Source organism: Carya illinoinensis, chromosome 7 (genome assembly GCF_018687715.1).
Source record: "Carya illinoinensis cultivar Pawnee chromosome 7, C.illinoinensisPawnee_v1, whole genome shotgun sequence".
NCBI classification, from domain to species: Eukaryota; Viridiplantae; Streptophyta; class Magnoliopsida; order Fagales; family Juglandaceae; genus Carya; species Carya illinoinensis.
This window is the reverse complement of record NC_056758.1, coordinates 26519322-26591410: the sequence shown is the minus strand read 5'-3', so window position 1 is coordinate 26591410 and position 72089 is coordinate 26519322. Positions and strand designations below refer to the sequence as shown.

General features: G+C 39.4%; 2 protein-coding genes across 4 annotated transcripts; one reads left to right on the top strand and one right to left on the bottom strand.

Moving 5' to 3' along the window:
* The first annotated feature begins 16067 nt into the window (after positions 1-16067).
* On the top strand, positions 16068-27669 carry LOC122316455 (TVP38/TMEM64 family membrane protein slr0305-like). 3 transcript variants are annotated; one of them, XM_043132981.1, is made up of 10 exons: positions 16068-16602; positions 16959-17020; positions 17208-17262; positions 17667-17765; positions 17983-18069; positions 19140-19256; positions 20310-20402; positions 20945-21066; positions 26995-27025; positions 27277-27397. In XM_043132981.1, exons 1-9 carry the CDS (start codon positions 16495-16497, stop codon positions 27002-27004), a joined length of 753 nt encoding a protein of 250 aa, XP_042988915.1. In that variant the 5' UTR covers positions 16068-16494; the 3' UTR covers positions 27005-27025; positions 27277-27397. The 3 variants fall into 3 exon arrangements, with proteins under 3 accessions (XP_042988915.1, XP_042988914.1, XP_042988913.1); XM_043132980.1 differs by having other exon boundaries at positions 20942-21066; XM_043132979.1 differs by lacking the exon at positions 20945-21066 and having other exon boundaries at positions 16072-16602; positions 27277-27669.
* Positions 27670-36639: 8970 nt separating this feature from the next.
* LOC122314918 (probable aspartic proteinase GIP1) lies at positions 36640-38176 on the bottom strand. The gene has a single exon (XM_043130568.1). The coding sequence runs from the start codon at positions 38014-38016 to the stop codon at positions 36700-36702; it is 1317 nt and encodes a 438-aa protein (XP_042986502.1). The 5' UTR covers positions 38017-38176; the 3' UTR covers positions 36640-36699.
* Positions 38177-72089: the final 33913 nt, after the last annotated feature.

Here is a 72089-nt window from a genome sequence, read left to right as displayed (position 1 = left end):
TATTGTTTCAAAACCAGCTACAAGGCATAAACTCCAAATCAATACTTCAGCGGAGCTGCCTCCTTGGGCTCAGCCTCCTCCTCCTCCTCGATCTCTGCATCAAAATCTACGGTACCAAAATGGTGCCGCAAGTAAGTAAGATCCAAACGCCACAAGATAAAAACATATTAAACTCAAACAATATGCATAAAAGAATGCAAATGCAATCATCCCATTAAACACATTTTTCCATGCACGCAAAAAAAAAAATCCTATTTTGGCCCAAAAACATGCCCTTTAAAATAGTCCTTGCCATTATCCCAGATAATGGCCCAAATCAATAAACCACCATTTTTTCCCAGAAAATGGATCACATAGCCTCAAACATAACCTCGCCATTTTCTGAGAAAATGGCCCGTATCCAAAATCCAAAATCCGATCCAATTATTGCATGCACCATGATCTCCCCTAGGGATCATCCGCACACTCTGGCTCTTGTGCCACACCGCAGGTAACGACTACGCGTGTGACACCTAACCGAGCGATGCCCAGTACTCGCGCCCAGCGCGTACCTGGACCAGGCCATCCTCTAGTCCCCGCCACTCTAGGGACCACGGAGTCGACACGACAACGTTACCGTATCGTGCGATCTGGTTGTCGCTGGGATGCCACTCAGTATGATTTACTCCCGAGTGATCAGAGGAGCTCCATTGAGATAATACCCCATCCCGGCTTGGGGTTGTGATACACACACACCTGAAAATCCATTTACACAAATAAAACTGGATTTTCTCAATTTAAATAAATGCACATGAATGCATCATGCAATGCACACCTCAAGATAACAAACATACAACCAATCACAATATCATCAAAACCAAACAACTCCATCCTCAATCCATCCGACCCCCGACTCTTCGGACTCAGTCCGGAATCAACCAACCAGTCAAATAATTTATTGTAAGAGCAAAAATATATTTAAATCTAAAACAGAGTTTGGAAAATATTTACAACGCTATAAGGTATTTTTCGAAGGATCACGACGTTGCAAACGGCGGAGGAAAAGCAACGTAACAATGTATTTTACACTATGGTCGCGGGTTGTAAATACCCACTTTCGAACGGGGACAAACCAAGACTTGAAATTGATAGGGAATAGCCTAGAGGGATTTATGAAGCTATTGAAAGTGAGAGTTGGCCGTGGGTGGCGGCGCACGGTAGAGATCGGCCAACTTTGAGGAAAAGAGGCCGAGGTAGAGTGAGGGAGAGTGAGAGCTATACACAACTCCGGTGGCCATGAAATTTCTTGGGGAAGGTCATGGTGATGAGAGGAACAAGATGGTGGTGGTGAAACACCATGGGTGGCCGTGTACGGCGGCGTACGGTGGTGAAACCGAAACTCTAGCTATGGAGACCCATCAGAGAAAAAGAGAATGTTAGGGGAAAAGAAAGACATGGGGAAGAAGCCCTTGATGTGGTGAATCCATTGGTGGTGCTTGGTGGTTGATTTGGTCGTGTATGGTGGCTCAAAGAGGAGAAAAAGGCTTGAAGATCCATTTGTTTGGAGGAGAAAAGAGAGAGATTGGGTGGCCGGTGTAGCACACCACCGGTGCAGTAGAGCTCGCCGGTGTAGGAGGGACATGCCGGAGGTGGAGGTGGGTCACGGCGGTTGGAGGTGGCGCCGGCTGGGCGGGCTAAAGGAACGGACGAAGGGAGAGGGGGTTCGGGTCGCACGGGCTGGGGGGGAAAGTAGGGGAGGAAAAAGAAGAAAAAAAAGAAAGAAGAAAAAAAAAAGAAAAAAGGAGAAAAGAAAAAGAGGAAAAAGAAAAAGGAAAGAAAGAAAGTGGGATCCAGTTCTCACATGTTGAGTCAAGAAACTGATCTAACGAAAATAATTTTAAAAGCTATAAAACGATTAAAATAATTTAAACACTACATCAAGCTAAAAAATATAATAAATAACTAATAAAAACAACAACATAATTTTAAATCCAAAAACAAACTAAAATAAGTCCAATTAAAATACAATAAATTAAAATAAAAGAACCAATATATTAATTAAATTAAAATACTCTTTCAGTGAAAATACATGTAAAAACGGGATGTCACAGAGAAAATGCAACAATGGTTGATGAGTATCGGGTACCGAGACTCACAAGCTCGTAGATAGTTTGATTATCTGACTTATTAGTCAGATCATTATTGTATTACATTATAGCACTTACGATAGAAGCGGTATAGCACTTACGATAGAAGCGGAAACAACTTGTGAACAAGGTGCAGAATACTTTATATATTAGTCATGAGAAGATTGCTGAGTCATTGCAGAGTAAGAATGCAGAAAGAGAGTGCAGAGTAAAAATGCAAACTAATTACAAAAAAGTGAAGAAAATGAGATGCGAATGAAAATGAGCTGAATATTTATTTTATAGAGAAAATTATGACAAAGCATCTCTATTATTTCACAGCATCTTTCGTGAAACATCTCTTTACAAGAGACAAAAGATGTAGTATCATAGCCCTGCGGCGCCTGACAGTTATAGAAGAACTGTAAAATCCTGCGATGCTTGTCTGGTATAAAAAGATGGCCACCGTTTTTGTTGAATATGGAGGTTAGCGGCTTAATTTTGATGACTTCTCAACTAACTATGTTATTTACAAGAACTCCAGAAGAGAACAACTCCAAAAGAGTAGTGAATTTAATTTTAAAATGATCTTGAATCAATATGATGAATTTGTTTACCAAAACATTATCAACTACATCATTTAAAGAGTTGGTACACAATATTGAGATGTATCAACGCAAATACCTTTCAATATAAAGTCTTGAAGCATTTTTATATGGATAAAGCTCATCCTTGAGTACTCCAATGGTTGCTCAATCATTTGATGAGCAGAAAGATCCATTTTATCCTTGTGAAGACGATGAATAAATTCTTGGTCCTGAAGTACCTTATCTCAATGCAATTGGAGTCCTGATGTATCTTGCAAATTGCACTCGGTTATCTTTCAGATCCACACAAGAAGATCATTATAATTCATGAGGAGAAATGTGAAATTGATATCAAGCAAATACGGTCAATTAATAATTTGGCAAATTTATTCGCTAAAGCATTACCAACTACAATATTTAAGAAGATTATGCAAAACATTGGAATGCAGAGGCTTGAAGACCTATTATCATGCACTTTTCAGGGGGAGTAATGTCTTGAAAACTGGTGCTGATTGTATTCTTTTTTTTTTTCGCTAAGGTTTTATCCCACTAGGTTTTCTTTTGTAAGATTTTAATGAGGTGATCCAAAAGCGCTTGATGGTACACATGAATATTGTACTTTTTTTCCTTCGCCATTGATTTTTTCTCATAGGATTTTTCCTTGGCAAGCTTTTAACGAGACATATTATTTAAATATGGTCATCCAAAAGGGGAGTATTATAAACCAACTTGTATTGTATGACCACATTTAGCCGTCATAATTGATTAGGCCTTAGCCGTCAATTAAAATTTTTGTATTCTTATATATATGAGTATATTTCTAAGTTCATATTAGGGGTCAATTTGGACCGGACCGGGAATAGTCCCGGTCGGTCTCGGTCCAAATTGGAGCGGACCGAAGTCATTCGATCCAGTCCACGGTCTAGGGGTTTTTCACCCCGGACCGGACTGAATGATTTTATATATATATATATATATATATATATTGATTATATAATATATGTAAATAAGTAATTATATAATTATCATCTAACCTAATTGTATCACTAACTTGCCATTAAGTAATTATTAATTAATATTATTATTTAGAATTTTATACTAATACTAATATTTATACTAAATTACTAATACTAATAGAGTAATAGTCTAGACTCTAGACTTTAATATGGTATAAAAATAAAATAAATACTAATAGTCTAATATAGAGTATAGTTATATAACTTAAAATTATACTTATACTAATATAGACTATAGTTATAACTTATACAAAAAACTAAGTGAATAGTCTATAAATAATATTACTAATAGTCTAATATATATAAGTTTATTACTATACTATATTACTAATAGTCTAACCTATAATTATACTATAAATATAATTATCATCTAACCTAATTATATCACTAAGACACTAACTAAGTGATGACTTGCAAAATTTCATATTGCAGATTTTACAAGTTCGCTCGAGCGGAGGGTTTTGGCCGCTCGAGCGAATTCAGGCAGATTCAAACGCTCGACTGCCGCTCAACAGGGAGCTCGAGCGGGTTGCTGAAAAACAAAGATCGCTCGAGCGGAGACATTGGCCGCTCGAGCGAAATCAGGCAGAGTTGAACGCTCGACGCGCGCTCAACACCCCGCTCGAGCGAACGTCGTATTTTGACAGATTTTAGGTTTTCCGCCGTGAGACCATATAAAAGCAATTTTTCACTCTAGGGCCGCGAGTTTTGACTAGAGAACACTCTTTGGGACAAAAAAACACAGCTAGAAGGATTCAATTCATTTGTTTTGGAGACAGAATTCCAATTATTGCACGTACGTTGGAATCATACACGAGCACGGACGAGAGAAAAGCGTTGAATCGTTCCCTTGAGCTTTTGACGACGAGTTGAGGCTGCAAGGAGGATTTTTCAGTGTTTATTTTCTTCTTCCCATCTTCTCAGAACAATTATGGTGAATTCGTTTATGTTGAATTCCATTTCTAGCATGAGCTAAATTTTCTTCATTCTAGGAAAACGATGTAACCTATTTCCGAACTTTGTTTGATTGTCTATGCTAATTTAATGCAATTCTCTTTGTGTTTATCTGATTTATTCTGAATTTATTGCTTCTAATTAACTGGCCATTGATTAGATGATAAGTAATCTTGTGATTTGCTATCGAAAGAGGGAATCATAGGGTAGATCTTGGATATTTCAGCATAGGTAAGTATAGAGATCGAAAGACTTGTATGAACCTATGTAGTCATTAAATTATTGATCTTATTGCGTTCTTGATTATTGAATTTGCATATTCTTGTGTGAATTGATAACCAAGAGTCAATCCCAATTGACTATCGAAAGAGGCTTTTGGGTGAATTAGAGATTTGCTAATAGACAAAAGAGGTTTAAGTTAAATTAGCTGAATGAGAAAAGCATAGTGAAGAATTAGGTGAAATCGATTTCCTAGAAGTTTTCTTCCCCATCGATTTCCTAGGGTAGATCTTTGAACGTCAGTTTTATTTTCTTTGCTTATTTCTCTTTGAGTTGATCTAGTTTTATTTGCAACTACAAAAACCTTAGCGATTCCTCTAGATAAAATTGAGATTAGTATAATTTTGATATTTGGCAAGAGTAAGGTACCAATCCCTGAGGACGATACTCTTCTTATTACTTTACTATAAAACTACGATACTGTGCACTTGCAGTTTTGCACCGGTCAATAGAGTATAGTTATATAACTTAAAATTATACTTATACTAATATAGACTATAGTTATAACTTATACAAAAAACTAAGTGAATAGTCTATAAATAATATTACTAATAGTCTAATATATATAAGTTTATTACTATACTATATTACTAATAGTCTAACCTATAACTATACTATAAATATAATTATCATCTAACCTAATTATATCACTAAGACACTAACTCGCCATTAAGTAATTACTATAGTTAAACTAGTATAACTATACTAATTATAATAACTAAATAAACTAATCACTTAACTTTACTATATTATATAGTTATTATATAACTATACTATATTACTAATAGTATAATACTAATTAATTATATTACTAATACTATTATATAGTTATACTAAATTACTAATTATAATAAGTAATCACTATAAGTTTATAACTATAAGTAATAAGTCTATATATATTTAGTATTAAAGTATTGTTATATTCTTTAATGTATTAATTACTAATACTATTAAGTCTTAAGAGTTATGGTATAAATTACAATATATATATAATTTTATACTAATAGTTGTTGCGACTAAACTCTGACTCAAATTAATGAATCAAGAATCTCGTGCAGTTTTACCTGCAAGTATACAGGTGTTGTAGTATCTTACAGGATCGAATCCACAGGGATTGACTTTTGTGATAAAGAAAATAAATTCAGACAATGAAATGAAATTACTAAAAGAAACGTGCAATCAAATGAAGATTGATAAAATGAATCAAATTAAAATGATAAAATGAATGGAAAAAGACTAAGGTTTCGAGGATCCGTCTAATAATTTATGATATTGTTTCTGTGATGACCCGCCTTTAAGTGTATTTTCGCTGAAGTAATTGTTTTTATTTTAAGTAATATACCAGTTATTTTATTTTAATGTATTTGCGTTTTTAAAATTGGGTTTTAATTTAATTTAATTTATTTGAGGTTGTGTTTTATTTCTTTAAGTTGTTTTGTGGTTTTAATCTTTTTGGCGGTTTGTTTCGTTTTCCCGGAGTGAGGATTGGACCTCATCTCTTTTCACATCTTTTTCCTTTTTTCTCTTTTTCCTTTTTCTTTTTCCCTTCTTTTCCTTTTTCCTTCTTTTTCTTTTTTTTTCCTTTTCTTTTTCTCTCTTCTCTCTCCCCGATTCGGACCCCCCCGTGCTCTCTCTCTCTCCTCCCTCTCCCTCACGCCGGCGCCACCTTCTCTCTACCCTACCACCGCCGTCCGGCCACCGTTCGGCCTCCCACCGGTCCCATTCTCTTCCTCTCCCTCCGGTGCCCCACCCCTCCAAAACCCACCCCCAACCGGCCGGCCATTTGGCCGGAAAAAGCTTCCAAAGGGCGCACGGATTTCACTCCGATCCGCCGCCGTCGCTCCACCTCCGGCCACCATTTCTTCACCACTTCATCACCGGTCCCTTGCCGTCCTAACCCACCCATTTCCGGCCTCCAACGACCACCGGAGCAGCTCCCACGAGCTTGTTTTCCGATTTGCCATTTTCGGCCATTTCCGGCCATTCCGCCGCCACCCACGGCCAACCACCACTTCCAATAGCTTCACAACCACCTCTAGACCATTCCCTATCAATCCCGTGTCCTAGTTTGTCCCCGTTCAAAAGTGGGTTTTTCAGACCCACGGCCACAGTGAATTTTCACTGTGACGTTGCTGTTTTTCCGCCGTTTGCAACGCCGCTTGTTTTCTAAAATTGCCATATAGCGCTGTAAGTATTTTCCAAACCCTATTTTCAGATTTAAATATATATCGCTCATTCAATTTATTTATTGTTGTTGGTTGTTGATTCCGGACTGAGTCCGAGGAGTTTCGGGGGTCGGATGGATGGAGGACGGAGTTGTCTGTTTTATTGATTTATGTTGGTTGGTTATTTTATTATGCATTGATTTGGCATTTCATGGTGCATGCACGTGTGTTTGTGGGATTGTGTGAAAAGCCTGTGTATTGGCGTGACTGGTTTTACGGGTGCGTGTGTATCACGAGCCCAAGCCGGGATGGGTTATTATCTCGGTGGAGCTCCTCTGGTCACTCGGGAGCGGAATAAACTGAGTGATGTCCCCTGAGTCGTCGAGAGAGATGACGGGAGCGGGGCTAGGGGATGCTTGGCTACGAACGTGCCGGGCATGGAACCGGGCATCGCCCTACTCACCGACTCCGTGGCCCTTCGCTGGCGAGGGCTAGAGGATGCTTGGCTACGCACGCGCGGGAGGCGCGGAACTGGGCATCGCTCGTTAGGTGTCACATGCGTGGTGGTACTCTGCGGTGTGACACTGGAGCCAGGGTGTGCGGATGACCCCTAGGGGAGGTCATGGCGTATACGGTTAAAATTTGGATAATGGTTTGTGAGGCCAAATGGGACTTTTGGCATGGGCCAGATGGACTTCTGGCGAGATTTTGGGCCGGATGGACTTCCGGCGAGATATTGGGCCAAATGGACTTTTGGCGGCCAAATGTGGCTTTTGGCGTGTTTTTCGGAAAGGATATGTTTTTGGGCCAAATGGGTTTTTGGCGTGTGTGGAAAACTGGTGTTTTTGGGCTTTGTGCATTGGGCATGTTTCATGCATCTTGTTTGAGTTATATGTGTTTTTATCTGGTAGTGTTTGGGGTTTTACTTACCTGCGGAACCATTTGTGGTTCCGTAGCTTTTGGTGCAGGAGTTGAGGATGAGGAGGAAGAGGCTGAGCCCGAGGATACGGCTCCGCCGGGTTGCTGATGCTATCTTTTATATTTGTTTAAAACTGCATTTGTGTTTTGTAATATTTTATCTATGTATGTTTTCAACAGCCTGTATTAAGTTAAGAAAAAAATTCTGGTACTTAGTTATGACTTTCGTTATCCGCTGCGTGTTTCTTTTTACACATCTGTTGCCTTGCACACACTCGGCACCCGTCGATGGGATGGTGACCCAGGTTGTCACCATCCGGACGTCTCAATTTCCCCCTGTTCGAGCGTGGGAATTTGGGGGCGTCACAGTTTCCGATCAATTTACCTCAATTAAACTAGAATAATGATTCCATTTAATTGGTAGATTTAGCATTTAAGATCGAGAAAAACAGACGCTTATGATTGAGCGTGAACGATTGATGATTAAAACATTTACAAATCTATTTGAATACCATAGGGATTCCTCAAGCATTCACTGTATTCGGAAATCACAATGAATCAAGACGAGTATGTAGATAATCAAATTATCCAAATAAAATCTTTCAATCAATCAAGCTCGCAAAATAGATTTTACGTGGATTCAGAAACAATATTTAAATCATTAAACTTCACTTCTAACCTTAGTATGAAAATTTAGCCAAACATATTCATTACAAACACTATAGAAATCACATAAGCATTCTCCATTAAATAACTAACACAAGAAATACTAAGCAATAACTTAGAAACAACAAAATCTAAAATCCAATTGATACAGAGGAATAAAGCTCACAATAAAACAGAAATTGAAATTAAAAGATATTCATCAAGAAGAAGTTTCAGCCCCACCATATGCCAAGCGAAAAACATGAAGAAGCAAAAAAATAAAAAATAAAACTCCAACCACTTCAACTCCACGTTAAACTCAAGCATCAATCATGTTCCTTTCTCCACTCACAAGTCCCCACTCTATTTAATTTCAACACATGAATTTATTCCAACCAATAAAGACTAAGAAACCGACTTGCTCTCTTCTATTCTCTCATGACTTTCCACTCTTTTTGTTTGCTTAGGACCGACAGATTCAAACTCAGCCAATTCCTATCTCACTTGGTTGAAAATTCTACACCTATCTCCAATTCTCTCAACTCTCCACCTATCCCTTTCACCCTTTCCTATCTCTTCTCTCTCCCTTCAACCGATTCCCCCCATCCCTCAGCACGTCTAGCATCATATATATATATATATATAGCTGCTGCTAGTCGACCACTCCTCCAATCACAATAATTTATTCCATCAATCACCACCGAATTTCCACTCTTCACTCCCCTTTAATCACGGCACCTCACTTTCTTCACACATCAACCTCTACATTACTCTGCTGCCCGAATGTAAAACCAAAAGAAAACCTTGAAAATCTGCTGCTAGCCGAATCAAAAAGAAAGAAGAAAAACTCAAACTCTCCATCTCTTGCTGCCAAACCGAAAGCAAGCAGAAAAATGAAAGACAAAAGTCAAGAAAAACAGCTGCCAACCGAAGACTACTCCTCCTGCTGCTTTTGGTCCATGTTTTCTGCATATTGATTGCTGTTTGTTGTAACTTTTCTGCATGTGTGTTGCATGTTTGACCGAAGGATCTTCTGCTGATCATGTGATTTTTCTGTTCTGCATGTGCATCTGTTTTTTTTTTCTGAATGGTCTGCTGTTGGCTGTCCGAATGATCTGCATGTGTTGAAGATTTTTCTGCAAGTGCTGTCCATGTTCTGCTGGTGCTAGTCCGAATGTTTGGTCTGCTGCATGGTTGAATTTTCTGCTTTCTGTTCTGCATGTGTTTTTCTGCTGCATGGTTGAATTTTCTGCATGTGTTTTTCTGCTGCATGGTTGAATTTTCTGCATCTGTGATGTTGTCTGAGTGCTGTCAATGTGTGTTGCATGTTTGACCGAAGGCTGCTGTACATGTGATTTTTTTTCCAGCGTGATTGTCTGCTGCTTTGAAGGATTTTCTGCTGCTGTACATGTGCTGCTGCAAGTGTGAGTTGCTGTCCATGTGATGTGCTGCAGATTCTTCTTCTGCTTTCTGTTCTGCATGTGTTCTGCATGTGTGCACATCCGAATGATTCTTCTTGTTCTGCATGTGCATGTGTTTTGCATGAATGCTGTTGTGGGTCCAGCTGTGTGCATGTGATGTCCGAGTGAGTTTGTTTGCTTTTAGCATGTGTGAGTTTGTGTTGCATGCATGTGAGGTGCTTGTCTTGTTTCATGTGAATCAATTGCATTATAAATCTTTTTAAGCACCAAAATACTAGAATGTATCAGTTGACTCAAGTAATGTGATCTATTGCATAATTAAGTACTTAAATCATTTTTTATTAAATAATTTGTTCGCTTAAGTAACTTAATCATGCAATTTTAGCGCTTCATCAATAGTCTAATACTAATATTTATACTAAATTACTAATACTAATAATCTAGACTCTAATATGGTATAACAATAAAATAAATATAGTCTATAGTTTAATATAGACTATAGACTATAGTTATACAACTTATACTTATACTAATAATTAATATAGTTATAACTTATACTAAATCTATTAAGAGTTAGGGTATAAATTATAATATATATATATATATATATATATAATTTTATAATATATATTATAATTATATAATGCATTTGTATCAATGTATAATATATAATAACACTATAATAGTATAATTATTAATACTTAGTAATTAGTATTAGTATATATTAATATATTATAAGAGTTAATATATTATAGCATAATATAATTAATATTATATATATGTATAATACTATGACTATCCGTTTATAATTTTTTTTTCACTGTAAACCCCCTAAAATGGCGCCGTTTGGGTCCATTAAAGAACCAAACGGTGTCGTTTAATCAGTGGTTTAAGAACCCCCCCACGGTCACTCACTTCACTTTCCTTTTTCAGATTTCACTTCACCCCTCCCCTCCCGAGTCTCGATTTACAAACCCTAGTCGTCGCCCCCCCGGGCCCCCCTTGCCGGTGTTGCCCCGTTTCCCCAGCCGGCGCCGTTGTTTCGTTCGGTACTCTCTCTCTCTCTCTCTCTCTCTCTCTCTCTCTCTCTCTCTCTCTCTCTCTCTCTCTCGTATAATTTTTCTGTGGTATTTCTTGTATTTATGCCCAGTAAGTGTAATGGCTATTATGGATAGTGTTTGGATAGGTAGAAAATTGTAGAGAAAATATGACTGCTACTTGTGTGTTGCAAAGCGTTGACTGCCTTGAACGCTAGCTGCATTTCTTACCAAAAATGGGTTTCTCAACTAAGCTTTAGATAGTTTCATTCAAGGCCCTTGAACTCTTCACCCGTGATCATTTTTTTTAATTTTTCTGTTTGCTTGAGATGTCTTCAGCATATTTGAATTTACTTAAATGATATCTATTCAATGCATAAGAGATTAGGGATTGAATTATTGATGTGGCAAACACGTTTGAGCAAAGCTCATTTGGACAAAAAGGAATATTTTGAATATAACTTACAAATAAAGGAATTATAGAAGAGATTTTAAGTGTATTAATATAATTTTTTATTTTTTTAAAAATATTTAAGATATTAAAAAAATGTAAAAAAAAAATAATTTAAAAGAAGGTTTGGGCGGCACAATCTGCCTGAGTTCGCTCGAGCTCAATGTCGAGCGAGTATCGAGCGGCACACTCTGCCTGAGTTCGCTCGAGCGCTATGTTGAGCGAGGGTCGAGCGAAGTCATCTATTTTTCTGTTTATCTGTTTCTGTTTCTCTGTTTCTGTTTCTGTATCTTTTTTTCTGTTTATCTGTTTCTGTTTCTGTTTCTCTGTTTCCATGTTTCTGTTATCTGTTTATGTTTATCTATTTCTGTTTCTGTTTCTGTATATTTTTTTTCTGTTTTTCTGTTTCTGTTTCTTTGTTTTTTTTTTCTGTTTCTCTGTTCCTGTTTCTTTGTTTTTTTTTCTGTTTCTGTTTATTTATTTTTTAATCTCTACCTATTATCTAATGGCTATTATCATTATGAGACAACAATTCTGTTTCTTGTTTTTCCTGTGAATTTATTTTATGTCTCTTCATTTTTGTAGATGGAGTCGTTTACAAATGATGTGCAAGAGTCAACACAAGGCATTCCTCTATTTTCACCTCGACCTCCACCTTCACAGCCATCCAATGTAAGTAATTGTTTGGTTAGTGGGTCACAACATGGTAGACAGCGGTCAATGGTTTGGGATCACTTTACAAAAATACCAAAAGGTGATCCCACTAAACCTAGGGCTGTTTGCAATTATTGTGGTGCTTCGTATGCATGTGATACGAAGACCAATGGTATGAAATCCATGAAGTGCCACATTGAGCACCAATGTAAAAAATGTCCGTTTAAGAAGACGGATAATTCCCAGACCACCCCAGGTTGGAAGGTGGAGGGAGGAAGTAGTAGTGGGGGACTTGTGCCCATTTCATTTTCTGTTAAGGCTTGCCGACAAGCTTTAGCGGAGATGATTATTCTTAATGAGTTGCCCTTTAGGCATGCTGAAGGGGAGGGTTTCAGAAAGTTCATGCTTGTAGTTTGCCCTAAGTGGGTAGGGATTCCATCCCATATGACGGTTGCCAAGGATTGCTTTAGTTTGTTTTTGAGAGAGAAACAAAAGTTGAAAAATGCTCTTAGAGGGCAGCGAATTTCCTTGACTATGGATACATGGACATCCGTTCAAAACCTAAACTATATGTGTTTGACAACACATTTTATTGATGATGACTGAAAATTACACAAGAGGATTTTATCATTTTCTTTGGTTGAAAATCACAAGGGTGATTCACTTGGTAGGGGTATAGAGATGTGTTTGCATGATTGGGGGCGACCAAAGATACTATAATGCAAGTTCTAATAAAGGGGCTGTTTCATTTTTGAAAAAAAAAAAAATACAAGTATAGGAGAGACACGATTTTGGAACATGAATTCTTACATGTGCGATGTTCAACCCATATTTTGAATTTAATTGTTCGGGAAGGGTTGAAAGAATATGATGAGTCTATTGTGAAGGTGAGGGGTGTTGTGAAATATGTTAAATCCTCCCCTCAAAGATGGGCAATATTTAAGAGATGTGTGGGTTTGGAAGATATTCAATCCAAATCCCAAGTTTGCTTAGATGTACCAACTAGGTGAAACTCTATCTATCTTATGTTGGAGAGGGCTGCAAAATTTAGAAAGACTTTTGAGAGATTGGAAGAAGAAGATCTGTGTTTCTTTGGTAGTATTCAAGGTGATGACGACGACGATGTTGATGATGAAGATGTCGTGAATAAAAGAAAGTCTAGGAAGTTAGGGACTCCCAATGCATCTGATTGGGAGAAGGTTTCTGTATTTGTGAGGTTTCTTCAGTTATTTCACGATGCAACGTTACGTTTCTCGGGGGGTGAATACGTAACTTGCAATATATTTTTTCCCGGAGTTGGTTGGTATAAAAGATGCTATAAACATAGAGTGTGAAGAACAAAGCCCTGTGGTGGGATTAATGGCCACAAATATGTTGAAAAAGTTTGAAAAGTATTGGGACAATTTGAAAAATTAGAATATGCTGCTGTATGTTGGGGTTCTTCTTGATCCTAAGTTCAAGATGCGATATCTTGATTTTGGTTTGGGACAAATGTATGCACATGATCCTACAAAAAAAATTAATTTCAGTTGGAGGATGAGAAATGCATTTACTCGCATTTATGAGGCATACATGGAAAATGAAGAAGGTAGTTCTCTTCAGCACACAAGTTCCCCACATGAAGATGTAGGTCCTTCAGTTGACAAGAATAAGAGTATAAAGGCACAATTGATGGCACAATTTAAGCAATAGTTACAGTCAGAAGACAGTTTGGAAAGTAAGTCAGAGCTTGATAGATATCTAGCTGAAAGATGTGAGGATCAAGATGATTATTTTGACATTCTAAATTGGTGGAAGATGAATTCAGTTAGATATCGTGTACTTTCAAAAGTTGCACGCGATGTACTTGCAATACCAGTATCTACTGTGACATCTGAATCTACTTTTAGCACTGCTGGTCGTGTGCTTGACCCTTTCAAAAGTAGTTTAAATCCGATGAGTGTTGAGGGTCTTATATGTGCACAAAATTGGCTTCGTTCTTTTTCTACTCCAATAAGCCTTAGGACTTTAATGGATGAAGTAGATGAATTTGAGAAGCAATTGGATATGGGTATGTAATGCATTTATTTTGTATATTATTTTGTTTTATAATATATGTTGTGTAAGGCTATTTAACTTGTTTTGTTTTCACTTAACTTTAGGGGAGTTTACTGATTCTGTGGAGGCATCAAATTCAATACCTACCGGGCCAAGTTTCAATGCTAATTAAAGACTAAATAGATGAGAAGATTGTTTCTGTTTCTGTTTTTTTTTTTTTTTACTCAGATTTAATAGGTGAGAAGATTGTAGTGAATTAATGGTGCTAATGTTTCTGTTTCTGTTATAATAGTTTCTGTTTCTATTATAATAGTTTATGTTTCTATTTTTTTTCTGTTTCTTTGTTTCTGTTTTTTTTTTCTGTTATAACTTATAATAGGTGTGAAGATTGTAGTGAATTAATGGTGCTAATGTTTCTGTTTCTATTATAATAGTTTCTGTTTCTATTTTTTTCTGTTATAATATGTGAGAAGATTGTAGTGAATTAATGGTGCTAATGTTTCTGTTATAATAGTCTAGTTTTTTACACACCCACTACAGCTTTCCACATTAACTACACTAAAAACTTATTGGTATTTTGATTTTTTAAAGCTATCTTGGATTATATTAATATAATCAACATTATCAAGTGCATGTGGAATATCTTAACATTACGGTGCAAAGCCTTATGGCTAAATGTGTTATGTGTATATAAAAAAACTTCTCATAATTACTTTATTTTTTTGTTTGGTTTATTAAATTTGTTCTTTACTGATTTTGAATCTGATTCATTCATTTTGTGCCTTTTTCAATGCAAAATCAGTGCATGAGCATGTGCAAACTGCAGTGCATGGGCATTAGTAGCAAGATGATTGAAGTAGCAGCTTTGTGGTAGTAGTAGTGAATTAGCAGCAACATGGGAAGCCTGGAGGCAGCAACTTTGTGGTTATGGTTTATTATGTGTTTTGTAACTTTTGTTATTTTGTAGAAATAGGCTGTGGTAAGGAAGGAACTTCATTTGGTTGCTAATCTAGATGTGTTCATATATATATATATATATATATATATATATATATATTTGTGTTTTGTATTGATGTAAATCAGTAAATATGAGAGGGTAAGAGCTTAAGAAAGTGACAGCTGTGTATTATTAATTTATTATGTAATTGTTACTTGTATTTTTTTTTTTTAATCATAGGATCACTTCTTTGGAATGGATGGAATTAGGAAAACTGGGACTTCTCCTATTCTCTAGTGCTGTAACTGCACTAACATTCCATGTTAGTGTTTTTTTTTTTTTCCTTTCGAGCATGTCCATTTTCTGCTAGTCTAACTGTGTAACAGTGTTGATAATTGGAATATTTAGTGTTTTCTGGAGTGATGCACTAAAATAATTAGATTGATAATTTTGATTATTTTTATTTTTTCATCAAGATCTTTTTTTTTTTAGTATTTTTGGACTTAAAATTCGAAAAAATGTATAGTGGGCTGAAAAAATTGGACATAAAATGCAGGTGTTGGGCCAAAGGCCCAGTTCGGACCAGGGCAGACCGATCGGACTGAGATCTCCAAATTGGACCGACCGGACCGGCCTGTCCTGAATGGGACTGGACTGAATCGGTCCTTACCCATTTTGGTCCGGTCCAGGGTGGAAAAAGCCTGAACCGAATAAATCCAGTTTGGTCCATAATATACCCTTTGAACGGACCGGACCGGACCGAATGAACCCCTAGTTCATATTATGGAATAATAAGCTCCTCTCCCATTTCTCTCTCTCTTAATAATTTTTCGTATTATTAATAAGACGTCGTAAATCAAGTCACGCGGTTTACTGTTTACCAAACAATAGGAGAACCACAGTCCGCAGCAAGTTCGTCGAGGAAACGTTGGGTGAAAGTCGAACCTAAAAAGCAGAGTGGAAGTAAAAACTCCGAAAACAGGACCGGCGAAGATGATCGGAACAAAGAAACAAAACCGATCGATCTTACACAAATGTTGAACTCCGCAAAACCTCAGCGCAGTTCTTGCTGAAGGGGAAAAAAATAATTAATTATCTAAATTTAGGAAGTATTCGTTTCTTTTTAAAATTATTATTTGGCTAAAATTGGGAGGAGGGGAAGTTAAATCTGGCAAACATAGAGGGGTTGAGGGCGCGATTGTCCTTGGGGCATGGTGAATCAGGGAGGGACGGCGAGGACGGCGAGAAAGACGAGGATTTCAGGCTCACTTGGCGTCGTAGGTTGCTCATGGCGCTCAAGCTCAATGTCACTTGTGCCTCCGCCCTTAGGATCTCGCTCTTGCTCCTACTACTCGTCGCCATTGCCACCGCTTGCATTTTCCTCCCCATTGAAAAGGTTATTTATATGCATCTATATGTGTTAGGAATGACATTGATTATATATGTTGGTGGGTCAATGCTGCTCCTTCGGTATAGAGAATTGGGGCATTTAGTTCTTTTTTATTTTTGATTTATTACATTTTGTGGGAATAATTCTCTCTTTAGTTTAGGAATTTGGTTTTTGATGAAGCTTCAACTGGGTCTAGTTGAAATCTGAGTTTTCGCGCCGTGATAATGTTAGTTTGCACATGTTGATATGCAGATATGCGCTTTTGCTAATTGTCTATCTTGTGAAGATTGAACGCTTTTCTTTTTTGGTGTATTCTTAATACATTAGTTGCATCCTCGTGCTAAAAGGAATAGCATTTTCAGATATTGAAGGATTTCTTGGTATGGGTGAAGCAGGATCTTGGACCATGGGGCCCTTTTGTTTTGTAAGTAATTCTTTATGGCCAAAATTCTACATCTTGCTTTGGTATGGATTGCTGTCTAAATGTGAGAACGCCTTTTTAGCTGAGAAAAGGGCTTTTTTAATGTTGTTTATGATTATAGCATTGCTGTTGGTTCCCTCAATTTTATTCAAGTCCAAAGTGTTGACTTATCTTTCCTGAGAACTTGCAGGGCCATTGCATACATTCCACTTACAGTCTTGGTGGTGCCAGCTTCAGTTCTTTCGGTAGGCTATTAGTCTATTTTTTTAATGCTTTTGGATTTATTGATATTTTTTCAATGTTATTTTCTCCAAATCTCTTTTATTATGGGAATGTTGTGCATCAAAGTTGATTTCAAAGAAGAAAACTTGTAATTATTTGAAATGCTTCCTAGTATCAGCAATGCTACTTTACGGAACTATAACTTTAAGGTTATTTCTTACTGCTGAGTAGTTTCCTGTACCAATTATATTTCACTAATCCAACTCTGCAACTTCAAAATCATCCACCCAATTTCGGCTCACTTGATGTTTTTTGAAGTTCATGTGAATTTCACTATTGCATTAGGTAGTTTCAGATGGTTTAATTGCTGAAAGACTTTCTAGTTTTTATTTGGTTACAATACTTGTACATTTCAATCCTTTTCCAGCTTGGAGGCGGTTATCTCTTTGGGTTGCCTGTGGGATTTGCAGCTGATTCGATTGGCGCCACCCTTGGTGCAACAGCTGCATTCATTCTTGGTAGAACAGTGAGTCTTCTAAACACCGTGGTTCTATTATTTGTTGAGTACCTGCACATGGACTTGCATGGTTTCATCCTCTTAAGGCAAATACTCTATCCCTAGATATGTATTTGAAACGTGGACCAAGTTATTTTTGTTTGAAATTTGCTTTGTGCAGGTGCTTCTGGACCTTATATGTGTTTTCTTTTGATATCTACTTGCCTTATTTTGCTACTTTGTGCAGATCGGAAGATCATATGTTACTTCGAAGCTAAAGAATTATCCAAAGTTTCAGTCTGTTGCTATTGCAATAAAAGGATCTGGATTTAAGGCATAAGTTTTTCTGCACTTTCTACACCTGTGTGTAATATTATATTTGGGCAAATATCTATCTAGCATCTGCATTTTTCTATTTATTCTGATTTTCTTTGATAAAACATTTATAGATTGAGTGTGATGAAACTACAATGTTTTTCTAATTGAGAATTCCAATAATTCCTAGTCTTCAGCAAAATATTAATTAGATCCAGGTAACTTCACTGCCAGGTCTATCTCCTTTTACACTTCTAGCCTCATCAAGGATGAGAAATTCTTGAATAACTTACCAAAAAGAAAATTCCATGCACAAATTACTATGGAGTGGTCATTTTATTGAGTGTTTTCTTGTTGGCATGGGCGAAGAAAATGTATGTTTAGAGGCCTTATTTAACCACATAGAAAAGTTCTGGGAGGGCTGCATTAGAAATTAGGTTTGATTTAAATGCCATGCTGGAAAGTTCATTAGTCTAGATCAAGCTTTTTAGCTCATAATCAAGAGAGAGATAGAGAGAGAAAGAGAGATGTGATGTTTGTTATGCAGTTGACAACATTTAATTTATACTTGTGACTAAGGACAAAGCACATACAATTGTTTTTATTATTTTATTAGGAAATTTTTGCTAGTTTTCCTTTTATTTTTGTTGTTGTCTTCTATGATATTTTTAACTTCCACATAGATAAGATTGGAGAGTTTTACAAATAGCAATACCATCACCACAAATTATTGCCAAAGTTTGAGCGGCAAATGGGGTGTCTGTCTGAAAGTTAGAGTTCCTCTATGGCGAGTTAGAGCTGCATTTTCAAGGTTGATGCACAACCATATTTAAATGGTTCCTGTAACTGAGGCTATATATATATATGTATGCATGCATGTATTTATGTAGATATGCACACTCACACACACACACACACAAGCATCCCAAATATCTATCTGAACTAATACTCCTGCTGTGGTTTTATATATCATGATTGTAATTTCTTCCAAAACTCACTGGTGTAGTTACTCTTCTTGTACTTTAAATTATTATATGGGAAACTCTTTTACCATCATTACTAATTTCTTTCCTTTTGGGTTTTCAACAGATAGTTCTGCTTCTTCGGCTTGTTCCTTTACTTCCTTTCAACGTATTGAATTACCTGCTGTCAGTGACTCCGGTGCACATGGGGGAATATATGTTGGCATCTTGGTTGGGAATGATGGTATTTTCTTCTTGTAATTATTTAATGTTTTATCAATCAGCTGTGAATAAAAACCATTGAGATGCAGTGATTATAATTTTCAATGTAAACTTCAAATTGTAATTAAAAAAGTATGCTATCATTACTCCTGGTCCAGTTATTTCGTTTCAACAACTCACATTTATTACTGGCAAGGTCATATAATCACCTGTTTGGCTAGCTCTTCACATTTTATCTTTGTTATTTATGTATGCCATTCTCACTCCATAGAATTTGCTTCTTTTTGTCATCGAGAAATATTTGGTTCGCAAAGAGATCTCACAAAAAGTAAACTTACAAATAGATGTGGCTTGCTATGATAAATTATATCTACTTTACAGTCAAAATGGTTTACAAGGTAATGTACCAAAGCTAGCTACATCAGTTTTTGAGTTTTACTTTTGTGAACCTAGCGGTTCTCTTTCTCATGTCATTGTTTTCCTATTCTTTTGTGCATTTTGTTGTCACACTGAGTAGATGACAGCTAGCACCTAAGAAGCATGTTGTTACACCGCTATATTAACAAGTTTGTAAATTGTGATACCCTCTAATCAATAAGGGGGTTAGTTGAGACTGAGGACCAGAATGAGCAGAAAGATGAGAAAGAAATAAAAATAAGCCCAAGTCAGATGTGCTCCTTAAGGTGATAATGAGTGATATTCGGATGGGAAATGTTAAAATATTGATGGATAGAACATATGGTCATTATAATTTAGTGTCCAATGAGACTTAAAGTTGACTTTGAGGCTTAGTGAGCCCCCACAAGTTAATCCTGGACCATCTTGTCCACCAAAAATGGCAAACCTTTATGCCTGCATTTGTATTTGTATTTCTTTGATTATTCTTCAAATATATCCCCTTCTGAAGTTATCTTTCAACAAAATGAGTTAGAACTTGGGCATCCTCATATTTCCCCTTCTAATAAGTATATATTTGGGTTCTCTTTTATAGGTCCAGGCATGGTTGACTGGATCTCTATATACTTGCTAAAATAACTTGCTTATTTATGATACCCATTTCATTCTTTTCTTACAGCCAATAACATTTGCTCTAGTATATGTTGGAACAACATTGAAGGATCTTTCTGATGTTACACATGGATGGAATGAGGTGTCAACAATTCGCTTGGTAAGTTCTATGCCACCTCTTATGTTTTTATGTAAGGAGCATTCTGGATCATCAATATAGTTTTAAGTTGGTCATCAAAGCTTACAAAATCACCATGTTGGATTATTTCTTGAGTGCTGGAGGCATTGTTCGAGTTATTTGTACTTTGTAGTGCCAACAAATATTTTAAGAATCTGTTTATGAATTTGGAGAAGCCTTGATTTATGGTTTAATTATGTTTTCACTTCCTGTGCTTGGCTAAAATTTGAAATCTCTCAAGTGACTCAACCACTTTTCCATTTAGAACATTCAAATTCCGCTTCTATGTTGATCCAAACACATGTGGTCTTCTAGGCTGATCGGAGCCATAACTATGTTCATGTAATCCCGTTGCATGGTGTGATGATTGACTATTTCCTGTACTGATTGTTTTAGCAACACACATCAAAGCTAGTATTGAAAACTGTCACTAGTAGTGCACCTTTTTTTAACTCATTTTTCTTCCTTTTCTGGTCCTGATGACTTTTTTTTATCGGTAAACAAATTATATTGATCAAAAGAAGGCAAAAGCCCAAGTATACGGGACATATACAAGAGCAGCGCCTATGCGTGCTAATTTAGAGATACAAGGAAATCATGAAAAGACATGCCATGGAAATCAATTACAATCGACCAATGAAGCAAGGTATTGAAAAACAAATTTCTGAGCTCTTCCATCGATCGCTCTTGATCTTCAAAGTTTTTTGCATTCCGCTCCCTCCAAATGCACCACCATGGACATATAGGTATCATCTTCCATATGGATGCAATTTGAGAGTTACCTTGAATACCTCTCCAAGAGGCTAGAAAGTCGCATACCCTTTCCGGCATCACCCAAGCTAAACCCAATCGGGCAAAAACTTCATTCCACAAGGTCACGGCAATCTCACAATGTAGTAATAGATGGTCGGTGGACTTGCCACTCTTTTTGCACATATAACACTAGTCCATGACTATGATGGCACGTTTCCTTAAGTTGTCTAGAGTCAAAATCTTCCCCAAACAGGCTGTCCAAACAAAAAAGGCTGCCTTTAGAGGTGCCTTTGTCCTCCAGATGCTTTTTCATGGGAAAAAAATCTTAGTTGTGTGTGGTCAAAGAGTGGTAGAAAGAACGGGCTGTGAAAACTCCCTTCGTTGAATGGCACCAATAAATCTTGTCTTCACCTACCCTTGACACACGAGTGGAGTACACCTAGTCAAAGAACACCGAAATTTCATCCATTTCCCAGTCTTGTGCATCTCTAAGGAAAGAAATGCTCCATTGAGGATGGCCATTGGATATGATAACTACATCTGCTATTGATGCCTCTTTCCTTCTAGCTAAACCATCGACGTGAGGAAAAACTTCCTTGAGGGCCCAATCACCACACCATAAATCATGCCAAAATTTTACCTTCATTCCATTCTTGACTTTGAAACAAGTATGTGCTGCATATGTGTCCCAACCTCTTCTAATATGTTTCCAAAGCCCAAGTCCATGAGGCCCCCTCACCTCATTGGAGCACCACCCTCCCCATGCTTCAAAGCAGTGACGGTTCGCCACAAGACCTCTCGTTCATGGCGGTATCTCCATAACCATTTGCCTAGCAAGGCATTATTGAAAGATTTCAAATTCTGAATTCCCAAACCTCCTTTGATGGGAGAACAAATTGTGGCCCATTTCACAAAGTGGAATTTAAACTCATCCTTTATCCCTCCCTATAGGAAATCATGTTGAAATTTCTTCATGTGATGGGCCACCTTGGCGGGGAGCGGGAATAATGAGAGGAAGTGCATTGATAAGTTAGAAAGAGTGCTCTTGATGAGCGTCACCTGGTCCCCTTTGGACAAGTACATCCACTTCCAACCGGCTAATTTCCTCTCCATTTTTCTAGCACATCATCCTACATGGATTGTGATTTGAAAGCCACACCGAACGGGAGACCAAAATATTTCATGAGCAACTAAGATATCTTGCAGTCCATGATGGACGCCAAACTCTTCACATTGGGTATGAGCTCCACTGGCACTACCTTTGATTTGACCAAATTCACCTTTAACCCTGACACAGTTTCAAAGCAAAATAAGAGAGCCCTCAAGGCTTGAATTTGCTCATGCCTGGCCTTACAAAAGATAAGAGTATTATCAGCAAACAATAAATAAGAGATGTTGAGCGAACCTGAGGCTGTCTCACCCATGGAGAATCCTGATGGGAATCCACCCGCCACTGCCCCTGAAATCATCTTACTAAAAGCTTCCATCACAAAGACAAAAAGAAGTGGAGAAAGGGGATCCCCAATACAGAAAAACAAGCCATAGAGATACAGTGATGGATCCAAGTGCACCATTTGGTGCCAAAGCCACATCTCTAAAGTATATAAAGCAAGAATCCCCAATTGACGTGATCATAAGCTTTTTCCATATCCAACTTGCATAGAAGTCCTGGCTCTCCAAACTTAATCTGACTTTCTAGGCATTCATTGGCAATAAGAACCAAGTCCAGGATTTGCCTACTTTGAACAAAGGTATTTTGAGGCTTTGAAATCAAGCTTGCCATCACCTTACTCAACCTGTTCGCCAAGACACTGGACAAAATTTTGTATAATCCACTCACCAAGCTAATGGGACGAAAATCTTTCACCTCTACTGCTCCAAGCTTTTTAGGAATGAGTGCAAGAAAGGTTGCATTGAGACTTTTCTCAAACCGCCCACTTCCATGAAATTCATGGAAGACCCGCATGATATCTTCTTTAAGTACATCCCAACAAGTTTGAAAAAAGGCCATGGAAAAGCCATCAGGGCATGGAGCTTTGTCGCCCACCATACCTTTAACTACCGATCTAACCTCTACCTCGTCAAACTGCCTTTCAAGTTGCTTCAAAGCCTGCTAATCAATAACATCAAAAACCAGACCATCAAGCTTCGGCCTACACAAAAGCTATTTTGAAAACAACTCCTCATAGTAATTGACAATGTGATATGAGATTTCAGATTGGTTGGATGAGGCCACCCCATCTATCATCAGAGTTTCTATAGCATTGTTCTACCTATGCGAGTTGGGCATCTGATGGAAAAACTTGGTGCATCTATCTCCTTCCTTCAACCATAAAACTCGTGATTTTTGTTGCCAAGAAATTTCTTCCAAAAGAGAGATCCATTCAATGTCCGCAGTCACTTGAGTTTTGTGGGCCTGCTCGGTTTCAGATAGTACCCTACCCTCTTCTCTTCCACACCCTCCAAACCCTTAAGCTCCTCCAAGAGAACAACTTTTTGGCTTTCCACATTACCAAACTCTTGCGCATTCCACTCTTTCAAATCTTTTTTCAAAGACTCTAATTTACAGGCCAGAATACAACTAGAGTTGCCAAGAAAATGGTAAGAAGAACACCATTCTTGTATTCTGTCCATAAAGCTATCGGACTTCAACCACATATTCTCAAATTTGAAATACCTTGGGCCTCTTCAAATGCCTCCACAGTTCAAAAGGAGGGGAAAGTGGTCCGAACATAACCTAGGTAATCTCTTCTGAATTAGGTCTTGATAATAAGCCTCCCATTCCGGTGAGATTAGAAATCTGTCAAGCCTTGACCAAGATGGGAGATCTCAGTTGCTCGACCAAGTGAAAGAGCCACTTGCAAGAGGAATATCCTGTAAATTTTGTTTAGAGATGAAGTTAGAGAAATCTACCATAGGTGAGTTGAATCCCGAACCACCCAATCTCTCACTCGGATAACGAGTGACGTTGAAGTCACCTCTGATACACCAAGGTAGGTCCCATATGCTGCCAATATCGGCCAACTCATCCCATAGTAAACTTCTAGACCAATCAAGATTAGGCCCATAGACTCCGACGAAAGCCCACTGATACCCATCCATGACATTCTTAAACGAGCATGCCGCCACATAATGTCCCAAAAAATCTTCCATTTTCTACACCACTCTCCTGTCCCACATTACTAATAGGCCCCTGGATGCTCCAATAGATGGTAAATAATGCCATCCCACTTGACTACAACCCCATAAACTTCTAATGATACGATGGGAAATAACCGTCAGTTTCGTTTCTTGCAAACGTACAGCGTCAACCTTCCATTTACGGAATTGATTACTAACTATAAGGCGTTTATCTTTCTCATTCAACCCCTTACGTTCCAAGAATCAATCTTTGGTCATTAACATAAATCCATATCCTTTGCCCTTCCTCACTCTTCCCCAGCTGGCGTTCTTTCCACTTGCTCTATCATTTACTGTCCAATCAAGTCTTTGGAGTTCTCTTACTCGCTTCTTAGTTGATGTGAGCTCCCTAGGTGATCCTGAATTGTTCTTTCCAGCTTCTATAGCTGCAAAGAGGGTAATAAGCTGGTCTTCAAAACCATCGCATAAAATCCCCACACTGAGTTGCATCTCCTTTGCTTTATTCAGGACCCAGTTTGAGGCCTGATGATTACTATTCTTGAACAGATGTAGAGAGACCAGTGGGGATGGGTCTTCCCAACAGCAGACGTCTTTGCACACCAGGGGGACTGTATCTGTCGCCCCCACCCTATCAAACTCTCCCTCCGTACCAAAGGATACAAAAGGAACCAAAGCCAAAAGCCTTCCCAATGCCTCCGTGTCTGACTCGCCTCTCCTTTCCTCGATAGGATCCTTTTCCAAGCTCAAGATATTTCAGCTGCTGGCACGGTCTGGGATGGTTCCGACATTGCTGGACCATAGCCGTAGGCCTTTTCTGCCTTGAAGACCACCCCTATAACTAAAGGGTCTAACGGGCCCCCTTGCTTGGGAGACCAGCCACCTGTTCGTCTGCCCCCATCGACCAAGTCTGTGGTGGTCCCGACCGGTGGTTGTCAGTTGCCGGTGGAGAAGCACTGGACAAGGAACCCACCTTGTATGTTGATGGGCTTGAGAAACTGGCCCGCTGTCTCCAGGCCTGTATCGCAGGCCTTCCAGACCCCTGATTCGTGGGCCTTCCATCTTTGGATGGGCCTGCACACTGACCAGCCCAGCTTTTGCTGGCTCTTCCCCGTGAATTGTCTCCCCTGGTGTCTTTCTGTGGGCCTGGGGGAATAACCCCAGCCACTTGCTTAACCACAACCTGTCCTTCAGTGGGCCTAGAGACTATGTAAAATCAACCTGATGTTACACCTCCATGAATGTAAGAACAGAAGATAAGTGCACATGTACAGAGAGAAAAAGTAGAGGAGAGAGAAATCCAAAGAAATTAAGTCCGAAAATGAATTTTGGTCCTGATGATAAGATAGCCACATTCATTTTTTCTCATGTTTTAGAAGAGGCGTAAATTTAGCATGCTGGTACTCTTTGTGATTCAGTTTTGATTAGGGACTGCATTAGTACCCTGCATAGTGTGACACATTCTTATGAATCAGCAACTATGTTCCTTTTATCCATTCTTTTTCTCACTAAATCTGCCTGTTCTGTTCCTGTAGTTACTGGTTGGATCCTATCCACATTTGGGTGGAAAAAAAAAAAAATCTTGTTACTTTTCTGCTTTTCTTTCATTCTGGCAGTTTCCATGTTTTCTCATAGATACTCTTTTCTTAAGTTGCATAATTATATATTCAGAAAAAGGCTAGAGCCTCTGAAACAAATTATCATGCCAATTCTTTTCTTCATGTCTCTTAATTTGATAGGATATTATATAGTGATCCCATGTACTCTGTTGCATCTGCTGCTTTAACAGCAATAGAGTATTAAGAGGATGGTATTAGTTACGGTTAATTACTTCTTTTTTCTCTCACCATAAACTACCACTCATTGCACTTACCCCTAACCTTTGACTCAGTAAAACTTGATCCTACGAACTACCACCCGTTGACCCTTGCACCCTGAGAATTTTTTATTTTTTTTATAAGTAAGAAAGACACTTTTATTCATCAAATGAAATAGGCGAAGCCTGTGTATACAGGAAGTATACAAAAGAAGGAAGTATACAAAAGAAGGGAAAAAAAGGCACAATCTCGAGGCATGAGGAAGTGGAAGCACATGGGAAATAGAATACACAAAACCAAAAGTGGAAAGTAAGATGAAGAGAAATTTAGGCTGATATAAGGAGCAAGAGTTGGCAGATTCACTGTTCGAGAAGACAGAAAGAGGTCTATATTTGAGTAATACAGAGTGAGAGAATATGTTGTTTTAGGGGCAGAGAAGCCAAAACATACATTAATCTTGCCACTTGGCTAGAAGTCTATTACACCAAAGACAAGATGCACAAGTAAGTCTATCAGAACATGATAACGATACCAATATCATATGAGTTAGCAGATGGAATACCAAAGGGGAAAGCCACAATTGGATGGTAGTTTGTGGAACGAGTTGTGCTGAGTTAAAGTTTGGGAGGTAAGTGACAATTGAGTTCAATCTAGTTAAAGTTTAGAGAGGTAAGTGACAATGCGTCTGTAGTTCGTGGAGAAAAATAGAATGACCCATTAGCTATTTTCTGAGCCCAAGGATATTTGTAGGCTTTCACCATCTTGATTTTCTTTCTTACCCTGTAAGATGTTGATTGCTGTATGTCATCCTTCCTATCTTGTCTATTTTTATAATTATATATACTTACGTTTGTATATGTATGCAGGTATTTATAGTTCTTGGATTCGGTTTATCTGGTAAGTTTTTTCTCCTCAGAGGCTAGAAAAACATTTGATGACATTCACATTTTTCAAGATACCTCATTTTAGTCACGTGAGAATGAGACTAGTTGTTTTGTATCCACATTTTCTTAGGTTTGACAAGTGCTACAAGAACGGTTAATTTAAAATTTGCGTTCAGGTTGAAGTTTCAGGAAAATTACTTCCAAATTATGCTAATTTCAATGATATACTGAAAGCTTTTTTTTCCTTCCCTTGTTTGTGCTCAGTCATTATGTTGGTTTGCATCACTAAAGTTGCCAAGGCTTCTCTGGACAAAGCACTGACAGAAAATGCTGAAATAGAGGCCATCTTGACCCCATCAATGCTGCCAATACGAGCAGAATCACCCTTGGATCTACAGAAACCTCTCGTAATTAAGATAGACCCCATTGAGAGAGGATGATGAGAAACAAGTTCCCATGTAATGTAAATTCTTTCCTTCATCAATCGGTTTAGATATTACTTTGTTAGGAATGAAGAATTAAGGAGCAGTAAAGAATAATATCTATACGTTTATAATGCCTGTACAGAATAAAATTTTTTATTTATTTTTTAATATTTGTAACCCTTCACTGTCAAAGTTTACTTTTAACAGAAGTAATCAATTTTTGAGTCTAAAATGTGCTTTGGAATTCAACCTATTTTTGGCTTACTATGGATATTTAGGTTATGGCCATTGGTACCAAATTTTAGTGAAGGGGCAGTGTGGAAGACAAATGATCTCACCATGGTCTTGCCCAGTGAAATTAATCAGGGCTTCCTCAGACAACAGAGAATTCAGATAACCGAGTGGTTTACTTGCTAGCCAAGGTATAGCTTTTTATGAGAAGTTTTGCAGAAAATTGCCTAATGCCTGAAATTATAGAAGATAATAATAATAATAATAATAATAATAATAATAATAATACTAATACTAATTAATAATAATAATAATGATAATAATAATTACCTGGCACCAATTAAAGCTGAGAACAAAAACATCCCAAGAAGCGAAGGATCCTCCCTACCCTAGATAGAGTTTTTTGAGAAAAGGATCTGAGTTATTTTAGAGAGAGATGGGGGAGGTAGAGAGGGAATTTTTTTATATAAATAAAAATATTACATATATCAATAGGAGTAACCAAGTACACTAGACGTATATAAGAAAACATCTAGTACATACTAGCTAGTCCCAAATGACTCAAAAAGCCTACGAAAATTAGAAATCTATTCAAAATACATAAAGCCCAAATTGGAATAGAACACATCTCCCTAACCCTAATCTCCTATAAGACTAATACTCCACCCGAAACTCCCTTTATGAGGAAGTCTTTATAATGTCCTCTCTTTCGTCTTCCCTCTACTTGAGCTATCTTCATTAGCGTTGTAGTTAATTGTCTAAAAAAGACGCTTTAACTCTCTGTTTTTCTTAAAACTTGATTTGCTTTCAAGCGAGTGACCTACCTCTATCGCAGTGAGTAGTGCTTTAAGCTGGTCTTTACATCCTTCATATGAAAGCCCCACAATATGCTGAATCTCGTAAATGTTATGCAAAACCCAATCTGATGGTGAACCCACTATTAGGGTGTAACAAAACAAAAAAAAATAGACAGGACTGGACAGAATCCGGTTTTATTTTTCTTAAAACCAATCAAAATCAGTTCGGTTCTAATTTTTCTTTTTTCTAAAACTGGACTAGAACGGAGTGAACCAGTTTATATATATTTTAATTTTTTATATTGTATATAATTTTTATATACAATATATAATTATATATCAAACAGTTTTATATTATATGATAAATTACTAATTAATATAATATGAAATTTTAAAATTTTATATCATTATAGTTTATTGTATTAACAGTTATACTAATACTATATCACTATATATTATAATATACTATAATGTATCACTATATTATAATATATAATTTACAATATATTTTCATTATAATATTATATACTATAATAGTATATAATATTATACCTCTACTTGCTATGTTGTTTGTTGGAGGAAGAGAAACTAGGGGAACAACATTATCCCTAAACATAGTTCTCAACTGCTCTCCCGACCCTAGACATTCCTCCTCACAAGGCACCAACAATAAACTTGTAATTTCCTCCTCATAATATCTTGCATTCAAATTCAGAACCTCTGCAACAGATATATTGTTGTTGTCTATTGTTGTTGTTACCATTAGAGGTTCCTTCACCTCTGACATAGGTGTTGTCATTCTAATAAAAAAGAACATTGCTTGTAGGCGTTCCACCCCTGATGACCCTTTTTATGCCACTACTACTCCCTCATGAGGCATAGAATAGGTAGGGGGAGCACTACCTTCTGTTACTCCATTTTCATCTTGTAAAAGAAGCTCGAATGCTTCTTTCAAAGTACTCAAAACCTTGGAAGACCCCCATCTTCAACTGAAATTGAACCTTGGAAAAAGGTACCAACCCCAATTGCAACTAGTGATTTAAGGGCAATCAGATGAAAAATCATTGTGAATAGTGATGTCGGCGTCCGACAACCCTATCTATGACTGCATTGAAGTGCCATTTGCCGACGCACTTGAGGCCTTCAAACCCATAGGATCTAAACCCACCCCCCCCCCCCCATCTCGTTCGTTTTCAACCCACTACCTAAACCCATGACTAGGTCTAACCCTTTATCCACATTAATCATAAGATCTTCACATACTCTATAACTCCCGTCAATTGAGCTTTAACAGCCAACAAGACCCTCTCCACTTCTCCCACACTCAAACACTCGATCGAGGGAGCCATTCCAGCTTGCACCACATGGTGCTTACCCTTCACTCCTCCCAATTTCACCTGATAGCCTTTGTCTTCTACAAGTGTCTTACCATTTTGTTCCATTGCGAAGCTATCCTCAACCGGACTACTCGTTGGTGACCTAAATACCAAGGTGTACAAGGCACCTTTGACTGAGTAAGGCCTTCCCACTATCTTTCCATCAACGAACTCCCCTCTATTTGCATGCTTTAGGATAGCCATTGTGGACCCAGTGGTGCTTTGAATGGAATTCAGAAAACCTTTCCATCCGATGCCATTTGCTCACCAACAAACCTTTCCTCCTCACAATCTAGAATTCTGAAAGTTGCAAAAAACCGCCCTTTGCATTAATATGATGTTAAATGATGATAACTTCATTATCCATCCTTGACTCTCTGAAGTATCATGATAAATGAGTTCCAAACAATCCTCTATCCCCTTACCAACCCATGAAGCTGCCATCCCACATAGGCATATGAACTTAGCTATCCTTTTACTATGTTCAGAGATGCAAAAGCTATTTCCTCCCTCTTTCGTAAAACTAAAAGTTTTTTATTCCATCTGAAACGAATTTGCATCACGTGTCATCATCCTCTGATCCCAAATCACATCATCATCTCCCAAAACATTGAGCTTCGTCTCACTTCATCATCTCAAGCATCATCTTCCAAAACATGAAGATCTTATGTAGGTTTGCGCCGGCGAAATCAAAGGAGTGGTTTCTTGAGAAAATTTGATCGCCGGAGAGAGAATCGACGTCGGAGTACCCTCATAGGAGTCGATTAAGCCCAATGGTATTGTCTATGGTGGTGGAGGCACAGATCCGACGAACAAAGATCAGAGAGATATCCTTGACAATTTTGAATCTTGTTGCTGGAAGGAGGACCGATGTTGGAGTGCCCTCAGAGGAGTCATGGAAGCCCGTTGGTCTTGTCTGTATCGGGGAGGCACAAGTATCATGGTCGATGACGCCTCCGAGAAATCTCCTCAACATCTCTGAAAAATTTGAGAAATTCCAAGTCATCGGAGGGAGGACTGACACCAGAAGTGCCCTTAGTAGAGACGTCGGAGTCTATCGGCCTTGTTTGTGGCAGTGGTGGGGTGTCTTAGGTGAAGGGTGACGCCGGTCAGTGCCTTAGGTGAAGGGTGATGGTGGGGTTAGCCTTGATGGTTATGTTCTAAAAATTTAGAGAGGGAAGATTAAACAAGAAACAAACAACTTCACTCTTTCTATTAAATTGTAAATAATTCTTAACAATGTGGAATAGTATTTCTTGTGTGGGCTTAAGAAATTTAACAGGACCAAGCAACCTTTTAGTGTTAACATAAACCAAATGTTCATTGATATGTTAATGCAAAAAATAATGAATAATCAGATACCACTCAAGAGTGATATGGTCATCTTTCTCACTTTTTGAGCCTTTTTGCAAAAGAGTGATATCACTCTAGAGCAAAAGACTAGTTTCCCCGAAGCATCTGGCTCATAACGTTAGGTTTAGCCAGTCACTTTGGCCTGACTTTTTTTTAACGAAAATGATTTATACAGTCTTAGTATATGTAAGTTTCTCATACTAATTTTTTTTTAAAAAAAATAGACAAATCTAAAATTCACATAAAAAATCATACTTTATAATTGTGAGCCTTATTATTTTTGGAAAAGAGTACGTAGAAGTTGCATAACCTAATAATGTAATTTGAAGGTGGACACCAATGGAACCACCTGAAGCTAATTACTTGATATAGTCAATGATTCCATGTAGTACTACCAATGTTTGACCACCCTATAAACCCAAATTTAAATCATTGTTATGAATGTTTGCTAAGCTTTTCCACGGTAATTGATAAAGCTTAGCGTATTACATCAAGTCTTCACTTGCACATATACACCAAAACCATACACCAAGCAACATTCTAAAGTTTGTCATCCCCTACTCAAGAAGTGTGATTAATAGAGAGAGAAGCTCCCACCACTCTCTAAAAGAAAACTTAGAGCTGTCCCAAGAGGGAGGTGGGAGCCCTCCTCCCTTCTGCCCTCCCTTCTTCCCTCCTCTTTCTATTTTACTATTTTTAATTAGCTTGTTTGCTTTGTCTGGTTTTTGGAATAAGATTGCTCAGTGATGGACTGCTGTGAATGAGTGATGCCATGGCTCATGCGCTTAGCCCAAGATCTTGGTGGTTCATCTCTCTCTCTCTCTCTCTCTCTCTCTCTCTCTCTCTCTCTCTCTCTCTCTCTCTCTCTCTCTCTCTCTCTCTCTCTCTCTCTCTCTCTCTCTCTCTCTCTCTCCGGAACAACATGGAGGGGAGGTAGCTCCCAGTCGGTTGGGTGCAACCTAGACTGGCGGGGTTTGGGTTTGTTTCATGCAAATGCTCCATTTTCAGAGCATAAAACAGAAGAATATATCCTCTTGCAAACGTGGCTGGTCTACCCAGTAGACGGCAACTCCACGGTGGACATTACTGAAAGGTAACAATGGCCTCTAGAGTGGCGGTATGTGGTGCAGGTAAGAGGGGAAGTACATTGTTCCTAGGCGAGGGGCGGTTTGTGGTGCAGGATGGGATGGGTCCTCGGCGCAAGGGGGAACATGTGAGCGGGAGATGTGTGGAAGTGTAGACTCGCGAATGTGCAGAAGCCTGTGCTCGTGCAGAAACGCAACCCCAGTGGACTTCTTGCGAAAGCTGGTGCTCTTGCGCTGGTGGACTCCTTGAGTAAAGGGAGGTGGCGGCATAAAAATTATGATGAAACCCTAAGAGCCCTCACTTGCAATCAGACTTGGTCCACGTATTTTGTTGTTTAATGGGCCTATGTGTTTACATTGGGCCCATATGTTTTGATTTAGATTGGGCCATGTGTTTTGTATTTTTTTAGGTACCTTGTTTTTGTTTTTGTTTTATTTTATAAATAAAAAGATATAAGCTATTGGACTTGATGTCCATAGCAGTAGAGTCTCACTTCTCTTTTGGAGGAAGGTGAGTGATTATCTCACTCCTCCATTGAAGGAATGTGGGTAATTGTATTCCTCCTCTTTGGGAGGACGGAGCGTGTTAGTATATCTCTTTTTTTAGAAGGGAGGTCGTTCAGTTTTGTTTTTAACAGAGCGTTTTCTCTATTGACTATTGTCAGGAGAGAGTTTATAGAAGTTAAAATAATGTCCGCCATAAAGAAATTTATGGGTGGGGGAGCCCCTAACAGATGAGTAGGTTGACTGGTAATCTGAATTTTTTCTTATATTGATTAGTCATAGTTATAACTTCGGTTTTATTGAATGAAATGAAATCTATTTCAAAAAAATAAAAATAAAGTTTGTCATCCCAGTCACATATGCTATATGACATATTTGCATGAAGAGTATGTGAACAATAACATTATATTTGTTCTCTCCTAGTAATTTTGCTCGCGTACATATATATATATATATATATATATCATTGTTCGATTTTTTTATGTTAATTAATGTGGCTGGTCTTGCATCAATGACATCTTAATGTGTCATAAATGGACTTGTATTAATTATTCAAAAATTTTATTTACAGTTATTTTTGTGTACTATTTTATGCACTTCACTGATGTGATTAGTTGCATATTAAAAAAAATTGACGCAATCAATCTCATTAATGAAGTGTGCAAGAAATACACAAAAGTAACTGTATGTTACATTACTCTTGATTATTAGATAATTGAATTGATTCATAAAATCACACTCTCAATATCTAAGATCTTGATCATTTCTAACCCAAATCCAACTGATTTGGCATGAAGAACTGATTCATGAATGTCAAACAACTCTAAAGCAGGATGATTAAACTAGAAAGTCAATTTTGAATCCAAAGTTTCTTTGATTGAAGCAATCATGATTTAAAAAATAAAAAATAAAAGACTTGAATATTGAATTAACATGTTTGATTTTCCTACAAGTGTACAGATTCAATGCAAAAAAATTGAGTAAATGAGTTAATATCGCATACATTATTAAAATTTCATTTCTCATAGAGACCTGTCATCATTATAAGGAGATCTCATAAAAATAAATCTACAAGTAATGTAACTTCACATTATACATCAGATTTACTTACAATAAGAGTAACTTTACAATTTAACGTATCATATCAAGTCACATCAATTTATGTATTTATTTTTGTGTGATTTTTTTTTATGACTAAAATATTTCTTTTCTCCCAAACAGGACAATAGAGAAAATTGGTAAAATACACGTGTTGAACAATGGTGTTACATGGATGTAGAGCCATCTTTAACATGACTCCATGAGTATAACTATAAGAGGTCACCAAATGAAAAAAACATAAACATCAGCCATACGAAGAATATATTCAACAATTCTACTAAGTACAAGCACCGGGGCGCAATCGTGGCGCAAACTGCTGATGTGGCATTTTGCTGCATTGACATCAATAATTAAAAAGCAATGCTACATACAGTCGTGGAATTGCAAACGCCGCGCAAACGCTTTGAAAAAGAGTAGGGTCCATGATTAAAAAGTTAGTTTTTTTTTTCATGTGGGTCCCATATTAATTCATTTTTTTCAAAGCGACTATACGCCGCTTGCACAACCATAACTGCAAATATCATTTCTCATAATTAAAAAAAAAACACGACTCAGTGGTTATTAGAAACACATTTCACAAGTAAGCAGAGTGCAATGCCGTATTCCTCTACGAAGAGAGACACTAGCAAGCAATGGAAGATTTTTTTCAGTTTTAAACTTCTAGGTTTGTTTGTACAAACGAACAAAAAGCATCTCTTATATGAATACCCCTAAATCGATATGCTTGGGGCATTTTGAATAATAGAGGCAGATAACGTGAAATTAAATGAAGTTATGCAAATAGAGAAGAACTTGGTTCTATTATACCCTTACGTCTCCCGCCTACCCGTTTACCACCCATATTTTTTTTTTTTTTTTTTTTATCATTTTTTCTCTGCAGCTGTCAAGCTTCTCTTTGCCCAAGGTCCTCACCTTCTTTTCCAAGACTCCTATTGTCAAAAGTAATGTTTTGAATACCGTACCAGATGGCGTACTGGTCAAGACACTGAAACGAAATATTTCGATATCAATACCGTTTTGTGTACTGTTTCAGGATAGTCGATATATAAATAAATTATATATATATATATAAATTATATTTCAAAATAATAGTCTATATATGAATAAATTATACATGAATACATATGTATATATAAATTATAAATAGTCTGGTATGAATTGGGGGGTCAAAAAATGAGATTATAGCTTAAAATAATAATAAAAAAAAAAAGATAAATGCTGAAATACCGGCCAGTATAGGCTGGTACAGCTGGTATTTTAGCCAGTACGAAACAGGTACCATATCTGTACCAGCCTAGTGACCGGTATGGAATGTACCGGCCAGTACGGTACAATACCAAAAACAATGGTCAAAAGCTTTAAGAATATTCATAATGGTTGCTTTATCTTGTCCTTCAAAATATATTATCAAAATTTATTTTTTCTATTTTATATACTGACTTTTATAATAGATTATACATCAACCTATTTATTTATTTTTTATATCATTTAAATATTAATTTTTATTTTTTTAAACATTTCATTTCTACTAATAAATTTGTAATATCCATATATTTACAATATATTATTATATATAATATAATATAATTCAGTCCTATAAATACAAAATAAAATTATATAATTTAAATAAAAATAAAAAATAAAATCAAATATGAAAAAATTATATAAATAATACTTCCAAGATTTTTTAGAAAAAAATAAAATAGAGGTATTTTAAATGATGAACAATAAAAAGAATTTGTATTGAAATGTAAAAAAGTAAAAGAAAATAATGGAGTAAATGAAGTATAAATAATAAAAAAATTATTTGAATAATGAATAGTGCCTGCTACAAATAGCGAATTACTGTAGTAACTTGTATTTTATAAAATCTTTTACTTAATCGGATGAAACTCATTTTATGAACATTTCTTTAAATATTTTATATTTTTTATATTACACATAAGTCGTTGAGAATGCTCAAAGTGAGATGAAGCGTTATTAAAAAAAAATTCTTTTGTTCTGTGTCCTGGCCAAAGCCCATTGACAAATTGTCTTTCCTCTCCTCTCACTCTCCCACCTTCTCTCTCTTAAAGCTCGCACCTCTTATTTCGTTTTCAAGGGTCAGCACTGTACAACATGCCGGTCTAGCCCACCCAACCCGGACCTCGAGCCCATACCGCCTAGACCTCCACTACAAGCCCAAACCTCTATGACGTGGGAATGGCAGTATTCAAGGTTTCGAAACCACAAATATGAGAGAGAGATTCCTTTTCGTTCCTTCTCAAAACCACATTTTTGCCTCCACATTTAAGTTTGAAAAAATCTAATTACAAGTACAATTAAACATTAATTTATATATTAATTTAATGTGATTAGTCAAAAAATAGATTTTATTAAAAATAATATTAATTTAAATTTTAAATATAAAGAAATCAATATTAATAAGTAGATTAATACACGACTGTATTTGTATGTAGTAAAACTCATCAATTTTAATACATACAAATAAATTTATATATTAATTTGCGTATTAACGCTTGTATCTTTTGTTGTTACTGATAAGGAAATTTTCTTTTTCATTGTGGGAGAGCATACAAACCTTCATCACGGACACAGGAGACAGCGAGTTCTTGCACCATGGGTTCAAGATCCTTTTCATAGATTATTGCTGCATGGTGTCTGTGAGGAACGTATCCAAAATACATTTATCATTTTGGATTTGGACTATTTTTGGAACATCCTAGCATCTGTAGGTCAAGCTGGCAGCCAATCAAGAGAAATAGAAGTCATTTCTAATGTTTCATTTCCATCAGTCAACACACATTATTGATTATTAGAGAACTTTATTTGAAGTAAAATTGAAGTTGGAACAGGAGGTCCCTCGGACCAAAATTGAGGAGCTAAATCCCAATCTCTTGGATTGAAGATCAAACTGAAGAAGATTATCCTCCATTTGATGCCCACCAATCACGATCGATGTCCTTGCATTCGCTCCACCATCCACAAATCCCAAACACCATACCTCCCCTTCCTCCCCTCCCATCCTCACCATTGAATTCGATCCGAAAACCCTCCAGAACACGTCCTCGTTTTGCATCACCATATCAACTGTCGGCACGCCCGGTCCCACGCGCGTACTTATCACGTCGTTCGCTGCGTAGCACACTTCGAATGGTTTCACCCCACTTTTTACGGCGGTGAGGTTCAGTCCAGAGGCTTCGCTTACGAACAGCGCCGTAAATGCTTTGTATATAGATGTCTCCAATAGCGTGTACGGGTGGACGGTGCTGATCTTGGTCCCGCCGGCACCGTTCTCATCGACTGTCAGGAGCGAGGCGTTGAGCTGAACCGGCTTCCCATTGACTTTAATGGCTGTCAAACCTACGAAATACTCATCCGACGGTTTGTGGCCGTAGGTTATCACGGTGCTTCCGATCGGGTTCAAGATTAGCGGCGTGTAAATAAGCGATTTGGAGAGGTCGGTTGTGGAATTCAGATGGTATGGCCCACTGGTGCCCAGAAAGAGCACGCCCGGATTCGTGCTCGAACCCGACAAGCACAGTGCGAAATAGCGAGGGGAAGAGAAAGCGGTGCTAACCTGCACTGGGAGCGAATAGTCGGACCGGCCGAGAGCGGCCAAGCCGGTGACCCCATTGGCGAGGCCTTGGAGAAGGAAGGTCGTGGAGCAGGAGAAAACGTACTCTGGGATGAGACCTAGTGGGCCCTGAGTCGACCCGTCGGTGGTGGGCAAGGCGAGCGTGTCAACGATGGCATTGGCGATGGTGGCCTTACGCGTGATGGGGTTCTCCGGGAAGAGAGAGCAGGTGTCGTTGCCGCAGGCAGGGCCGGGCGTGTCGTAGCAGTTGGAGCAGGCGAGGGAGGAGAGGGAAGCGCAGAGAGAGGCATTGCAGGGGATGTGGTGGTAAGCAGTGGAGCTGTAGTTTTGGTAGCAGTCGAGCCAGGAGAAGGAGGCGCCCAGATCGAGGAGTAATTTCGTGGGTTGGAGAGGGTTTTTGAGGTAAATTTGGACGGTGTACTGGCCTGTAGAAAGATCTTTGGAAATGGGTGCTTGAAGGGCTGTTTCTGATTGAAGAGACACAGGCAGAGAGGAAATTAACGAGAGAAAGAAGACAAGGAATGGAAGAAACATTGTTGGGTTTTTGGATTCAAAGTGACAGAGACAGAGGTTAGAGAAGAAGATACGAGTTTTTCACGGTGCTTCGAGATTCGGAATGACGTTGGATATGCTGTCTGAAATCTGGACCCCTGTAAAGCAAAAGGTTTTAATAACGGTACAAATAAGAGAGAGACGCAAAAACAAACGATAGAGATTTTCAAAAAAAAAAAAAAAAAAAAACAACAACAACAAACGATAGAGATGAAAATCAAGAGTTTTCAGGTGGGGTAGTACGGATCTGAACTGAATTAAATTTTAGGTGGATTTACTTTTACTGCATACCAATGTTTTGAATACCGTATCGGATGGCGTACCGGTCAAGGTATTGGAATGAAATATTTTGATACCGGTACCGTTTCGTGTACCATTTCGGAATAGTCGATATATAAATAAATTATATGTATAAATATAAATAAATAAATTATATTCTAAAATAATAGTTTATATATGAATAATTTATACATAAATACATATATATATAAATTATAAATAGTCTGGTATAAATTAGAGGTCAAAAAATAAACTTATAGTTTGAAAAAATGAAAAAAAAAAAAAATAGAAGGCCGAAATACCGGCCGGTACAGGCCGAAATATCGGCCGGTACGACCGGTACCGGCCGGTATGGCCTGTATTCAGACCGGTACGAAACAGGTGCAATATCTGTACCGGACCGGTGACCGGTACGGAATATTCCGACCGTACCGGCCGGTACGGTACGGTATTTAAAACCATGCTGCACACAGCAGAGTCATTCTAATTAAATTTTTACATTTTATTTTTTATATGTATTTTTTAATATTTTTTAAAAATTATAATATTATTAAAAAATATTTTTTTATTATTAAGTAAAAAAATTAAAAAAATAAAATAAAAATTTGAGCGATAAATTTGGGAAGTGAGAATAGCATTTTTTCTAAATTTTATTAACTAAATTAGTTCCATATTTTAATAACTATCTATTTTGCTATGCTCACTATTCTCGTATACTGAATAATTTTATTTTATTTTTGTTTTCTTGAATTTTTAACATAGAGTTAAGCTTGTTAGAGGAGTGAGATGAAATAAAAATTTTGTAAATGATAATAAAATGACTTATGAATAATAGTGAGATTGTTTGAGTTGATTATTTTTTAAGTTTTGGAAAAATGAAGAGAAAAATTTAAATAAAAAATATTATAAAATTAAAATATTGTTAGAATATAGTTTTACTATATTATTATTATTTTTTTTAAATTTGAAAAAGTTGAATTATTTTTTATTTTTTGAAAGTTTGAAAAAGTTGTAATTATTAATTTGAAAAAGTTGTAATGATTAGATTAAAAATTTTGTATTTAAATTATATTTAGAAATAATATGAGATGAGATTAAGAATTTTGGGCTGAGATCATTTCCAAACACACCGTAATCCTTGGACAAGGTGGAGAACTTCAAACAACACCAGAAATAGGGCATATTCCGTCTAGTAGGTTAGGAAAATGAACTTCATAACTGTATTTAATCATCAAAGTTAGATTGCTCGTTCAAAATTTGATTTCAAATAAGGGAACCGGTCTTATTCCAACATCATTACTCGAGGTTCTAGCAAATACACTTTGTCATAACTGATAGATTCATATATCTGAATCCATTTTGCTTTCTTTTTCAATATTTATTTGTCAAAACAAACTTCGACTATGATGGTGGGTTATGTACTCGTAAAAAGTGCTTTCTCATTAATTACAAATACTATATGAGAAGACATTTGATTATAACTGTGAGGGGAACTATCCCTAGGGCAGGCCAGGCAAGGCCAAACGAGCTAGCTCAATGGGCTCGAGCAGACCTAGGGCTCAAGAACAAGGGATGGGCAGGACCAAGCCAGCCCAGGAAGCCCAGGAGAAGAAGCAGTTGGACAACATATGCTAGTCATAGGGTTGAAGGATGGATTGTCTGACACCCCTATTGACCGACAGCCCCTCAACGCACAAGGTTAAGGACAGTCCCTATTCCTGGACCTTGGCTGCTAGGCACGTCTCAGAAGTGGGTGCGCCTAACTGAGGTCACATCGCATTAAATGAGACACGAAGATAGGTATGCCATGACAAAGAAACCACGCCACATTCAATGAGGCCCGAGCATGCACATGCCATTACGTGCCATCTGTGGTGTAAGTGGTCGCCACGATCATGCCCTGAGGGACTATCATGCAGTAAGGGGATGTGAACCGAGTACAGAGTGACAGTCCCACAACCTCCCTCTTTAAGAGCTCGCCCCAGCCAGGTATATATACCCTCCCCCTTAGTAAGGGGAGGGCTCTCTCAGACACCCTATACACTCAAATTCTCTATACTCTTCACATAGAAAATCATACACTGATTTTGGCATCAGAGGTGTCCATATCGAAGGTATCTCCCACTACCCCAAAGCTCGCATTTCTTCATAGCTGCAGGTGTGCAAGTTGGGCCTCTGTGAAGTTACTCGAGTTGCGAAACACGAGATAAATAGTGGTGCAATCAGTGGAATTTTTCCTATAAAAACATGTCCTTCGTATGCCAGAGACGACACGGTCCCAAACCACGTGGAGAGAAGGGGAACAGTGTGAAGTAATGGAAGCGCGACTTACTGAGATAGGAGACAAGATAAATAAAATGATGGAGATGGGAACGCTCCACCAAGAAAACACCACTCTAAGGAGACCCAACGAAGACCTAGTGGAGGAACGGATCCCAGCAACAACGAGCATGCCTAGTCATGAAGCATCCCTAAGATCGCCATGGTCGAAGAAGAGAGGCAAAATGGACTTTGAGCTCTAAGAGCTCATGGACAAGTACTCAGATATGGCTAGGTGAATGGGTGTGTTGTCCACCATAGATCAACTACTCACCAGTATGGACCTACCATAGAGTGTAGGAGTTATGCCCGTTCCTCTCCTGCCTAAATTCAAGGTCCCCCAAGTGGAGGTGTATGATGGGTCTAAAAACCCACTAGAACACTTGGAGACATTCAAGCTCCACATCACCTTGCATGGATTCCCAGGAGAAGTCGCGTGCCAAGCCTTCCCTCTAACCCTAAAAGGGGTGGCACGAGCCTGGTTTGGGTCCCTGCCACCAGGATCCGTGGACAACTTCAGTGAGCTAGCTCGTATCTTATTAAATCAATTCATGGCGAGTCGGAAGAGGAGGCGTCCGGTCAGCTACCTCCTAACGCTAAAGTAGTGAGACGATGATACACTGAAGTCATACCTCTCTCAATTCAATCGGGAGCATACGACCACGGACGACCAAGATGAAAATATCAGCCTGGTGGCCCTAATGGGGGGACCTAGCCTTGAAACCCATTCATGATTGGGATGGCCCAGAGGAACCCCAAAACACTAAGAGAGTTTTTGGACTGGGCTGACTGCTTCATTAATGCAGAGGACACCCTTAAAGCCCTAACAGCTCCCTAGAGAACCAAGCTACAGCAAGCGGACAAGAAGGCCGCTGGAAAGAAAGGCGGGTAGAACCGCGAGGGGAGCAAGAAGGGAACTAATGAGGCCAAGAAAAGGGGTAAAGCACCTGCTTGGGCATGCGGCAAGCATCATGCACACATGAGCATGGTCGTAGAAGGTGAATGCACCCCACACCTACAGAAGGAACCATGGCGGGGCTAGGAAAGCCACAAGTACTACGCCTACCATCTAATGAATGGTTCTCCAATTTTATTACCTCCCAAGTGCAAGAGGTGTTGTGTTGATGTGTAGTGGAGGTCCTAAGGTCGATTTCACAAATATTAAGACAACTTATACTTAAGAACTAGTAAGGGAAATAAATGGATGATATATCTACCTAAGAACACCTTCTTGGTCACTGTGTTGACCAAAGGGTAATTCTTCAATAGAAATGCACCCCTTTCAGATACCCAAAGATTCAGTTACTATAAATTAAGGTTGGCATACTCTTTTTCCCTGACTCAAAGGTTTTACTAGAAATTAACAAATCAAAACAAATGACTCAAGAAACTGAAATCTTATATTGAAACAAAACCAAACACATTCAATAATCAAATTAAGAAATTGATTCTCTGAAAAAATAAACCTAAGTCTTGGGTAACCTTCTCATAGTGAATAATCAAATGAATTTCATCATCCCACGGTTTTCTTCAAATGTTATACTAGTCGAGGTTGGAACACTTGGATGATAGATTTCATATATGCTAATCAAAGAGGGGAAAAAAAAAAAAAAGATAGTCTAAATAAATTTCCTATCAGCCCAGTTTTGGCTAATACATTCAGAGCAATGGAATTCACACACTTCAAGCATCCATTCTGCTTTCAATCTATAATAAATTAAAAAGGGTGGAAAAACTCCCTTACTTAAGTTGATTCAGGAATGATAAAGAAAACTTAAAGAAATGTAAATGACCACAATATGGAAATCGAAACCCTTAAAGATTAAACACTGCTCTATGGTTACTCTTGACTTAGTGTTCAGAAATTACTCCCCCTTCATCTCAAGATCCCTTTACTTTTAGATAAAAAGAACAAAATTCGCCCAAAATAAAGAAAAACTAAAGATAGAAGAAAGCCTAAACTCTTTCTTCGCATTCCGTAGCAAAAACAATGCCGCTTCCTTGTGCTTCATCCTGCTTTTATCTTCACTCTTTCCATCATTTGTTGTGCACTCAACTGATTCCACTTCAATTCTATCCGGTTCCTTCCAAAGTGTAGGGCTTGTAAGCACGATGCAGAGGGTTAGGATTTGAGTGATGGAGAAACTGAAAAAGTTCTAAGTGTGGTGCAAAGGCATAATATGTATCTTAAGTGTATAATGACAATTATACCCTTTTGTCCTTTCTTATTGACTTCAGGATGTCCCTTTAGCAAAAATGATGAGTAAGTGAGTAGTTGTAGTGATTTTTAGGTCAAAAGTCTTAATTTAAATACTCACTAACTACAATTTTCCCACTTAATCAATAGACCGACATAGTATTGAGGAGTGTTATACCTTGAAGTGAAGGAGAGAAGGAAGGCTTGCGAACCAGCAGTGGTAAATGGGGGACCGACATGAACAACTTGAGGGAGACCATTCAAGGGCCCTGTGGAGTGAGAGCTTGAGGAGACAAAGGGTTGGGAGAGGGGCCTGAAGGAGCCTTGACTCTGGAGCCGAGTAAGGGCAAACAGCTCGGTGGGTGAAACTCGCACAATCACGGGAGGTTATGGAGGAAGAGGTTTCACCTCGTCGGGTCGGAGGGCCCACGCCCTAAGGACCTGTTATGAGGAAGTATTCACAATAGGAAGGGTCACAACCTGCACTAGGAAACATGCTAGCGGAACCACGATAGCCTTCAAAGAGAAAGATGATGAGGGCATCCTCTGCCCCAAGACGATGCCTTGGTGGTTACTATACAAATTGCCAACTTCACCACTCGAAGAGTCCTAATCAACAATGGTAGTTCAGTGAACATTTTCTTCTGGAAGGCTTTTGTGAGGATGGTGATCAACCCAGACCGATTGCACCTGGCCTCGATGCCACTCAAGGATTTCACGGGTGACATCATCCAACCAATGAGGGCTATCACACTATCTGTCCTAGCCGGAAGGCACCCAAGACTTCAACCATGATGGTTGACTTCCTAGTGGTGAAGGCCCCCTCCTCTTAAAATGTAATACTGGGCCATCATACCCTAAACAGTCTGAGAGCAGTAACCTCCACCTACTACCTCAAGATAAAGTTCCCCACGGACTTAGAGGTGGGAGATGTCCGCGGTGAATAGGTGTTAGCTTGGGAAAGCTATGCCCAGGACTTAAAGCATGAAGTTAAGGAGGGTAAGATGATTGGGGAAGTAGAGGACGCACCTTCATGTGAGGCAATAGTGGGGATGCCCTCCCCCCGCAGCAATCTTCACGAAGTCTAGAGACTCTCAGGCGAGTGGTGGACTTAAATCACTTCATCGCACAATCAACCAACCGTGCCTCCCTTTCTTCAAGGTCCTGAGGAAGGCCCAGGAATGGGATACGGCCAACAATGAGGCATTCGCCGAACTGAAGAAGTACCTAGCCCACCCACGTGTCCATAGTATTGATCCGTGATACAGAGAAAGGATAACGACCTATCTATTATATGAGTCAGGCATTCCGCGAGGTGAGGCCAGATACCCATGAATGGAGATGCTAGTGTTCAAGTTGGTAGTTGCCACAAGAAGGTTAAGGCCATACTTCCAAACCCACCCGATGAAGGTGTTCAAGACATTCCTCTCCAAAAATTCTTGCAGAAGCCTGACATGTCTAGCCAGCTTGTGAAATGGGCAATCGAGCTAAGTGAATTCAACATATAATACCTACCTTGCATAGTGATTAAAGGGTAGGTGCTGGCGAACTTGGTGTTCGAGTTCACAAGCTGCCCAAGTGAGATACAAGTTGCACACTAGGGGAGTCCTGGTAGGTTTATGTGGACAAATAGTTCTATTGGGTTGGTGGGGGTGTTGGGGTGCACAAAGACATCGAGCACAGGGAGAACTATGCAATAAAGCTCACCTTTAAAGTGACCAACAACGAGGGAGAATATGAAGCTTTGCTAGTAGGAATGTCGATGGCTAGGCCACTGGGAGCCACGAAAATCAGAATGAAGAAAAATTTCCAAATGGTCGTAAGTTAGGTGTTGGGAGAATTCACCACAAAAGTGAGAAATTGAAAGTGTCTCTAGCAGTTGTGCAAGGGGTGCAACCTCTTCGACTACTGTCATATCAGCATGTCTCAAGGGGAGAGAACCAAAAGGCAGATTGGCTGGTGAAGGCCACCTTGAGGCAGGAGGAGCTCCCTATCCCAGAACACACTGTGGTCACAAAAGTTATCACCCCGGTCATCGAGGCTGAAGTGTCACTTGCCTCCTCGGCACCACCAGGATAAGCCATAGATGTCATGAAGTTTCTATAGGATGGAGAAGTCCTAGATGACCTAGAGGATGCACAAAAAGTAAGAAATCGGGCTGTGTGGTTCACACTATTGGAAGGGGTCCTGTACAGGAGGGCTTTCTCTCTCTTAAGATGCATCTTGCCAAACCAAGCCCAATATGTGCTGGCCAAAATTCATGAAGGGATTTACAGAAACCATTTAGGAGGAAGGGCATTGTCTACAAGGCTGACCCAGGCAGGATACTATTGGTCCCCTCTCTTTGGGACGCAAAAAACTTTGAGAAGAAATGTCCGAGGTGCCAAGAACATGTGTCCGTGCCACGCTGTCCACCAAAGGAACTAACCTTGATCATCTCCCCATACTCTTTTGGGTATTGGGGATTGGATGGGTATTGGGGATTGGATTTGATTGGCTCGTTTCCAACAACTAAGGGAGGAGCAAAGTTTGTTGTCATAACAGTCGACTACTTCACAAAGTGGGTTGAAACAGAGGCCTTAGCAAATATCACCGCCTACACCATCACAAAATTCCTATGGAGGTCAATGGTAGACAATTTGACTACTCGCACTACTGGGAATGGTGCGCGAAGCTAGAGATCAAAGCCAAATACTCTTTGCTAGGATACCCACAAGCTAATGGACAAGTCGAGACACTCATCATCGCCTACACCATCACAAAATTCCTATGGAGGTTAATAGCTTGTCAGTTTGGTATTCTCTGAAGCTTTATATCGGACAATGGTAGACAATTTGACTACTCGCACTACTGAGAATGGTGCTTAAAGCTAGGGATCAAAGTCAAATACTCTTCTCTAGGATACCCACAAGCTAACGGACAGGTCGAGACAACCAACAAAACTCTATTGTCCACTTTGAAGAAAAGGTTAGGGGCTCATAAAAGAGGGTGGACCGAAGAACTCTCAGGATTACTGTGGGCATATCAGATGATTGTCAGGACCCTCACTAGAGAGACACCTTTCACCCTTACCTACAAGAGCAAGGCGGTGAACCTTGTGGAGGTAGGGATGCCCACACACAAGTCCAGCATTTTGACCCAAATGTCAATGACAAAAGGTTGAAAGAAAGCCTCAATCTCCTAGAACAAGGATGGGAGGAAGCCGCGATGTGAACGATGAGCAACAAAAGGAAGGTAGAATAGTACTTCAACAAGCGAGTCAGATCACACTCCTTCAAAATAGGACACCTAGTGCTAAAGCAAGTCGGGGTGACCACTTAGGAAGAAGGAAAGTTGGGGCCACGATGGGAAGGCCCGTACATGGTAACGACCAGCAATAAACCTGGTTCTTACCTCCTTAAAGACGACTAAGGCCGTGAACTCCAAAATCCATGTAACGTCGAGCACTTGAAGAGGTACTTCACCATGGAATTATAAATGTTACCCATGAATCTATCGAGTGTACTTATAAATCAAGATATGCGGATGTTCGCCTAAAACTCATCAATTTTCAAAACTAGAAACCAACAAGCCAAGTCCTTAGACTTGACACAGAATTAAGGTCAGGCCTAGAGCATCTTGAGCTCTACCTAGACAGTCACTTGGATACAAGTCTCAAGATTTGTCGATCCTCGTGACCAGCAAGCCGAGTCCCTAGAGTCGCTGTGGGGTTATGGATGGGCCCAAAACATCCTGAGCTCTACCCAGATAGTCATTCAAATAACATGTCTTACCGAGCCCCGTTACCAGAAAGCCGAGTCCATAGACTCACTTCGTGGTTATGGCCAGTCCCAGAGCATCCCGAGCTCTACCCAGGCGGCCACTTGAATTACAAGTCTCTAGACTTGCCGACCTTTTTGACCAACAATCCGAGTCCCTAGACTCTCTGTAGAGTTATGGTCGGGCCTAGAGCATCTCGAGCTCTACCTAGATGGCCACTCAAATAACAAGTCTCTAAACTTGTCGAGCCTCGTGACCAGCAAGTCGAGTCCCTAGACTCGTCGTGGAGTTATGATCGGGCCTAGAGCATCCCAAGTTTTGCCCAAACGGCCACTTGGATACAAGTCCCTAAACTTGCCCAGCCTCGTGACCAGTAAGCCAAATCCCTAGCCTTGTCAGGGCGTTAAGGCCGAGCCCAGAGTATCCCAAGTTCTACCTATATGGTACTCGAATACAAGTCTCTAGACTTGCCAAGCCTCATGACTAGCAAACCAAGTCCCTAAACTCACCGTGGGGTTATGGCTGGGTCCAGAACATCTCGAGCTCTGCCCAGATGGCCACTGGGATACAAGTTTGAAGACTTGCTGAGCCTCGTGACCAGCAAGCCAAGACCCTAGACTCGTCGTGAGCTTAAGAACGTGCCCAAAGCATCCCAAGCTTTGCCTAGACGCCCACTCAAACACAAGTCCCTAGACTTGATGAGCCTCGTAACCAGCAACCCGAGTTTCTAGACTTGCCGTGAGGTTATAGCCGAGCCCAAAGCATCATGAACTCTGCCCAGACAACCACTCCAATACAAGTCCCAAGACTTGTCGAGCCTCGTGACCAACAAGCTAACTCTTTAGACTCACCGTGTGGTAATGATTGGGCTGAGAGTATCCTGAGCTCTGCCCAAGTGGCCACTCGGATACAAGTCTCTGGACTACAAAAAGATAGGAAAAAAAAGCGTCTAAGAATCAAGGAAGTACACAGGCAATAAAAGTAAAAACCCAGTATATACATAGAGGTCAAGATTACATTATACATAGTAGTCAACATTATATCAAAGTAAAAACCCATACAGTGGCGACTATTGGGGCAGAGAGGAACTGCCAAGAAAGGCTAGAGGCATCTCTTCCCTCCCAAGGGTCTTGACGAATGCATAAGCCTGGGGATCCAGTTCGAGGGAGGCCAAATTCAAAGTGTTAAGATATGTCCCAGGGTAATCTCGTATGCGGTCTCTCAACTACTGGAGGATCTCATTGAAGCCATATCCCCAAGCTTTGTTTCGAACAGCCCGAGCGTTCTTGATTTGGGATCTGATCTCCCCCAGTACTTGGAATGAGCTAAGCCAAGATGGTGTTCATCGCATTAAGCAGCTTGGATTTTTGTTTGAATTCACAACTAAATGTGTCTTTGTTCCAACCATCATGTAAGCCCCATAGAGAGGATAGGCTAGTTCTCTTGAAGAAAATATTTTCTATAATTAGACTTGATTATGTGGGGAGTGAACAGGTTCCATAAGATCCAGTAGAATAAGTGATGCGACATAATAGGATCGCCTTTGGTAGAGTTATGGGCTAGGGCGTCACTCTGCCGCACCAATGCCCTTTGGTGTTGAACTTTCCCAGTAAGCAAGAAGTGCCTGGACAACAACTTCAAACGTTGCCTAGCGCCAAAGGCTTTTTGGCGATTGGATCCATCTCTTCTTGTAGCTTAAGAAGCCCCCTCTAGGCTGACTATGGCTCCTTCTTCCTCCTCTTCAAGTCCCTCAGGGTGTTGGCATGCCTGTCCCAGAGGTGCTTACACTTTGACACAACCTAGGAGAGTGCCTTCTTGACCCTGGCCAACTCTCGCTTCAACACGGTTTTCTTCCTTTTGAGCTTCAGGAGCCTATTGCACTCTTTTAAGGCCTCTGGCTCCTCCATTAGCCCATCACATTCTAGGGAAAGTGATCGACTTCCTAGTTTGCCTTGAAAATCTCCAAGAGGGTCAAAAAAAGCCAGAGACCAAAGTGCCCTATTCTCCTCCTCAAGCTCCTCGCACTCTGGATAGGTGCACATAGAAGGTAATGGGATTGAAACACGATCGTCGCTTAACTCCACGATGGAGGGGGAACTCAGAAAAGCCTCCTCCCGACCATCAAGCTTCGGGACAACAGAGGAGGAGGGAGCCTCAACCCTAATGCTTGGAGGAATTGAAGGAGGAGCTTCCTCTCGACCAACGGCCTCGGATTCAAATATTGTCATCATCTTCCTCCTCCTCGACAATGAACTCTAGCTGAGCAGACTACCAGGCAATCTCAAAGAGTTTAGACTACTCATGCTGGGACACCCTGGCCTCGCTCCTCGACCCTCCATGGGAAGAAGGGGGTCTGGCCCCTCTGGCTTCACTCCTGGAAGCACCTTTTCCACTTCAAGATCCCTTAGGTACTGTTTGGCCATAAGACATTTTCAACTCAATCTCATCATTACAACTTTCTCAAATCTCCATACAAAATATAATAAACAATTTAACTTTTTTCAAATCCCAATACAATAATAATATTAAAATATAATATTTTAATATTTAATCTTAAAACTCAAAATTTTCATCTAAAAAATCTCAGTGGTCAAGCAGAACCTTGACCTCACTTCGAGAAACCCCGCTAACTACATCGTGACCTACCTTCAGCTGCTTCCCCCTATCTCCGTCAGGGGCAGGATTAGAGTGATGCTTTCGACCACTAGTTGATGAGGGATCACCTAAGAGAACCAGACCAAGCACGTATGAGCAGTCGGGAATGGTCGAGTACCTCCTGATGTTGACTTTGGATAGCATCGTGTCATCTCCATCTCGAGAAGATAGGCTGATACCCAAGACAACATTGTAGCTAGCTTGGCCTCCTCCTTCTTGAATAGCCTAACAGACAGACTCTTGGATAGAGGAACGTACAACCAAATGGCTTGAACATGAAACTCCTAGTGGACCTATTCTCCTTTGGGATACTCTCATCCCAAGCTTGAGGTGAAGAAGAACTTCCGAGACAAGTCCTTGATGTGCAAGTGACATGACTCAAGGCTGGCGATACGCTTGCTAGTGGAATGCACCTAGAAGTTGTACATACTCCCATCAAGGCAGAGCACGTGATACATTGACAAGAACTCTCGAGCCGTTAGGTCGAAGTACTCCTCAAGATTGAAGATGAGCACCATCTTGTAAATTATGTAGGTGGTGACCAGAAGCCGCCAGGTGTTCGGATGGAGCTGCATTGGGGCGGGCCAACCCCAAGAAGTTGAGATCGTCACGAATGGGGTAGTAAGACAGGAGGCAGAGCCCATTTATGAGTATTAGAGGGTAGAGCGCCAAGCAAGACGCCATCCCATCAAAGTCCACGGTTGGCACTTGAAGCACTGGGACCTCTAGGACCACCGATTCAAGGATGTTGTACTCTATCCTAAATGCCCAGAGGTCATCAGTGAAGACCCTTAATTCCTAACTTCTTTCAGAAAAGTACAGGAGACTAGCACCTTATGTGCCTGAGAAAAGTGCAGCTGGGATGTTTTGGATTTCCACCATATGTGTGTGATCAAAAATTGCAAGGTGCAATGAGGGGAGATGCCTAGGGCCCAAAAACAAGGGATGGGCTAGACCAAGCCTGCTAAGAAGACTAGGAGAAGAGGCGGCTGGATAACACACGCTAGTCGTGGGGTTGAAGGACAGATTGTCTGACACCCCTACTGGCCGACAGCCCCCTAGGGCGTAAGGTCAAGAATAGTCTCTATCCCTGGACCTCAGTACCTAGGCACATCTAAGGAGTGGGTGTGCCTAACTGATGACACACTGCATTAAATGAGACGTAAAGACAAGTAAGCCATGAAAAAGGAACCATGTTGCATTCAATTAAGCCTAAGGGTGAGCACGCCACGATCATGCCTTGTAGGACTGTCGCACGGTAGGGAGTTGGCAGGAGATGTGACCCAAGTAAAGAGTGACACACCCACGATTTCCCCTTTCCAAGGGTCGCTCTAGCCAGGTATATATACCCTCCCCCTCAATATGGGCAAGGCTCTCTCAGACACCCTATACACTCAAATTCTCCATACTCTTCACATAGAATATCATACGCTGACTTTGGTATCGAAAGTGTCTCCCACCACCCCAAAACTCCTATTTCTTCATAGTTGTAGGTGTGCAAGTTGGACCTCCATGGAGTTGCTCGAGCTATGAAATACAAAATCAACAGTAAGAATACTGAGGTATTTACATTTTGAAACAAAATAAAATGAGAGAAAAAGAATAGGGAATGCAATAATTTTCCAATCTTCAATACCTATAAAGTAGTCCCTGCGAAGCTTTCAAGAAGAGGGGTAGGCTTAGGTTTGTGGGGGATCCAAACTATAGGAGGAAAAAGAGTGCATTTAGCTATATTCCTAACATGGATGGTTCAACCCATCAACCCGATCCAATATCCTATCTTTCCTTGATGCTTTTCATCCAAAGTTTTATACTACCTTCTCCTTACCTTTCAGTTGGCATGATTGAAGGAGATGCCCCGCCTACTTTTTTTTTGTCCAACTTGGAATCAAATCCATTTCTTAATGCCAGGTGGTGGAACTATCAATTCAATCAAAATGTTAGGAATCATCTTGTCCTATACCGACACTATTATGACTAATACCTAAAGGGTAGGACATTAGTTCTAGTTGATTAGATTGGGAAGGTCAGCATATTATAATTGGGTAGATAAATGATAAAAGGTAGATTAGGTTTTATAGAAAAGGGAACAATTCAAACGAGGAATTTCAACCAATTAAACTACAAGCATGATTGGATTGCTACATAGTACATGCAATTCGCTCACCTCGGGAAAAATAAATGAAAGGAGGGTCTCCTAGCACTACTGAGGAGTTTGTCTTTTGCTGTGGACAAGTTTGTCTTCTAGTCTTTTGACTTAGAAGTAGTGGTGCAATTGTCTAGTTTCTACAGTTCTAGAGTGCAATGGTAGATGACATAGTGGATAAATGGAGTAAATTTTCATTGCTTGAGGCTAAACAGAAGGAGATATCGATTAATATCAATGGTGATGCTTTAGTACAAAGGAGGGGTCAGCAGAGTCTGGTTGGTTTGGTTGTATTTGAGAGATTAGTCAATAGGATGCTTTGAAGACAACAATGATAATGGTGTGGAAGCCAAAACATGTTGTGGTGTTCAAAGAGGTGGGTAAGAATATATTTCTAATTGAATTTCAATGCAAAGAGGATATCCAAATGGTTTAAAAAGGTAGACCATGGTTCTTTGATAGGCACTTGTTGTGTCTTAATTCTTTTTATGGCTGTGCAACTCCAAAAGATATTGAATTCATGAAGGAATATATATGGATCCAAGTCCATAATATACCCCTTGGTGGAATGACTAGATATGTTGGGCTATAGATTGGTGGTTTGGTAAGGGATGTGTTGGAGGTGGATGTAGACAAAGAAGGCATTGGTTGGGGTCCCTATCTCAAAGTGAAGGAACTATCAATATTTAAAACCCTCTAATGCGTGGAATTAATCTCAGCATGGGTGGTACCAAGACTTGGATATTTTCCCTATATGAGAGATTGCCATCCTTTTGCTTTAAGTATGGCAGAATTAGGCATGGTGTGAATGGTTGTGTTGTGATGAATGGTTATGGTCTAATGCATGGCTCTTTTGATAAGTAGTAAGGTGTGTGGCTTAAAGCTCCATCTTTAAAAGAGCAATCCAACATTAGACATGCTAGCTATGGTGTCAAGGATCAGTCTGAAACACAGTCTTCAGACTTGTATGGAGAAGATGATGACGGGGACATCAATCGGGCTATTAATGGTATGGATTCAAAAAATAAAGAGCATGCTAATGTCTTGGGGAGTTAGCCATGAATCCTAGAGATGATCAAGGCAATTACAAAGCCAAGGAACCAGCTGGAGACAACTATTATGTTAGCAATAAGGATAGTATTGATGCCAATGAAGAATCTACTTGAGGTGGCCTTGAGCAGTTACAAAAGGAAGGCTTGGATGGGGGGGAGACATTTATGGCAATTGAGCAGGTTGGCATTCTTAATAAGGCAAGCTTTCAAGAAGGAAATATTGAACAAATATCCCTTCTGATAATTGGTGCAGTGAATGCTGAGGTGGAGGTTGATTGTGGTATGTCTAGTCTCAGTAAGACTAGGAGTTGGAGGAGGAGGACCCGTGATCAACATGTGGATATTAATGGGACTAAGTTAGAAGGTATAATGCATTAGGTGAGAATCAATCCTAGCAATAGAAGGCCTAAGAGGAGGGGTAAAATGGAAAAACTGGCTAATAAAAGAAGTATGCTCCTGATTGATGAGGTGGTAGAAATAAATCATGCCATGGCAGTGGCTGGGTCCCAACCCTGCCAAAACCAATGAGTTGCTTAAGCTGAAACTACCGAGGGCTTGGGAACCCTTGAATGGTTAGGATTCTTAGTCTCTTGACTAAGGAGAAGTCTCCCAAGGTGTTGGTTTTAGTTGAGACAAAATGTACTAAGGCTAGAATGGAGGAATTTAGAAGGATCTTAAAGTTTGATGGGTGTTTTACTGTGGAAAGTGTAGGGTGTAGTGGTGGGTTGTCATTGTTTTGGAGATCAGAATGGAGTGTCAAGATTAGTAGCTACACCAAATGGCACATGAATGCTCTTGTGCAAGAGGAAGGGGTCTTAATTGGTTGTTTACTGGTTTCTATGGCCACCCCATTACAGCAAAGAGTAAACCTAATGGGAAGCTTCTAAAAGCTCTTAAACCTCCACCACCTATGCCATAGTTATGCATGGTATATTTCAATGAGATCATAAGCCAAAGTGAGAAACTGGGGGCAATTTACAGACCTTATAAGTAGAAGGAGATTTTCAAACAAGCTCTTGAAGTTTGTTCTTTGTTTGATTTAACTACCTCAAGCCAAAGATTCACTTGGTCTAATAATAGATATGTGAGTGAATTTTCCAAGGAGAGAATTGATAGGGCCATGGTTAATCAAGAATAGCAGAACTTGTTCCTAGATGCTATATGTAATTTCTTACCTACTGTTAAATCTAACCATTCTCCTTTGCACATCAACATGGTCAGTCTGTCAAGAGGGATGATAAGGGGTCAGTTTGTGTTCGGATATGAAGTAACTTGGGCTACAAAAGAGGATTGTGCAAAAAAAATTGGTATGGCTTGGGGAAGAGGCATTGAGGGAGGCACTAGAGTTGAAATGCTGAGAAACAAGCTTGTTAACTGCCAATCTACCTTACATAGGTGGAACACAAGCAACCAAAGGCTAGAGTCAAAGAACTCAGAAGAGGCATGTCCACGATAGGTGCTCTTCAGAACCATAGCAAGGGGGAGCATGTTGATCATGTTAAAGAGGTGCAAAAGAATGTTGAGTAGACTCTAGCAGCAGAGAATACTAAATGGAGGCAGAGCTAAGTAGCACTGGCTGAAAGTTGGGGACAAAAATACTAAATACTTTCAAATGCAAGCTACCCAAAGGAGGAAGACTAATGCCATCAAAAGCATCAAGGACCAGGCAGGCACTAAGGTTATTGAACAAGGTCAGATTGGTGAGGTTTTTTACTGAGTATTTCTCTTCTCTCTTTACCACCTCTAATCCTTCTCATGTTGTAAACTGTTTGTCTGGTTTACAAACAAAGGTCACTCATTGTATGAATGATCATCTTTTGAGCAAGTTTACTAAAGAAGAGGTAAGGCAGGCTATATTTCATATGAACCCTTTGGGATCTCCAGGCCCTGATGGATTCCCTGCACAAATTTATCAAAGCCAATGGGAGACTATTTGGAAGGATACTACCAGATTTGTTCTTCAGTTTTTAAACCATGTTGGGCAACTCAATGGGATTAAAGACACTTTTATGATCTCTCTCATTCCAAAAATAAAAATCCTCAAAGAGGCACAGATTTTAGGCCTATTAGTTTGTGCAATGTGGTGTGTAAAATTATCTCAAAGACATTGGCTAATAGGCTTAAAACTATCCTTTCTGAAATTAATTCAATGAACCAAAGTGCCTTTGTTCCTGTATAACTGATAATATCTTAGTGGCTTATGAAACTCTGCATTCTATGAACACTAAGATGAAAGGCAAAACATGATTTATGGCTGTTAAACTTGATATGAGCAAAGTTTATGATCGAACTGAGTAGGGCTTTCTTGAAGTTGTTATACTCAGACTTGGTTTTTCTCAAAGATGGTGCTCTTTTGTTACGACTTGTATTAATTATGTTTCTTATTCTATTTTGGTCAATGGTAAGCCACAAGCTAGATTATACCCTTCAAGGGGCCTAAGGCACGGTATCCCCTTTTCTCCTTATTTATTCATTACGTATGCATAAGCTTTATCTTCACTATTGTTCCAAGCTTAATTGAATGGAGGCATAACTAGTGTTCCAATTGGAAAGGGTTCTCTCAAGATAAATCATCTATTTTTTGCTGATGACATCCTCCTTTTTTGCAAGGCTAATGTGATTGAATGGCGTAGAATTTCTTAGATCCTTGGCATCTATGAACAAGCTTTAGGTCAAGTCTTAAACAAGTAAAAGGCTTCAATCTTTTTCAGCAAAAATACTCCTAAACTCACTCAAAGATCCATTTTGAGCATTGCTAGGATTAAGTCTACTGGATCTTTTGAAAAGTATCTTAGGCTTCTTGCTATGGTTGGAAGGTTTGAAGCTACTAGCTGCTTTTCACTCACTTATTGACAAGACATGAGCAAGAATTTCTAATTGGAAAACAAAGGTTCTCTCTGCTATTGGTAAAGAGGTTCTAATTAAAGCTATACTTCAAGCTATGGCTACTTATGCAATAGGTATTTTTCTTCTGCCTCATTCAATTACCCAAAAGCTTAATAGGCTCTTGAAGAAATTCTTGTGGGTCTACAATGAAGATCACTCCCAGATCTATTAGGTGAAATGGAATCGAGTTAGTCATTTTAAGGACAAAGGTGGGTTGGGCTTTCTAGATTTTAGAAGCTTCAATATAGCTATGCTTTCTAAACAAAGCTGGAGGATGTTTCAAAATCCATCATCTCTCATGGCCCAAGTTTAAAAATATATATATATATATATATATATATATATTTCAAAGATGGCAATCTGCTAGAGGCAAAGATGGGGGTTATAGTCCCTTATATGCATTGAGAAGCTTATTTTCTGAGATGAAGTTGCTCAAAAAAAGGCTGTTTTGGAGAATTGGTGATGGGAGGAGGGTGAAGATTCAGGGTGACAAGTGGATACCAAGAGATTATGCTTCTAAGGTTTTATCTCCTATGGTATCCTTTGGAAATTATCAGTGTGTTGCTAACTTAATTGATTCTGATTTGAAGACTTGGAGGGTAAACACTCTGAATTCTCTATTTGAACCTCATGAGGCTATCTTGATTCAATCAATTCCTGTTAGCAAGGGCCAGAGAAGATAAGTTGGTCTGGTTGTGCATGAAGAATGGTATTTTCTCATTAAGGAGTGCATACCATCTGCACAAAAACATTGAAACCAGTTCTGTTGGTGAGACATCTGGTGGGGGAAGCCAAAAAGAAGGTTGGAAATCATGCGCTTTTATTCTGGAGAAACCCAGGTAAATAAATAATGCACTTTTATTCTAAAGAAATCCAGGTAAAATGATAAAAGCAAAATCTTTATGACTATAAAAGCAAGAGACAACCTTGATAGTGATGACCTTGCTTAGCATATAATCTGGGCGACAGTAGAAGAGCACAAATGATAGTTTGAGGTAGCAGAAAGAGACAAAGTTTGGGGCTTTCTCCTCCACAAAATCATATTTTTGATGAAAATGGCTGGGGCGAAAACTAATCTGTGAATTCAATTTCAATTTTTATTCCTTTCTTTTTTTAATAAAAAAAATATGAAAAGCCACGATGCGCAATCGTTACACAAGATTGCTTGTACCTAGCAGAACTGTAGACTCATTAGGCTCTCACTCTAGTCATAGCGCTAACTCACCTTAGCAACTATATCTCCTAACTCTTAATTGAGAAGGTAGGCCTTGTCTTAGCGTAAGTTCTCTAATCCAAAAAGATCAATCAAGTTGATTGGAAGTATCAAATCAGAATGAAGGCAAGTCAATCCCTTATGAGGGGAAGCAACCCTTCAGTGGTTTCAATTCCTTTCCTTCCTTTCTATTGCCTTTTACTTTGGACTGAGATATCCTGAGAGCTACTCTAGCTGCTATAGAAAGTAAGTAAACTAGCGAGAACATTATCCTTGACCAATCATTGTTTGAAATGGGCCCTAGCCTCGTCGGCCCTCAATTCTCAAACCCGGCCTACACAAGTAGTTTTATAACCCACATTTTGAAAAGTTTTGTTAGGTTCTTAGTAGCAGTCAACTACCTTTCTTCTTTTAATTCACATAATTTTCTTCTCCTTGATAGCTGGAAGTTCTCCCAAGGTATGAAAAGTTGAAGGACTTTGTACCATCCATTTCAGTATGGTTGGATTCTGTTCAATAGCCCAAGGACTTGGAACACATCTTTCATTATTTCCACTACTTGAAGTGATCGTTATGACCACGAAGAAACGATGAATCCCAAAGACAAATATATAAGAGCCAAAAATGCTAAGGCCATTCCATCAAGCATAACCAGCCATTTGGATAATTTGGAATGCGACGTGGCATACCCAAAAGCCCTAAGGCATGGGGAAAAGGGCCAGATTAACCCCCAAAAAAGTTATACAAAAATGGACTTGACCTAAAGTTTCAGGTATGTCCGATCAAATATTTTACCCACCAAAGTGAAATTATTCAAATAAAGCAAAAACAGGTCCCATAGAGAGGAGATAATGGAAATGTGCAATTGCATAATAATCATGTAGAGTAATATCTAGCCAAGAATTTTTCAAGACTATTCCAATTTGAGATAGTATTTGTAACGCCCCAATGGAAGACCTAAACCACATGATTATATTCTAAAATGACCAGTCAATGATACAATTGAAATCCCATTAAAACCTTATAAAGAGCAAAAACTTCTTCTTCCCAAGCAATGTGAGATTTCATACACCACCTACTCTTATCCTTATCATATGGGATAGCACAGTATGTGGCTCTTTCCTTCCAAACTGTTTCATCATGCTAACCAAGAACACAACTCATGGATGCTTCCATTACTAATAGATACATCAGGAGAGGTCTACCAGGTGTTAGCAGTACTAGGATGTGAGGATTGAGTAGATATTTCCTCACTTTTTCTTTTCAAAAGCCTTTTGGCAATCCTCATTCATTTTGTCTATCTTCTCTATAAGGGTGGGGTCTTCTTTCTAAGAAATTTAAAGCTTGCCTCACATAACCACCTCTCAAAGGGTGTGAGCTTGGCAATGAACCTATTGATTTATTGTAGCTTGCTAAAAAGAATCCTAATTTATTTTTGTCTTCGGTATTGGCATTTGGCATGATGATAATTGCTTTGGCTTTTGTAGGTCGACTTTGATTTCCCTTGTATTGACAATAAACACGAGTAGCTTACTTGACGAAGCACCAAGCCTTCTCCCTACTTTATATGCTTTTGGGGATGAAGACGAAGACTGTATTTTCACAATCTGTCAAGCACTTTCTTCAAATCCATGATCTTCTTCAACCCAAAACAACAATAATGTCATTGATATAGACCACCATTTCCTTTTGAATCATATCATGAAACAATGCAGGCATGGCTGGCTGATACATCACCCCTGCATTCTGTAGACCAAACAGCACCAACTTGTAACAGAATGTACTTGTCTATCTAATATGGTGATAAAGGTTGTTTTCTCGCTGGCCTTCTCGACCATCTTGATCTACTTATATCAAGAGAAAGCATCCATAAAAGACAGCATCATGTCCAGCAGTATTGTCCACCAAAGCATCGATGTGAGGAAGACGAAAATCATCTTTTGTGCTTGCATTGTTTATAGGCATCTTTGGACTCACATAACCACCTCTCAAATTGCGGAAAGAGAACCATTCTCAAAGAAGCATTGACCATCCAATTGAATCTCGTTACCTTCCATGTGGTTATGGGTGCAGGTCTACTTTCCACTTTGTTACTATGGAGCCAAGCGGCAAGAAAGTGAATGTGATCCCGCCCTCCATTAGCCGCTGTGTGTGAGCTTGATCACTCCTTATAGCTCTACACCGACGTCGGCCAATTTTACTCCTCTAACATACTCGTTGATTTATTCTTTGAAGTTGGGCACGTGACTCGATAGACAGGCACAAGAGCTTTGAATGCAAAGAAAGAATAGCAAGACCGCATATCAAAAGATTTGGAACCCAAGCTTACCTCATTATTATAAAAAGGGAAAAGTTTGAGCAAGCTACTTTTTGGGAGTACGTGGCAGAGAGTAGTTGGTTTGATTTGCAATGGATCGAATCCTCCAATAGGAAGATCAGGTTGAGGATGATAGAGTGGCAAGAAAGAGTTACATTAACTCATACTTTAAAAAAGTATATATGCGATATGCACACGCTTTCTTAAAAGTGTAAGTTAACAATTTTCATTAATCTTTTCATTAAAAGAACATGTGCTTTTCACATTACCAATAACTACATGATAATTTTTCAAATGAGTCAGAGAGAGTTTCCTCCGATCTAATTTGGGGGGAACTTTTACCCCAAACACAAATACAAAATTACGACTCAAAACCTTTTTAAAATCCTCCCAAATTTCTTATATGTAAACATGATTTTAGTTTCTCACGCGCTAACAAAATAAAAATGATACCATTTAGGAGCTAGCGCACTGTCACCATGCATGTCACACTCGAGAATGCAGTAATGCAAATTACATGTTCACAATGTCATAATAAGATTCACATGCCTTGTTCTTATTAGAACTATCAACTATTGGCAAGACTTGTATATCCTACGTAAAATTAGTGAACTATAGAGTTGATGGATCTGACTCCTTTTTATAAATGGTTTGCGTTAGCACTGCGCGCCTATATAATTTGAACTCCACTTTAAATTCGATATAGACTTCATAATTGTTGTTGCAAATTAACTAACGAATTCAATAAGAAACAAGTAATTTAGGATCGAGGGCTAAGGTTGTCATATACAATTTAAATCCAACAAGACAACACAGATCATCAAATCTAGTTTTTAGTACAATCTCTTCACAAAGAGACATGTCCATCTATTTCTTCATCTATTATTTAGATTTTCATTCTATCTATATTTTAGAAACACAACATTCGAGGCCAATCCATAAATGCTCTTGCATGCTTATTTTCGTTTAAGAAAAGGTTGTATATAATCGCGTATTGGATCATGGGTTGGGGCTTAAATTCTCAAGAGTTTGTAAGCTCTAAATTAGTGTAAAAATATAGGAAAACATGAAGTGAGCTTTATAACATTTATAACTATCTGAATAAATTTTTGTAGTAGTATTAAATGCATAATAATGTTGTAGGTTCATTTCATGTATCTATTTATCTATCACTCTATACCCTAAAGCTTGGGTAAGAACTCTAAAATATAACGGCTAATATATATGACGTCGTAGAACATCAGTCGTATTTAAGTATGAATTGGTATTATTCATGCCTTTTCCAGGCGTGACCGAAGCTCGACATTAATGCTAAATGGCCCATAATTACGGTTGAGAATCGGACGGTCTAGACCGGATAAACCGACCGGACCGGTCCTGTTTGGACCGGACCGAATTGGGACTGGTCCGGTTCGGTCTGGTCCAATTTTTAAGGGACCGAAAGAGTTCGGTCCGGTCCCGATTCGGGGTGAATAGAAAATTAAAAAAAATATGTGACGCCCCCAAATCCCCATGAACGGACACGGGAAAATCGAGACGTCCGGGTGATGACATCACGAGTCACCACCCTATCGATGAGTGACAAGTGTGTGTATAAGCAACAAATGTGCACGAAGAAATACGCAGCGGATAAGCAAAGTCAATAACTAAGTACCAGAATTTTTCTTAATTTAATACAAAACTGTTCAAAATATACATAATAAAATATTACAAAACACAAATATAGTTTTAAACCAAATAACAAAACTTTAACTTTAACTTCAGCACCCCGGCGGAGCTGCATCCTCGGGCTCAGCCTCCTCCTCCTCATCCTCGATCTCTACACCAAAATCTACGGTATCAAAAATGGTGCCACAGGTAAGTAAAATCCAAACACCACTAGATCAAAACATATAAAAACTCAAATAATATGCATGAGAGGATGCCAATGCTCAAAACCCATAAAATCATATTTTTTTTCCACGCACGCCAAAAATCTCATTTGGCCCAAAAACATAACCTTTCCAAATATCACGCCAAAAGTCACATTTGGCCCATATCAAACTCAAACCGTTAACCAATTAAACCGTATGCACCATGACCTCCCCTAGGGGTCATCCGCACACCCTGGCTCCTGTGCCACACCGCAGGTAACAACCACGCATGTGACACCTAAATGAGTGATGCCCAGTTCCGCACCCCGCGCATTCGTAGCCAAGCATCCTCTAGCCCTCGCCAGCGAAGGGCCACGGAGTCGGTGCGTAGAGCGATGCCCGATTCCGCGCCCAGCACGTTCGTAGCCAAGCATCCTCTAGCCCCCGCTCCCGTTGTCGCCCAGCGACAACTCAGGGGACGTCACTCAGTTTATTACGCTCCCGAATGATCAGAGGAGCTCCACCGGGATAATACTCCATCCCGGTTTGGGGTCGTGATACACACGTACCCGAAAATCCACTTACGCCAATAAAACAGGATTTTCTCAAATTAAATAAAACGCACGTGCATGCACCATGTAAATGCGATTTCAATGAAAAAACGATCAACCAACCATAAATCAATAAATCAAGCAACTCCGTCCTCCATCCATCCGACCCCCGAACTCCTCAGACTCAGTCCAGAATCAGCCAACCAACAACAAATAATTATTGAATGAGTAAAATATATTTAAATCTAAAAGTAAGGTTTGGAAAATACTTACAGCGCTATATGGTATTTTTAGAAAGCTCGCGGCGTTGCAAACGGCAGAAGAAAAGCAACGTAACAATGAAATTTCACTGTGGTCGTGGGTTGTAAAATACCCACTTTTGAACGGGGACAAACCAAAACTTGGGATTGATAGGGAATAGTCTAAGGATGTTTATGAAGCTAGTGGAAGTTGAGTTTAGCCGTGGGTGGCGGCGAAAATGGTGGTTGAAAGGCTGAAATGCCCAAATCAAAAACTAGCTCGTGGGAGTTGTTCCGGCAACTATTAGAGGCCGGAAATGGGTGAGTTAGGATGGCAAGGAGTCGGTGATGAAGTGGTGAAGAGGTGGTGGCCGGAGGTGGAGCGACGGCGGCAGATCGGAGCAAAAACCGTGTGGCTTGATGGGTTTTTTCCGGCTAAACGGCGGCTCGGTTGGGGATGAAAGTTGGTGGGATGGTTCACCAGAGGGAGGGGAAGAAAATGGTGGGGGTATTGTGCCGCACGGTGGTCGGCGGCGGTGGGTCTGGGTGATAGGGGCATTCGGCGTGAAGGAGAGGAGAGAAAGAGAGAGAGAGAGAGAGAGAGACGGGGGAGGGGGTTCACTCGGGAGAGAAAACCGGGGAGGAGAAAAAGAAAGAAAAAAAAAGAAAGAAAAAGAAGAAAAAAGAGAAAGAAGAAAAAAAGAAAAGAGAAAAAAAAAAGATGATGGAAAAGAAATGAGGTCCAGTCCTCACTCCAGAAACCAAAACAAATCCGTCGAATACGACATTAAAAATCGTAAAGCAACTAAATAAATAAAACACGACATCAAATAAATTAAAAACTAATTAAAATACATTAATTTAAAATAAATAAACCAATATATTAATTAAATTAGAAACAACCCTTCAGTGAAAATACACGTAAAAGCGGGTCATCACCTCCTTCCCCCTTAAAACAAATTTCGTCCTCGAAATTTGTAAGATCAACCACCAACTTAAAACAAGCCACATAATATCACACAAACCACCTGTTACCAAGATTAAGATACGTATCTTCATTACTCAAACAAGTATGGGTACTGCTCCCTCATGTCCGCTACTCGCTCCCAAGAGAAATATTGAGCTAACGGATCTCCTCATGCCACCTTAACCAAAGGTATCGTCTTGGACCTCAACTGTTGCTCCTTCCAATCCATGATCTGCGACGGAACAACCTCATAAGTAAGGTCCGGTTGCAACTGAATACTCTCTGGGTCGACAAAGCGTGGCTCTTGTTGTCCAAAGCTCTTCTTCAGGGATGATACGTGGAAGACATCATGAAAATCCCCAAAATATTCTGGCAAAGCAACTCTATAGGTGACGAACCCTACCTTCTCCAAAATCTGAAAAGGGCCGACATACCTTGGATCCAGTTTCCTCTTTTTACCAAAACGCTTAACTCCTCTTATGGGAGAGATTTTGAGATAAACCCAATCACCTTCTTCAAAAGATAACTCTCTCCTCCTGGTATCAGCGTAGCTTTTCTGGCGACTCTGAGCTGCCGCCATTTTATCCCCGATGATCTGAACTTGGCTTTGCATCTCTTGAATTATTTCGGGTCCAATAATCTTACTCTCCCCGACTTCATCCCAACACAAGGGCGATCTGCACTTCCTCCTGTAAAGAGCTTCATAGGGAGCCATCTGAATGGTCGCATGAAAGCTATTATTATATGCAAACTCTATGAGCGGCAAATGGTTTTCCCAACTCCCTTGAAATTCCATGACACATGCTCGCAACATGTCTTCAAGGGTCTGAATGGTGCGCTCTGATTAGCCGTCTGTCTGCAGGTGATATGCAGTACTGAACTTCAACTTAGTACCCAAAGCTGCCTACAAACTCTTCCAGAACTGCGACGTGAACCTTGGGTCTCGATCCGACACTATACTCTTTGGTATGCCGTGCAGCCGCACTATCTTTTTCACGTACAAGCGTGTCAATTTACCCAAGGAATCAATATTATTAACAGGCAAGAAATGAGCACTCTTCGTTAACCAGTCAACAATCACCCAAACAGAATTTTTCCCACTAGGTGGCAAGCCCACTACAAAGTCCATCGTGATGTCATTCCATTTCCACTCAGCAATAGGGAGGGGTTGGAGCATACCTGCGGGTCTTTGATGCTCGGCCTTCACTTGACAGCATGTGTGGCATTTCTCAACATACAAGGCAATATCCCTCTTTATTCCATCCCACCAATAATTTTTCTTCAAGTCCCGGTACATCTTTGTACTGCCGGGATGAACTGAATAAGGGGCCGCATAAGCTTCTGTCATGATCCGCTCCTTGAATTCTGAATCTTTGGGGACAACTCTGCGATCTCGGAACCGAAGTATTCCATCTCTATCCATATTGTAGTGCAACGGCCCTCGAGATTTTCTGACTCTTTTTCTGATATTCAGCAGCTTCGGATCCTTCCTTTGAAGAGTCTTCAATTCTTCAAAATCAGTTACCCGAATATCAAGAACTGAAGATAAAATCTCTTCTTGCTGTGAACTTTCAATAAGGAGCCTTCTCATTCCACAAAACAAAGAATCCAATTCTGACGGCTCAGCTTCATCTTCCAAGTGCGATTTTCGGCTCAAAGCATCAGCAACTATATTTGCCTTCCCCGGATGATACTTGATCTCGCACTGGTAGTCACTAATTAATTCCAGCCACCGTCTCTGCCTCATGTTCATATTTTTTTGGGAAAAAAAGTGCTTCAAGCTCTTGTGATCGGTGTATACCTCACAAGCTTCCCCATACAAGAAGTGTCGCCAGATCTTGAGAGCAAAAACAATCGCAGCCAATTCCAAATCGTACGTCGGATAATTCTTCTCATGGTCCTTTAGCTGACGAGATGCATAGGCAACAACCCGTCCTTCCCGCATAAGGACACAACCCAATCCAAATTTAGACGCATCGCTGAAGATTACGAATGGCTTGTGCGGTTCTGGAAGCGCTAACACTGGTGCCGTCGTCAACCTGTTCTTCAATTCTTGGAAGCTTCTCTCACACTTATCTGACCAAACAAATTCTGCATTCTTCTGAGTCAAAGCTGTGAGAGGTCCGGATAGGCGAGCAAATCCCTCCATAAATCTTCGGTAATATTCGGCAAGCCCCAAGAAACTCTGGATCTCGCGCACTGTAGTCGGACGCTGCTATGACAAAATGGCTTCCACCTTACTAGGATCAACAGCCACTCCGTCTTGGGAAATCACATGCCCAAGAAATCTGACTTCCTCCAACCAGAATTCACACTTGCTGAGCTTGGCATATAACTGGTGTTCTCTCAATTTCCCAAGTACCAGACGAATATGATACACGTGCTCTTCAACATCTCGGGAATAAATCAGAATATCATCAATGAATACTATCACAAAGGAATCCAGATAAGGTCGAAATACTCGATTCATTAAATCCATAAAAGCACCAGGGGCATTGGCTAATCCAAATGGCATCACCTTAAATTCATAATGCTCATATCTCGACCTGAAAGCAGTTTTGGGCACATCCTTGTCTCTGATCCTCAGCCGGTAGTATCCCGACCTCAAATCAATCTTCGAGAACACAGCTGCTCCTTGAAGCTGATCAAATAAATCATCTATCCGCAGGAGAGGATATTTATTTTTTATGGTCACCTTATTTAATTCCCGATAATCAATGCACATACGGAGGGTTCCATCTTTCTTTTTAACGAACAACACTGGCACACCCCACGGCGAAGTACTAGGCTGAATAAATCCCTTATCTACTAGCTCTTGCAACTGAGTCTTCAACTCTTTTAATTCAGCCAGTGCCATGCGATAAGGAGCTTTATATACAGGAGCCGCTCCAGGTTCCAAGTCTATAACAAATTCCATTTCTCGAACAGGGGATAGTCTAGGCAAGTCATCCACAAACACATCGGGGAATTCTTCCACAACTGAAATGTCTGCCAAAGACTTCTTCTCAGACGGCGTGGACACCATCTGGACTAAGAAGGCTTCCGCTCCCCATGCAATCTCTCTTTTTGCTTGAATTGCCGATACAATTACCGGTTTTTCTTTTAACTTACTCCCCGCAAATTCCAGACAATCACCATCTGGGAGCTGAAAGGTAATTACTCGACTTCTGCAATTAATACTCGCAGAATATCAGTATAGCCAATCCATCCCGAGAATGATATCAAAACCCAACATCTTAAACACCACCAAGTCAGCATCCAAGAACCTTCCATCAAAATTTAATGGGCATCCCAAAGCAACCTTGGAACACCACACCATTTCACCATCAGGTAGAGCCACTACCAATGATTTCGGCAAAGGTTTTGTGACCAAATTACACATCCGAGCAAACGTGGAAGATACAAATGACTGTGAAGCACCCGAATCAAACAAAGTGCAAGCATAAAACTCATATAAACGGACTCTCCCTGAACCAAATACATAACCCATGAAATCCAAATACACAAAGAAATCAAAGCACAACAAAAAATCAAATCCAACATAAAATTAAATTAAATCCATACCTGTAATTACTCCAGCATCATGGGTCGCTGGCGCCTCATCATCCACATCTCCGGGTGTGACAGCATAAACTCGGGCTTGCACTGCTTGTCTTGGATTAGTTCTTCCATAGCGTCTACCTCCACGGCTTCCTTGAACTCTGACGGGGCACTCACGAGCAATCTGTCCCACTTGGCCGCATCGGTAACACTGGGGTCCACCACTCAGCCGATACTCGCCCTCATGAGCTCTATTACATGCTCCACAAATTGGCACCCGTCCTCCCATACGAACACCTGAGGATGCTTGAGGTCTAGTTCCGATCTGCTGAATAAATTTCTGAGGCGAATCCGAGCTACTTCCTTCACCAGAAAAACTCCACCTCTTATGACCCGGAGGGGAGCCCATACTCAGATTATTCTCTCGCTCTACAAGAGTGGCCACATCCACTAAGTCCTAAAAAGTGGATATCCGGTGACTGACCACCATACGGCGTATATCAGGGCGTAATCCCTCCTGGAAACGCTCAGCTCGCATCTCCTCTGTGGCGATGAGGTGGGGAGCAAATCGCCCAAGTTCTATAAATCTTCGGGCATCCTGTTCCACTGTCGTGCTCCCTTGGACCAAATTTGAGAACTCTCTTGCCTTTTGCTTCCTTACAGAAGCGGGAAAGAAGCAATCATTAAACTCTTTCTTGAAGCGCTGCCAGGTCACAGCGGCGAAAGATCCCAATTCTGATTCCAGCATTACCTTCTTGGTATCCCACCAATCAGAAGCGGTGCCTTGCAACAGATAGCTGGCGTAGAGTACTTGTTGCGCCTCGGTGCAACCACACACCTCAAAAGTTATTTCCAAGTCCTTGATCCACTTTCCAGCTTGAAGTGGATCCTCTTCTCCAGTGAAGTGTGGAGTTCTATGCGCCAAAAAGTGCTCATAGGTGCATCCGGCTTGCACCATGCTACTAGGTCCTCCTAGGTATAGCCAAGGCCCTCCCTGATGTGGCCAAGGACCTCCTGGTTGTGGCCAAAGCCCTCCTTGTTGTAGACAAGGTCCTCCTTGTTGCGGCCAAGGACCCCCTTGTTGTGGCCAAGGTCCTCCTTGTTGTGGCCAGGCCCTGTCTGCTATGGCCTAAAATTCTGCTGCATAAACTCTGTCATCTGCCGTATTGCTTGGGCTATGGAGTCATCTCTTGATGTATTGTCCCGTGGCTCCTGAGTAGATTTTCTTGGTCTCACCATTTTTCCTGCCACCACAACCTTTGACCCCGTTTAAGAAAACAAAAACAAATAAAACCAACAACAAACAAAAAATAAAAACTAAAGACCAACACCACATAACAAGAAACAAAAAGAAACCAACTTGCAAAAACATAACCAAATAAATAAAAACAAGAAACCAAGTTCAAACAAATAAAACAAATCAAATAACAACTTTACTTAACATAATTTTTAAAACACAACTTTAAAACATTCTGGTACTACCTACGGGACATGTGGTTTTACCTAGAGCCAAACCGCTCTAATACCACCTGTGATGCCCCCAAATCCCCACACACGGATACGGGGAAATCGAGACGTCCGGGTGATGACATCACGGGTCACCACCCTATCGACGAGTGCCAAGTGTGTGTATAAGCAATAAATGTGCACAAAGAAATACGCAGCGGATAAGCAAAGTCAATGACTAAGTACCAGAATTTTTCTTAATTTAATACAAAGCTGTTCAAAACATATATAATAAAATATTACAAAACACAAATATATTTTTAAACCAAATAACAAAACTTTAACTTTAACTTTAGCACCCTGGTGGAGCCGCATCCTCGGGCTCAGGCTCCTCCTCCTCATTCTCGATCTCTGCACCAAAATCTACGGTACCAAAAATGGTGCCGCAGGTAAGTAAAATCCAAACACTAGATCAAAACATATAAAAACTCAAACAATATGTATGAGAGGATGCCAATGCTCAAAACTCATAAAATCATATTTTTTTTCACGCACGCCAAAAATCTCATTTGGCCCAAAAACATAACATTTCCAAATATCACGCCAAAAGTCACATTTGGCCCATATCAAACTCAAACTGTTAACCAATTAAACCGTATGCACCATGACCTCCCCTAGGGGTCATCCGCACACCCTGGCTCCTGTGCCACACCGCAGGTAACAACCACGCATGTGACACCTAAATGAGTGATGCCCAGTTCCGCACCCCGTGCATTCGTAGCCAAGCATCCTCTAGCCCTCGCCAGCGAAGGGCCACGGAATCGGTGCGTAGAGCGATGCCCGGTTCCGCGCCCGGTGCGTTCGTAGCTAAGTATCCTCTAGCCCTCACTCCCGTCGTTGCCCAGCGACAACTCAGGGGACGTCACTCAGTTTATTACGCTCCCGAGTGACCAGAGGAGCTCCACCAGAATAATACCCCATCCCGGCTTGGGGTCGTGATACACACGCACCCGAAAATCTACTTACGCCAATAAAACAGAATTTTTTCAAATTAAATAAAACGCACGTGCATGCACCATGTAAATGTGATTTCAATGCACAAAACGATCAACCAACCATAAATCAATAAATCAAGCAACTTCATCCTCCATCCATCCGACCCCCGAACTCCTCGGACTCAGTCCAGGATCGGCCAACCAACAACAAATAATTATTGAATGAGAAAAATATATTTAAATCTAAAAGTAGGGTTTAGAAAAGCGGTATATGGTATTTTTAGAAAGTTCGCGGCGTTGCAAACGGAGGAAGAAAAGTAACGAAATAGTGAAATTTCACTGTGGTCGTGGGTTGTAAAATACCCACTTTTGAACAGGGACAAACCAAAACTTGGGATTGATAGGAAATGGTCTAAGGATGTTTATGAAGCTAGTGGATGTGGAGTTTGGCCGTGGGTGGCGGCGAAAATGGTGGTTGAAGGGCTGAAATGCCCAAATCGGAAACTAGCTCGTGGGAGCTGTTCCAGCAACTGTTAGAGGCCGGAAATGGGTGGGTTAGGACGGCAATGAGTCGGTAATGAAGTGGTGAAGAGGTGGTGGCCAAAGGTGGAGCGACGGCTGCAGATCGGAGCAAAAACCGTGTGACTTGATTGGCTTTTTCCGGCTAAACGATGGCACGGTTGGGGATGAAAGTTGGTGGGATGGTTCATCGGAGGGAGGGGAAGAAAATGGTGGGGGTGGTGTGCCACACGGTGGCCGGCGGCGGTGGGTCTGGGTGATAGGGGCGTTCGGCGTGAAGGAGAGGAGAGAGAGAGAGAGACAGACGGGGGAGGGGGTTCGCGCGGGAGAGAAAACCGGGGAGGAGAAAAAGAAAGAAAAAAAAAGAAAGAAAAAGAAGAAAAAAGAGAAAGAAGAAAAAAAGAAAAGAGATAAAGAAAAGATGATGGAAAAGAAATGAGGTCCAGTCCTCACTCCGGAAACCAAAATAGATCCGTCGAAAACGATATTAAAAACCGTAAAACGACTAAATAAATAAAACACAACATCAAATAAATTAAAAACTAATTAAAATACATTAATTTAAAATAAATAAATCAATATATTAATTAAATTAAAAACAACCTTTCAGTGAAAATACACGTAAAAGCGGGTCATCACAAAATATATTATTTATATAATAGTTGTCTATAATTAATTATATAATTATATATGGTATAAAAAAATATTAATAGTCTAATATAGACTATAGTTATACTTATACTAATATAGTTATACTAAATCACTATAATTAATACTTCAACAATAGCTATAATAACCTATACTAATAGTCTAATATTAATACTAATATACTATTATATAATTTATATAGTTATACTAATCACTATAATTAATATTATGTATAGCTATATAGTATATTTATCACTTTAATTAATATAATTTAATTATCACTATACTTATATTTAATTAATATATATAAATCATTATAGTTAATACTTATATAGTTGTACTAAAGCACTGATTCACCATAACTAATATTAGTAATATATAGCTATATTAATGGTCTAATACTATTATAATTTATATAGTTATACTAATCATAATAAGTTAATAACTAAATCACTAGAAATATAAATATATATATTTAGTATGAAAGTATTATTATATTATTTAATATATAACTATAATATATAGTACTAGTATATATTATAGTTAAATATAATATAATAAGTTAATATATAGTATAAATATAATATATAAATTATAATATACTAAATCACCATAACAGTATAACTAATACTAATATATAGTAATACTAATAGTCTACTATTATATAGTTATACTAATCACTATAATTAAAACTAATATATAGCTATACAGTATACTTATATAGTTGTACTAATACTATTAGTCTATTATATAGTCTAAGACTCAATTCTAATATAGGCTATATAGTTATAACTAATACTAATATTTATATTAATACTAATAATGTAGAATATAGTTATACTAACTACCTGATTCAACATAACTAATATTACTAATATAATATAGCCAAATTGAATTATTAATAGTCTAATACTAAAAGAATTATATAGTTATACTAATCATAAATTCATAATAACTAAATCATTATAAGTCTATAACTATATATATTTAGTATCAATGTATTACTATAGTATTTAATGTATAACTATTAACTATAATATATAGTACTAGTATAATTGATCAAATAAATATATATATAGTACTAGTATATATATTAATGTATTAACATATTATAAAAGTTATAATATAAATTATAATATATCATATATTTGTAAATTTATAATAGTATTAGTATAGTTAGCTTAATATGTAATATATTAGTATTAAATTTCTATAACTACATAGAGTATTAGTAATAAGAGTATTACTATTATTTAATATAGTATTACATATAGTATTACTATCATTACATATAGTTATTAGTTATAGTATTAGTACTAGTATAGTTATTAGTACTAATAAACTAATAGTATTAGTTATTAGTATTACATATAGTTACATATATACTTATCACTATTACTATTATTACATATAGTTATTAGTTATAGTATTATTACTAATAGACTAATAGTATTAGCATATTACTAATATATATATAATAATATACTATATGTATATATATTACATATATCACAATATAATTACATAAGTATTAAACAAAATGTCATTAGAAAAAAAAAAAAAAAAGTCAACCATGGACAGAATGGACCGACCGGTCCTGAGGGAGTTCGGTCCAGTCCAGGGTGGGAAAACCCTAGACTGAATAGGTTCGGTTTGGTCCACAAAACCTCCCCGGACCGGACCGAACTCACCCCTACCCATAATGATGGCTTGGGCTCGATACGGTTGTCAAATGTTGATATATGAAATAAATTATAAATAAAGCATATAAACTATAAATAAAGAAACTGTGACGCCCCCAAATCCCCACGCCCGAACACGGGGAAATCGAGACGTCCGGAAGGTGACAACCCGGACCACCATCCTAACGACGTGTGCCAAGTGTGTGCAAGAGCGACCAAGTGCACAAGACAAACGCAGCGAGAAGCAAGTCAATAATTAAGTACCAGAATTTTTCTTAATGTAATACAAACTGTTTAAAACATACTTAAATAAAATATTACAAGAAACACAAATACAAGTTTGAAAACAGATAAAATGCACAGCATCAGCAACCCGGCGGAGCCGCATCCTCGGGCTCAGCCTCCTCCTCCTCTTCCTCGAACTCTGCACCAAAAGCTACGGAACCAAGAAAGGTTCCGCAGGTAAGTATGACCCAAACACTACCAGATGAAAATACATACAACCCAAACAACAAGAAAACAAGATCAAACAAACACACGCCCCGCTACACATATATTTTAACACGCACGCCAAAACCCAAAAGGCCCACCAACCTCCATAAAGCCACACCTCGCCATTATCCCAGATAATGGCCCAAACCACCATTTTTCCCAGAAAAAGGATCATAACTGAAAAACCATACCACAACCCGCTCCGTATGCACCATGATCTCCCCTAGGGATCATCCGCACACCCTGGCTCAATGCCACACCGTAGAGAACGGCTACGCGTGCGACACCTAAACGAGCGAT

Excerpts from the sequence above, each read along its gene's own strand:
- LOC122316455 (XM_043132979.1), top strand. The coding sequence starts at position 16,495 with ATGGCGCTCAAGCTCAATGTCACTTGTGCCTCCGCCCTTAGGATCTCG. Across the intron at positions 17,021-17,207 it reads CCATGGGGCCCTTTTGTTTT|GGCCATTGCATACATTCCAC; the intron begins GTAAGTAATTCT and ends GAGAACTTGCAG. Across the intron at positions 19,257-20,309 it reads CATCTTGGTTGGGAATGATG|CCAATAACATTTGCTCTAGT; the intron begins GTATTTTCTTCT and ends CTTTTCTTACAG.
- LOC122314918 (XM_043130568.1), bottom strand. The coding sequence starts at position 38,016 with ATGTTTCTTCCATTCCTTGTCTTCTTTCTCTCGTTAATTTCCTCTCTG.